Source organism: Oncorhynchus mykiss, chromosome 20 (assembly GCF_057628025.1).
Source record: "Oncorhynchus mykiss isolate SJ-2025 chromosome 20, ASM5762802v1, whole genome shotgun sequence".
In the NCBI taxonomy this organism is placed as follows: domain Eukaryota; kingdom Metazoa; phylum Chordata; class Actinopteri; order Salmoniformes; family Salmonidae; genus Oncorhynchus; species Oncorhynchus mykiss.
Window position 1 is genome coordinate 37,899,947 of NC_143041.1, and position 59,970 is coordinate 37,959,916.

At 44.8% G+C, this 59,970-nt stretch overlaps 2 protein-coding genes and 1 pseudogene across 4 annotated transcripts; all 3 read right to left on the bottom strand.

Annotated features, from left to right (window-relative positions):
- Positions 1 to 9,613: 9,613 nt before the first annotated feature.
- LOC110499358 (E3 ubiquitin-protein ligase TRIM35) lies at positions 9,614 to 13,003 on the bottom strand. Its single transcript, XM_090213018.1, has 6 exons — positions 12,303 to 13,003; positions 11,523 to 11,618; positions 11,172 to 11,402; positions 11,054 to 11,076; positions 10,852 to 10,970; positions 9,614 to 10,711 (listed from the first exon to the last, which is right to left on the bottom strand). The coding sequence occupies exons 1-6, from the start codon at positions 12,705 to 12,707 to the stop codon at positions 10,161 to 10,163; spliced, it is 1,425 nt and encodes a 474-aa protein (XP_090069144.1). The 5' UTR covers positions 12,708 to 13,003; the 3' UTR covers positions 9,614 to 10,160.
- Positions 13,004 to 17,498: 4,495 nt separating this feature from the next.
- Positions 17,499 to 23,105, bottom strand: LOC110499360 (nuclear factor 7, brain-like; annotated as a pseudogene). The gene is made up of 5 exons (XR_016489502.1): positions 22,781 to 23,105; positions 22,663 to 22,685; positions 22,484 to 22,577; positions 18,188 to 18,227; positions 17,499 to 18,047 (listed from the first exon to the last, which is right to left on the bottom strand). The product of XR_016489502.1 is annotated as a nuclear factor 7, brain-like (transcript).
- Positions 23,106 to 24,493: 1,388 nt separating this feature from the next.
- Positions 24,494 to 56,943, bottom strand: LOC110499361 (exportin-5). 2 transcript variants are annotated; one of them, XR_016489503.1, is made up of 34 exons: positions 56,686 to 56,943; positions 55,930 to 56,051; positions 55,536 to 55,608; positions 55,159 to 55,296; positions 54,778 to 54,960; positions 54,646 to 54,672; positions 54,302 to 54,487; positions 52,321 to 52,397; positions 52,183 to 52,227; positions 51,964 to 52,048; positions 51,761 to 51,844; positions 51,181 to 51,306; positions 50,858 to 50,948; positions 50,622 to 50,750; positions 49,499 to 49,614; positions 49,058 to 49,213; positions 48,932 to 48,973; positions 44,385 to 44,474; positions 43,998 to 44,197; positions 42,077 to 42,173; positions 41,705 to 41,886; positions 38,608 to 38,708; positions 38,241 to 38,337; positions 37,641 to 37,777; positions 37,251 to 37,348; positions 36,937 to 36,983; positions 34,473 to 34,579; positions 27,886 to 27,945; positions 27,678 to 27,778; positions 27,323 to 27,430; positions 26,802 to 26,939; positions 26,546 to 26,713; positions 25,335 to 26,266; positions 24,494 to 25,202 (listed from the first exon to the last, which is right to left on the bottom strand). XR_016489503.1 is itself a non-coding variant. In XM_036956220.2 (33 exons), the coding sequence occupies exons 1-33, from the start codon at positions 56,785 to 56,787 to the stop codon at positions 26,114 to 26,116; spliced, it is 3,666 nt and encodes a 1,221-aa protein (XP_036812115.1). In that variant the 5' UTR covers positions 56,788 to 56,943; the 3' UTR covers positions 24,494 to 26,113. The 2 variants fall into 2 exon arrangements, 1 of the variants encoding a protein (XP_036812115.1); XM_036956220.2 differs by having other exon boundaries at positions 24,494 to 26,266.
- Between the last annotated feature and the right edge of the window lie 3,027 nt (positions 56,944 to 59,970).

Consider the following 59,970-nt stretch of genomic DNA (forward strand, 5'->3'; position numbering starts at 1 on the left):
AAAAGTTATACTACACAGTGAAGGTTTTCTACAATCAGTGTGTAGCCTCTTGTAGAATGAGAAAGAAATCTAACTGTTCCAACATAAAATGGGGCTACAAATAAGTCCTCAGTTGGTGAGCAAAGAAGATTATTGGATTTAAATGTGCTGCAGTCTCATATTTCTTCTACTGTTGGTGTTTTCTGAAAGGCTTGATTTTCTTCTCTTTTTCTGTCCTTGCAAAGGGAACTATCCTCCTCTCTCTTCTCTTTGTGGAGTTGTTCTGTTCTGCACTTGTTGGCTCACGTCTCTCTCTGTCCTGCTCTACTCTGCTTGTCTGATGATGGGGGAATGGGGAAAGAACAGAATGAAAAAGAGTCTCTCTCTCTCCTACACACACAGCAGTCATCCATCACTAGGATCTACTAATAGCAGACCCCTGACTCCACGCCTCCCCTTCCTCTCCTCCCTCCCTCCTCACACAACACCTCCCTTCAGAACCCTTACATTTATGACATCACCAAACAAGGACTTGGACATTGGTGGACTGTTGAAGTCCTTAGTGGTGGCTAGGAGGTTAGTCTCCAACCTCTCTCCACACAATGAAATGAACACTTCTGGTTTAAATACACCACCGGCTTGGGTCAATTTAGCCTGACTCTGCACAGCTCACTGTGTCTAACCCTCCACTTCATCTCTTCCTGCTCTGTGGTGAAACCATCCCAACACCAACACTACAACAGAACCTGAATGTCCCTGGCACCCTAATCTATGTCTGACAGAGAGAGTCGGGAGAAAATGAGAGAGAGAGAGATGGAGGGAGTTGAGAGAGGGGTACTGTGCAAAAGAAGAGAGTGTGTGCTCTGTCCTTCCCAGTCCTAGTCAGTCAGACACCACACATCGTAGAGAGAGAGACTCCATCTGGACCAGCTAAAGTGTCAGTGGGGTCCTGATTACAAGGTGGTGTTGAGGGAGTAATGAGGGTGTCTCTCTCTGTCCTTCTCTCTTCTCCCTCCACTCCCTCACAGAGCTGTGAATGGAATGCACACGGGTCATTCATTGAGAATGGTGGCTTTTTGAACAGCTAACTTGTAAAAATCTAAACTTATAGTCGAATAGTAAACCGCTTAACATTATAAATCAACAGTAATTACAGTTTATATTTTTACTACATTATATAGAAAATATGATTTTGCTGCCTTTCTGTCACTGGTGTTACCTATATTATAGATGACAATTCAGGCTTTCTATAATGTAATTTCAGTGTTTAATTTGCATATATAATCAAAGACAGAAAAGGTTAATGATAATACTAATAAATTGTTTGGATTAGTAATGAGTAAAGTTCAATTCATACTGTTGTTTTTTTGTTGTAACATTAGAAATAATTGAGGTTGAGTCATCAAAATTGAATGATCATATCCTTAAAATGTTGACTAATGAATGTAGCAACAGTTAGGTAGATACAAAAAAACATATTCAATTAAATTGAGCAACTCTGATGCCTGAACACCAATGCTATAATGTGACACAATGTAACACCAGTGATGCAATGTAACACCAGTGACGCAATGTAACACCAGTGATGCAATGTAACACCAGTGATGCAATGTAACACCAGTGATGCAATGTAACACCAATGCTATAATGTAACACCAGTGATGCAATGTAACACCAATGCTATAATGTAACACCAGTGATGCAATGTAACACCAGTGATGCAATGTAACACCAGTGACACAATGTAACACCAATGCTATAATGTAACACCAGTGACGCAATGTAACACCAGTGATGCAATGTAACACCAGTGATGCAATGTAACACCAGTGACACAATGTAACACCAGTGACACAATGTAACACCAGTGACGCAATGTAACACCAGTGACGCAATGTAACACCAGTGACGCAATGTAACACCAGTGACGCAATGTAACACCAGTGACACAATGTAACACCAGTGACGCAATGTAACACCAGTGACGCAATGTAACACCAGTGACGCAATGTAACACCAGTGACGCAATGTAACACCAGTGACGCAATGTAACACCAGTGACGCAATGTAACACCAGTGACACAATGTAACATCAGTGACACAATGTAACACCAGTAACACCAGTGACACAATGTAACACCAGTGACACAATGTAACACCAGTGACACAATGTAAAACCAGTGACACAATGTAACACCAGTGACACAATGTAACACCAGGGACGCAATGTAACACCAGTGACACAATGTAACACCAGTGACACAATGTAACACCAATGACAAACATAAGATTATTTCAAACAAATTTGATCAATTTATTTGTAATGTTTTTTAATTACAAATAATTTGAGATTTCACAAAATGGGTTGATTTAATATTAACAATTAAATGAGTATTATTGGTCAAAGCTTAAGACTAAAATATGAAGCCCAGTCTTTCATAACAACTTTGTGATACAAACATATTAAACATGTCCACTAGTACATTAGAAACACTAACATTGAACATAAACTAAAACTGTTCTCCTAACCACACTGATACCAACATGTTGTTTGCAGTAAAACATGTTCATGGAATATTTCCTGTATTTTCTTCACTTTAACTTCAGATGTGTTTGTCTTTGCCATGTTATTGTGTCGCGTCCATCTCTTATCATCTCTGAGACAATCTCCATTGCTTTCTAGTTACTGACAGCTTCTTCACTCATAGCCAGTTCAGATGTATGTGTTTTTTGGGGTATATATTGTGAAACTGTTAGATATTACTTGTTAGATATTACTGCACAGTCGGAGCTAGAAACACAAGCATTTCACTACACCCGCAATAACATCTGCTAAACACGTGTATGTGACCAATACATTTGATTTGATTTGATTTGACATCTGCCACTTCACACAGTCAGGTGCTCCTTCAAATACTTCCAGGTACAGTGGCAAATTTGAACTGATCTTTTGTTCACTGGCAGCGGCTCTGATATCGGACAAACAATCTGGTCATCCCCTTACCAGTTGATATCATCTCTTGGGCTTGGCCAGTAGAACTTGTTGACATCATTCCTGTGCATGCACTTTACTTTGACACAATGTTCTTCCTCCTCCAGTATAATGTCAGGGTTGTTCGTCACAGTTCACGATACAACACTGTCCACTGTGGTGAGACTCGATGACATCTGGATGAAGTGGAGCTGAGATATCCAGGTCGATGACGTCTAGACGAAGTGGAGCTGAGATATCCAGGTCGATGTGGAGCTGAGATAATCAGGTCGATGACATCTGGATGAAGTGTAGCTGAGATATCCAGGTCGATGACATCTAGACGAAGTGGAGCTGAGATATCCAGGTCGATGACATCTGGTTGATGTGGAGCTGAGATAATCAGGTCGATGACATCTGGTTGATGTGGAGCTGAGATATCCAGGCCGATGACATCTGGTTGATGTGGAGGTGAGATATCCAGGTCGATGACATCTGGACGAAGTGGAGCTGAGATATCCAGGTCGATGACATCTGGACGAAGTGGAGCTGAGATATCCAGGTCGATGACATCTGGTTGATGTGGAGGTGAGATATCCAGGTTGATGACACCTGGTTGATGTGGAGGTGAGATATCCAGGTCGATGACATCTGGACAAAGTGGAGCTGAGATATCCAGGTCGATGACATCTGGACAAAGTGGAGCTGAGATATCCAGGTCGATGACATCTGGTTGATGTGGACGTGAGATATCCAGGTCGATGACATCTGGACAAAGTGGAGCTGAGATATCCAGGTTGATGACATCTGGACAAAGTGGAGCTGAGATATCCAGGTCGATGACATCTAGACGAAGTGGAGCTGAGATATCCAGGTCGATGACATCTGGACAAAGTGGAGCTGAGATATCCAGGTTGATGACATCTGGACAAAGTGGAGCTGAGATATCCAGGTTGATGACATCTGGACAAAGTGGAGCTGAGATATCCAGGTTGATGACATCTGGTTAATGTAGAGGTAAGACACGGCCATTAGCCGGCATTGTTGGGAGGGTTACTTCTTGGAGGCCATAACATGGGCAATCCCACATGCCTTCCGCTGCTTGGCAGAGACAACTTATGTCTCTAAATTTTAGGATGCCAGGTATGATACTTACAACCTTGTTCATTCACATGGTTCCTTTTATGGTAACCAGGGATACCTCAGACATCTTCTGTGCCTTTATTTCCACCTCTTCCTCTCTAACATAATGCAACTGTATTTGACTGCCAGAGTCCCTCAACTCCTGGTAGAAAGACATTGTTACAGACTATGCCATCTGCCATCTCCTCCAGATTGTTAGAATGTGAAAGAATAAGTTTGTGTATTTTCTCCACCATAAACTGTAAGTTCTCATGAGTCTTGCATTGGCAAGTTTCTCGGTCTCTGTCATTCGGTGTCACCACCCAAAATGGTCTGCAGAAGAAGGCATATGAAATGTTTTGCTCATGCTCAGCAACACATTTCCTGTGATTCCTGTTTTTCCGGGAATCACAAAGGAGCCTCCTCTGTTTCTTAATGATAGTGTTGTTCTTGCCAGGGGTTTGCCTGCTGACATCATCTCTTAGGTATTTCTGTCGTACAGCTCTCGTTAATTCTGTCCAAACTTGTTTCTCGAGCTCTGTTTTGTAGCTCCCAGGCTTTGTTTGAAAAACCAATGCTATGCGCACACAACCTTTTAAATCTGTATTTCTTGATCAGCTTTCCTGTCAGTATTTTTATAAATCCCTGTTTGGCTTTGTCTGCTTTGTACTTTGCTCTTAGATCCCCCAAGAGAGCATAGTGGAAGTTTAGAGTTGTTCTAATTGATGAAGAGGCCGGGCAGCCTTGTAGAGTGCTTCTCGTCTTCATTCTTGGACTGTCAAGGTCTTGATTTTTAGCTTGTAGACTGTCAACGTTTTCTGTATTTGTGGTGTAGACTTTTGTACTTTTCCAACTTGTCTTGTAACTCCTGATGTTTTCTTCTGCCTATCTGTGCTTCTCTCCTGCACACTCTCTGCCCTTCGATTCATTGTCTGTAAAGATGAAATATATAATTGTATTTGATTTCCAGTATAAGATGCATGAAATCCTACTCTGTCACGCCTATCCACAAAACTAGGTAGCTTGTTAAGACAGTTTAAATCAATTCTCGTGCCAAGTGACAAATATTGTGTAGTCCTACTTAAAGGGATAGTTCATCTGAATTATGAAATGACATATTGGTTTCCTTACCGTGTAAGCAGTCTATGGACAATGAATGACAGCAATCAATGCTTTGGTTTTGTGCCACAAATGCAAACAAATTATCATTTGAAACAGTGGCCAGGTAAACAAAAGCATGTCTTGCTGGGAGTCAACACTGTCATTCCTGCTCTCAATCTCTCTCTGTGTATTGCCTGTCTGAGCCTCCATTTCCATCTTTCCATCCATCTCCTGTCTTTTTCCCCTTTCTATTAGATCCTTCACTCTCTTTCTTTTTTGACTCTTTCAATCCTTCAAATAAGTCTGGTGTTTTTGTTTAAGGTAGGCTGCTCTGCGGTGTGGGTCAGCATCCTTGTGCTATTTGTAGAGTCTTTGCTTCTCAGCAGGACTTAATTTCGCCATATCTATCAAAAGGAAACCATATTATGTGATTACAATGTTGAAACAGTAATGAAATGATAATAAGTATTTATCAATATAATTGTTGAAGGTTTTATAATATTTTGCATTGTGGTGTAGTGGTTATGTCACTCTGGATGGATAAAGTGTCTGATAAATGACGGTATTAGTAACATATTCTATCATTATTATCGTAGTAGTAATGAGGAGAAAGACGCTGTCACCCACTGTGAATCATGCTGGTTTATAGCTGTGAATCATGCTGGGTTATAGCTGTGAATCATGCTGGCTTATAGCTGTGAATCATGCTGGTTTATAGCTGTGAATCATGCTGGTTTATAGCTGTGAATCATGCTGGGTTATAGCTGTGAATCATGCTGGGTTATAGCTGTGAATCATGCTGGGTTATAGCTGTGAATCATGCTGGTTTATAGCTGTGAATCATGCTGGGCTATAGCTGTGAATCATGCTGGGTTATAGCTGTGAATCATGCTGGGTTATAGCTGTGAATCATGCTGGTTTATAGCTGTGAATCATGCTGGTTTATAGCTGTGAATCATGCTGGGTTATAGCTGTGAATCATGCTGGGTTATAGCTGTGAATCATGCTGGGTTATAGCTGTGAATCATGCTGGGTTATAGCTGTGAATCATGCTGGTTTATAGCTGTGAATCATGCTGGTTTATAGCTGTGAATCATGCTGGGTTATAGCTGTGAATCATGCTGGGATATAGCTGTGAATCATGCTGGGTTATAGCTGTGAATCATGCTGGTTTATAGCTGTGAATCATGCTGGGTTATAGCTGTGAATCATGCTGGGTTATAGCTGTGAATCATGCTGGTTTATAGCTATGAATCATGCTGGGTTATAGCTGTGAATCATGCTGGGTTATAGCTGTGAATCATGCTGGGTTAGAGCTGTGAATCATGCTGGGTTATAGCTGTGAATCATGCTGGTTTATAGCTGTGAATCATGCTGGGTTATAGCTGTGAATCATGCTGGGTTATAGCTGTGAATCATGCTGGTTTATAGCTATGAATCAGGCTGGGTTATAGCTGTGAATCATGCTGGGTTATAGCTGTGAATCATGCTGGGTTATAGCTGTGAATCATGCTGGGTTATAGCTGTGAATCATGCTGGGTTATAGCTGTGAATCATGCTGGCTTATAGCTGTGAATCATGCTGGTTTATAGCTGTGAATCATGTTGGCTTATAGCTGTGAATCATGTTGGTTTAGAGCTGTGAATCATGCTGGTTTATAGCTGTGAATCATGTTGGTTTAGAGCTGTGAATCATGTTGGTTTAGAGCTGTGAATCATGCTGGTTTATAGCTGTGAATCATGCTGGGTTATAGCTGTGCATCATGTTGGTTTATAGCTGTGAATCATGCTGGGTTATAGCTGTGAATCATGCTGGTTTATTGCTGTGAATCATGCTGGTTTATAGCTGTGAATCATGCTGGGTTATAGCTGTGCATCATGTTGGTTTATAGCTGTGAATCATGCTGGTTTATAGCTGTGAATCATGTTATCACTCCCTGACCTTAAAGAGACGTTTTATGTCTCTATTTGGTAATGTCAGGATGTGATGTGGGGTGGGAATTCTATGTTTTGTTTTCTATGTTTCTTTATTTCTATGTTTTGGCCGGGTATTGTTCTCAATCAGGGACAGCTGTCTATCTTTGTCTCTGATTGGGAATCATACTTAGGTACACAGGGTTATCTAAGGACAGGTGTAGTGGTTTATAGTACTGACCCCTCTACACGCAGGGTTATCTATGGAGAGGTGTACAGTACTGACCCCTCTACACACAGGGTTATCTATGGAGAGGTGTAGTGGTTTATAGGAGTGACCCCTCTACACACAGGGATATCTATGGAGAGGTGTAGTGGTTTGTAGGAGTGACCCCTCTACACACAGGGTTATCTATGGAGAGGTGTATAATACTGACCCCTCTACACACAGGGTTATCTATGGAGAGGTGTACAGTACTGACCCCTCTACACACAGGGTTATCTATGGAGAGGTGTAGTGGTTTATAGGAGTGACCCCTCTACACACAGGGATATCTATTTAGAGGTGTATAGTACTGACCCCTCTACACACAGGGTTATCTATGGAGAGGTGTAGTGGTTTATAGGAGTGACCCCTCTACACACAGGGTTATCTATTGAGAGGTGTATAGTACTGACCCCTCTACACACAGGGTTATCTATGGAGAGGTGTATAGTACTGACCAATCTACACACAGGGTTATCTATGGAGAGGTGTATAGTACTGACCAATCTACACACAGGGTTATCTATGGAGAGGTGTATGGTACTGACCCCTCTACACACAGGGTTATCTATGGAGAGGTGTACGGTACTGACCCCTCTACACACAGGGTTATCTATGGAGAGGTGTAGTGGTGTATAATACTGACCCCTCTACACACAGGGTTATCTATGGAGAGGTGTACAGTACTGACCCCTCTACACACAGGGTTATCTATGGAGAGGTGTAGTGGTTTATAGGAGTGACCCCTCTACACACAGGGATATCTATTTAGAGGTGTATAGTACTGACCCATTTACACACAGGGTTATCTATTGAGAGGTGTATAATACTGACCCCTCTACTCACAGGGTTATCTATGGAGAGGTGAATAGTACTGACCCCTCTACACACAGGGTTATCTATGGAGAGGTGAATAGTACTGACCCCTCTACACACAGGGTTATCTATGGAGAGGTGTATAGTACTGACCCCTCTAAACACGGGGTTATCTATGGAGAGGTGAATAGTACTGACCCCTCTACACACAGGGTTATCTATGGAGAGGTGTAGTGGTTTATAGGAGTGACCCCTCTACACACAGGGATATCTATTTAGAGGTGTATAGTACTGACCCTTTTACACACAGGGTTATCTATGGAGAGGTGTATAGTACTGACCCCTCTACACACAGGGTTATCTATGGAGAGGTGTAGAGTACTGACCCCTCTACACACAGGGTTATCTATGGAGAGGTGCATAGTACTGAACCCTTTACACAGGGATATCTATGGAGAGGTGTACAGTACTGACCCCTCTACACACAGGGTTATCTATGGAGAGGTATATAGTACTGACCCCTCTACACACAGGGTTATCTATGGAGAGGTGTATAGTACTGACCCCTCTACACACAGGGTTATCTATTTAGAGGTGTATAGTACTGACCCCTCTACACACAGGGTTATCTATGGAGAGGTGTATGGTACTGACCCCTCTACACACAGGGTTATCTATGGAGTGGTGTATAATACTGACCCCTTTACACACAGGGTTATCTATGGAGAGGTGTATAGTACTGACCCCTTTGCACACAGGGTTATCTATCTAGAAGTGTAGTGGTGTATAGTACTGACCCCTCTACACACAGGGTTATCTATGGAGAGGTGTATAATACTGACCCCTCTACACAAAGGGTTATCTATTTAGAGGTGTAGTGGTGTATAGTACTGACCACTAAAGCTGATGTTGTCTTTCTCCTCTCTGTCCAATGTGTTTCTAGGTCCTGGAGTCACCAGTCTCCTGCTTCAATTTCAGTTGATCTACACATGTTAATTATGACTCATGCCACGTTACTAATGATAATCTGAGTGAGAGTGACTAACATAATCAATGGGGCCCCCCAGAGGTCAGGGCAGGGAGGAGGAGGGAGGTCAGATGTTGTAGGTTATTTTACATTACTATACATTTACTGCATTTGTTTAGTAAGTTGAGTGTTTCATTAGAAAACATGTCAGAGGTCTGGATCGACTGGAGGTGTCCTCATATGTAGTTACTGCCCTGCCCATATTACTTCATCACTGACTAGATGGTGAGCCCAGGAGGGGGACAGAACATTTGTGGGAAAAGGCTGCAAGTTGCTGATAAGGTACACACACACACACACACACACACACACACACACACACACACACACACACACACACACACACACACACACACACACACACACACACACACAATGCAGTGGACATTCTAATCAATAATGAGGAGAGACAAGGTCAATCATCAATAAGGATATGACTTTATTATAAACTTGTAATAAGGAAAGCACAGAGCAATAACGATGGCTGGTCGACCCAACATGGTGACTGTTGGGTTGAGAGCCCTGAGACAAAGGATACAAATACCTTTTATAGCAAAGATACACCCCCTTAGTCTACATGATAAACAACAGATGTGTGGAATGGGCCACAAGGTTAGGATTCATATTAAATTAATTAATAATTCACAGCAGACAGTATCTGCTGTAAAGACTGTTCTCATTGTGAGTAAACCAGGGTCTGGTCCCCAAAACAGGGTTCCTCTCATAAGTATCTATACCCGAGCCATCTCTCCCTGGTACCTTCCAGTCAAACCGGAGCAATCTCCCTCACATGAATGGATGGTAAATCTACTGTCAGCATTAAGTCCCAGAGGTCCAACTCAGAAGACCACAGATGAGTGTTCTAAAAACACCATTCTACTCCAGAAAACAACCATTTGATACAATAACAGTATTATAACATAATCTAGTAATTTCACCAACAACAACACACACACACACATAACCTCATTGGGATGATATCACTGTCAGAGACACCTCTGATTGGCAGATCTGAACACCAGTGTTTTTGGCATCAACAGCTGATCCAATAGAGAAGTACGGGTGGAGAGTCTCAGTGAATGTGTATTTATGAGTGTAGATGAGTGTCATGTCTTTGGAGTCGTAGAAGGACACCTCCCCCTGGTCGTAGTCCAGCTGAACTCTGATCCTCTGGGGTTTCTTCTTCAGGAGGAGGGTCTCTCCCTTTCCATTAGTATACTTACCACTCCTCTGCAGTATGGCCCAGATTCCATACTCTGGTGATGCATGCCGCTCCCCCTTCCTGTCAGCTGATTCTTTAGCCACGCCCAGGTTCCAGTGAGGATGATCCCCAACCTCCACCTCCCAGCTGTGTTTACCTGAGCTGAACCCCTTAGAGCCCAGAACATTTTGATACTTCATGAATCTCTCTGGGTTGTCAGGGAGCTGCTGCTTTGGGCCAGTTCGACTCACACTGGTCAGATCATCAGACAGAGAGAGACAGGAGAATGCAGTGTTGGGGTCCAGAATCACAGGAGCTTCAGAACAAAGAGATATTCCATACATTATACCATGTAGTCTCTTTTCATATACACTAACAATACTACTTAAAATAGAGTACTTAATTAAATCTATCTTACATTATTCTAGATCATGTCCTCTCCTATCCAGTACTCACTGTGTTTGATGATCTCCTTCATCTTCTCCCAGACTCTGAACTTCAGGTTTCCCAGGTGTTTGGCCACGTCTATCAGCCCCACTGACACCAGCTGTGGATCTGGCATTGTGCACTGGGCTCTGGAATAACATTCAGGAGTCAGAACGTCTGTGGGGTTGGGTTCACAACCACAGAGAAGAGAGACGAGTAGCAGATCACTTACCTTACCTTCATGGTCTTGAAGTTCTGTAAAGTAGAGTATATAGTCATCAATATCATTGATTCATCAATACATCTTTGAGTTCATTTATAATGTATGTCTGAGAGAGAGCCGTCCTTACCTGCAGGAATGAGATGTCTTCATCTTTCAGCTCCCCCTCTATGGCTCTGATTGTGTCTGAAAGTGATGATATCTCTCTGTTCATCTGCTCAATCTTCTCCTTCATCTTCTGACTCTTCTGCTTCTCTTCCTCTTTCAGAGCAGCTATCCTGGCCTCCTCTTCCTCTCGTAGAAACTGGTGAAGTTTCTCAAACTCCTCCTTAATCTGCTTCTCTGTGTGCTGGGCCTGGCTCTGGAGACAGTGAGAAGAATACATCATTCTACAATTATTATCAGAATTAAATCCTACATGTAGACTACAATTGAAACAATACCTGCTGAACTATTGTAACTTTACATAATTTATACAAACCTTAATGTGCACTGCTGTTTGATCACAGGTTTGTTTAACTTTATTAAAGACCTTCAGCTTCTCCTGTAAGGGCATCAGGTCAGTCTGGAGTTCCTCCTGGAATGAGACAGAACCTCACTGAGGAGACAACCCCTGGACTCTCTTTATAGGAGAGAACGTGTCTTCACAGCAACTTAACGTTTTTATGTCATGAATCGTGTTCTGGAGGCAGCTCTACGGAGTGGTCACTAGCTGGCACAGCCACAACGTCATAAAATCTGATTTTAAACCTAACCCTAACCTTAACCACACTGAATACTCTAATGTCTAACCTTAACCACACTGCTGACTATAATGCCTAACCTTAACCTCAAACTAAGACCAAAAATCAAATGTTTATTTTAATTAATTTTTAAAACATAGCCAATTTTGCCATTGCAGCTGGCTCATCTAGTGGAAATCACTCAGTTCTGCCTCCAGGGAAAGATTCATCTTTCATTCATGACAATGAAAGTAAACCTGTAACTGTACAGTATATCTCTATCACTGCAGAGACATTTGTTTTAAGTTTCATGGTCAGAGATACACTATACGTTTCACTCAGGATCTCACACTTCAATTTCATACCAAACAGTGATTTATTATGTATCAGAATCTGAAATTCACAATTATTCAGTCAACACAATGTGTAGAACATCTATCTATTATCTAAATGACTCATTAATAAAACATTCATAACTTCATGTTCCATAGTTTGAGTATTGCTGTATCACATATTTTCTATCAGAATCTTCCTCCTACCTTGTGATCCTGTACAGCCTCATCTACAGGGATGCAGTCATGATTTTTATGTTTCCTTGAGACCTGACACACCAAACAGATGGGCTCTTTATCCTCCAGACAGAACAGACTGAGTTTCTCACTGTGTTGACTGCAGAGCACCTTGGACCCTGTGGTTGGATCTGTCTGTCTCCTTTCCCGTAAGGCCTCACACAGGTTCTTTAGAGAAAGGTTTATAGGGGGATGATCCTTAGACGATCGTCTCCTGCAAAGTGGACATGACAGAGATTCCTTGTCTTTCCAGCATTCCTTTAGACAGGCTTGGCAGAAGCTGTGGCTGCATGACAAGATGACAGGATCCTTAAAGATGTCAAGGCACACCGTACAGGAGAAATCCTCCTCTGGGAGAGACGAACTAGAAGCCATTTTCTCACACGGTGTCACTCCCTGTCCTGGTATGATATCTGAAAGTTACTTTCACTTTCACTTTTAAAATGTCCTCTCTTGAAGGGAAACAATATTCAAAGCAAGTGAAGATGCATGTAAAGTTCAGTCTTGATGATATTACCTTGTATTGGTTGGTTTATTACCCTGATATTTCAGAACAATCTAAATAAAATCCCAGTGTTGTTGTGTGTCAGACAGACATGAGTCCTGGAGAGTTATTAAAGTTACAGCACTGAGATGAACTTCAGTCATCATGTGACTCGGGGGTGGAGTTTACTGTGAACCTGGGAATACCTGTTTAACCTGCACCCAAGAACAAACAGGGCCAATGACAGAGGACTTCACTTTTATTTATTTATTTTATTATTATGCAAGAAGGAATACAACGTGGCTGATATGAATGTGAACTGTGTTTACGTCTGACCAGGAACAAAACGGGAATAAACATACCTGAATTTATCCAATAGAAACTCTCATTTGCAACTGTTGGACTAATGATTACACACTCGATAAGCTAGATGAAGGGAAGAGCATGCAAGGCGGTATTACATGTGTCACTGTCTGTCACCTCTTTTTCCCTCTGCCTGTGTGCACCTACTTTGTAAATGTTCAATCTTTACCAGGCAACTTCCCCATGCCTGCCCCAGAACAAGCTCCTCTCCCGGGCATGATCTCCACCACTGCGGCCTCCCGCTTCTAAAAACCTGGCTCCAAAAAGCCTTCTTTTCTCTTTCTTTCTCCCTCTTTCTCATTCTCTCTTCAAAATCCGAAAGTCCTACTACACAGTGAAGGTTTTCTACAATCAGTGTGTAGCCTCTTGAAGAATGAGAAAGAAATCTAACTGTTCCAACATAAAAAGGGGCTACAAATAAGTCCTCAGTTGGTGAGCAAAGAAGGTTAGAGGATTTAAATGTGCTGCAGTCTCATATTTCTTCTCCTGTTGGTGTTTTCTGAAAGGCTTGATTATCTTCTCTTGTTCTGTCCTTGCAAAGGGAACTATCCTCCTCTCTCTTCTCTTTGTGGAGTTGTTCTGTTCTGCACTTGTTGGCTCACGTCTCTCTCTGTCCTGCTCTACTCTGCTTGTCTGATGATGGGGGGAATGGGGAAAGAGCAGAATGAAAAAGAGTCTCTCTCTCTCCTACACACACAGCAGTCATCCATCACTAGGATCTACTAATAGCAGACCCCTGACTCCACGCCTCCCCTTCCTCTCCTCCCTCCCTCCTCACACAACACCTCCCTTCAGAACCCTTACATTTATGACATCACCAAACAAGGACTTGGACATTGGTGGACTGTTGAAGTCCTTAGTGGTGGCTAGGAGGTTAGTCTCCAACCTCTCTCCACACAATTAAATTAACACTTCTGGTTTAAATACACCACCGGCTTGGGTCAATTTACCCTGACTCTGCACAGCTCACTGTGTCTAACCCTCCACTTCATCTCTTCCTGCTCTGTGGTGAAACCATCCCAACACCAACACTACAACAGAACCTGAATGTCCCTGACACCCTAATCTCTGTCTGACAGAGAGAGGGGGAGAAAATGAGAGAGATAGATGGAGGGAGTTGAGAGAGGGGTACTGTGCAAAAGAAGAGAGTGTGTGCTCTGTCCTTCCCAGTCCTAGCCAGTCAGACACCACACATCGTAGAGAGAGAGACTCCATCTGGCCCAGCTAAAGTGTCAGTGGGGTCCTGATTACAAGGTAGAGAGGGTGGTGTTGAGGGAGAAATGAGGGTGTCTCTCTCTGTCCTTCTCTCTTCTCCCTCCACTCCCTCACAGAGCTGTGAATGGAATGCACACGGGTCATTCATTGAGAATGGTGGCTTTTTGAACAGCTAACTTGTAAAAATCAAAACTAATAGTTGAATAGTAAACCGCTTAACATTATAAATCAACATTAATTACAGTTTATATTTTTACTACATTACAAAGAAAATATGATTTTGCTGCCTTTCTGTCACTGGTGTTACCTACATTATAGATGACAATTCAGGCTTTCTATAATGTAATTTCAGTGTTTAATTTGCACATATAATCAAAGACAGAAAAGGTTAATGATAATACTAATAAATTGTTTGGATTAGTAATGAGTAAAGTTCAATTCATACTGTTGTTTTTTTGTTGTAACATTAGAAATAATTGAGGTTGAGTCATCAAAATTGAATGATCATATCCTTAAAATGTTGACTAATGAATGTAGCAACAGTTAGGTAGATACAAAAAAACATATTCAATTAAATTGAGCAACTCTGATGCCTGAACACCAATGCTATAATGTAACACCAGTGACGCAATGTAACACCAGTGACGTAATGTAACACCAGTGACAAAATGTAACACCAGTGACACAATGTAACACCAGTGACACAATGTAACACCAGTGACGCAATGTAACACCAGTGACGCAATGTAACACCAGTGACGCAATGTAACACCAGTGACGCAATGTAACACCAGTGACGCAATGTAACACCAGTGACGCAATGTAACACCAGTGACGCAATGTAACACCAGTGACGCAATGTAACACCAGTGACGCAATGTAACACCAGTGACGCAATGTAACACCAGTGACGCAATGTAACACCAGTGACGCAATGTAACACCAGTGACGCAATGTAACACCAGTGACACAATGTAACACCAGTGACGCAATGTAACACCAGTGACGCAATGTAACACCAGTGACGCAATGTAACACCAGTGACGCAATGTAACACCAGTGACGCAATGTAACACCAGTGATGTAATGTAACACCAGTGACACAATGTAACACCAGTGACACAATGTAACACCAGTGACACAATGTAACACCAGTGACGCAATGTAACACCAGTGACACAATGTAACACCAGTGACGCAATGTAACACCAGTGACGCAATGTAACACCAGTGACGCAATGTAACACCAGTGACACAATGTAACACCAGTGACACAATGTAACACCAGTGACACAATGTAACACCAGTGACGCAATGTAACACCAGTGACGCAATGTAACACCAGTGACGCAATGTAACACCAGTGACGCAATGTAACACCAGTGACACAATGTAACACCAGTGACGCAATGTGAAACCAATGACAAACATAAGATTATTTCAAACAAATTTGATCAATTTATTAGTAATATTTTTTAATTACAAATCATTTCAGATTTCATAAAATGGGTTGATTTAATATGAACAATTAAATGAGGGTTATTGGTCAAAGCTTAAGACTAAAATATGAAGCCCAGTCTTTCATAACACAACTTTGTCATATATATTAAACATGTCCACTAGAACATTAGAAACAGTAACATTGAACATAAACTAAAACTGTTCTCCTAACCACACTGATACCAACATGTTGTTTGCAGTAAAACATGTTCATGGAATATTTCCTTTATTGTTCTTCACTTTATCTTCAGATGTGTTTGTCTTTGCCATGTTATTGTGTCGTGTCCATCTCTTATCATCTCTGAGACAATCTCCATTGCTTTCTAGTTACTGACAGCTTCTTCACTCATAGCCAGTTCAGATTTATGTGTTTTTTGGGGTATATATTGTGAAACTGTTAGATATTACTTGTTGGATATTACTGCACAGTCGGAGCTAGAAGCACAAGCATTTCACTACACCCGCAATAACATCTGCTAAACACGTGTATGTGACCAATACATTTGATTTGATTTGACATCTGCCACTTCACACAGTCAGGTGCTCCTTCAAATACTTCCAGGTACAGTGACAAATTTGAACTGATCTTTTGTTCACTGGCAGCGGCTCTGATATCAGACAAACAATCTGGTCATCCCGTTACCAGTTGATATCATCTCTTGGGCTTGGCCAGTAGAACTTGTTGACACCATTCCTGTGCATGCACTTTACTTTGACATGATGTTCTTCCTCCTCCAGTATAATGTCAGGGTTGTTCGTCACAGTTCACGATACAACACTGTCCACTGTGGTGAGACTCGATGACATCTGGACGAAGTGGAGCTGAGATAATCAGGTCGATGACATCTGGTTGATGTGGAGCTGAGATAATCAGGTCGATGACATCTGGTTGATGTGGAGCTGAGATAATCAGGTCGATGACATCTAGACGAAGTGGAGCTGAGATATCCAGGTCGATGACATCTAGACGAAGTGGAGCTGAGGTATCCAGGTCGATGACACCCCCCCCCCCCTGGAATTTCCTGCAATTCTACACATTTTGCAATGACTGATGCTATGTTAATATGATATCTGAGTGAAAGTGACTACAAAATCAATGGGGCCCCCTGGAGGTCAGGGCCCCCTAGAGGTCAGGGCCCCTGGGGACATAACTTGCGTTCCCAGTCAGTAATTCAGCCATGTTTTCAACAAGTTTAGATAACTGGCTAGATTAACTAGACTAATTCACCAATCAAAACATTTTTAACTGACATGGGCGGATTGAGTGAACGTCAGTGAGTGACATATAACAAGAGGAGAACTGCAGGAAGTAATTAAATGTCACCTTGCTACTATTCTAACTCTGAACAGTAAGTTGAGACCCTCACTGAGTGTTTCATTAGAAAACATGTCAGAGGTCTGGACCTACTGTAGGTGTCCTCGTCTGTAGTTACGACCCTGCCCATATTAGTTTATCACTGACTAGATGGTGAGCCTGGGGAGGGAATTTGTGGAAAAATGCTGCAAGTTGCTGATGAGGCACATTTAGAAGAAAAATATGAGTATAGTTGACTCATGTTTCTTTCTCTCATACGCACGCACACACAAACGCGCGCACACACACCTCATTGGGATGACATCACTGTCAGAGACACCTCTGATTGGCAGATCTGTACACCAGTGCTTTTGGCATCACCAGCTGATCCAAAAGTGAAGTACGGGTAGAGAGTCTCAGTGAGTGTGTCTTTGAGTGTAGATGAGTGTCATGTCTTTGGAGTTGTAGAAGGACACCTCCCCCTGGTCGTAGTCCAGCTGAACTCTGATCCTCTGGGGTTTCTTCTTCAGGAGGAGGGTCTCTCCCTTTACATTAGTATACTTACCACTCCTCTGCAGTATAGACCAGATTCCATACTCTGGTAAAATACACACCTCCCCCTTCCTGTCAGTTGACTCTTTAGCCACTCCCAGGTTCCAGATAGGATGATCCCCCAGCTCCACCTCCCAGCTGTGTTTACCTGAGCTGAACCCCTTAGAGCCCAGAATAGTTGCATACTTCATGAATCTCTCTGGGTTGTCAGGGAGCTGCTGCTCTGGGTCATTACAACTCACACTGGTCAGATCATCAGACAGACAGAGACAGGAGGATGCAGTGTTGGGGTCCAGAATCACACGAGCTTCAGAACAAAGAGATATTCCACACATTATACCATGTAGTCTCTTTTCATATACACTAAGAATACTACTTAAAACAGACTACTTAATTAAATCTATCTTACATTAATCTAGATCATGTCCTCTCCTATCCAGTACTCACTGTGTTTGATGATCTCCTGCATCTTCTCCCAGACTCTGAACTTTTTTATTTTTTTTATTTTTTATTTCACCTTTATTTAACCAGGTAGGCTAGTTGAGAACAAGTTCTCATTTGCAACTGCGACCTGGCCAAGATAAAGCATAGCAGTGTGAACAGACAACACAGAGTTACACATGGAGTAAACAATTAACAAGTCAATAACACAGTAGAAAAAAAAGGGGAGTCTATATACAGTGCCTTGCGAAAGTATTCGGCCCCCTTGAACTTTGCGACCTTTTGCCACATTTCAGGCTTCAAACATAAAGATATAAAACTGTATTTTTTTGTGAAGAATCAACAACAAGTGGGACACAATCATGAAGTGGAACGACATTTACTGGATATTTCAAACCTTTTTAACAAATCAAAAACTGAAAAATTGGGCGTGCAAAATTATTCAGCCCCCTTTAGTTAATACTTTGTAGCGCCACCTTTTGCTGCGATTACAGCTGTAAGTCGCTTGGGGTATGTCTCTATCAGTTTTGCACATCGAGAGACTGACATTTTTTCCCATTCCTCCTTGCAAAACAGCTCGAGCTCAGTGAGGTTGGATGGAGAGCATTTGTGAACAGCAGTTTTCAGTTCTTTCCACAGATTCTCGATTGGATTCAGGTCTGGACTTTGACTTGGCCATTCTAACACCTGGATATGTTTATTTTTGAACCATTCCATTGTAGATTTTGCTTTATGTTTTGGATCATTGTCTTGTTGGAAGACAAATCTCCGTCCCAGTCTCAGGTCTTTTGCAGACTCCATCAGGTTTTCTTCCAGAATGGTCCTGTATTTGGCTCCATCCATCTTTCCATCAATTTTAACCATCTTCCCTGTCCCTGCTGAAGAAAAGCAGGCCCAAACCATGATGCTGCCACCACCATGTTTGACAGTGGGGATGGTGTGTTCAGCTGTGTTGCTTTTACGCCAAACATAACGTTTTGCATTGTTGCCAAAAAGTTCAATTTTGGTTTCATCTGACCAGAGCACCTTCTTCCACATTTTTGGTGTGTCTCCCAGGTGGCTTGTGGCAAACTTTAAACAACACTTTTTATGGATATCTTTAAGAAATGGCTTTCTTCTTGCCACTCTTCCATAAAGGCCAGATTTGTGCAATATACGACTGATTGTTGTCCTATGGACAGAGTCTCCCACCTCAGCTGTATATCTCTGCAGTTCATCCAGAGTGATCATGGGCCTCTTGGCTGCATCTCTGATCAGTCTTCTCCTTGTATGAGCTGAAAGTTTAGAGGGACGGCCAGGTCTTGGTAGATTTGCAGTGGTCTGATACTCCTTCCATTTCAATATTATCGCTTGCACAGTGCTCCTTGGGATGTTTAAATCTTGGGAAATCTTTTTGTATCCAAATCCGGCTTTAAACTTCTTCACAACAGTATCTCGGACCTGCCTGGTGTGTTCCTTGTTCTTCACAAAAAAATACAGTTTTACATCTTTATGTTTGAAGCCTGAAATGTGGCAAAAGGTCGCAAAGTTCAAGGGGGCCGAATACTTTCGCAAGGCACTGTACATTGTGTGCAAAAGGCATGAGGAGGTAGGAGAATAATTACAATTTTGCAGATTAACACTGGAGTGATAAATGATCAGATGGTCATGTACAGGTAGAGATATCGGTGTGCAAAAGGGCAGAAAAGTAAATAAATAAAAACAGTATGGGGATGAGGTAGGTAAAAATGGGTGGGCTATTTACCGATAGACTATGTACAGCTGCAGCGATCGTTTAGCTGCTCAGATAGCAGATGTTTGAAATTGGTGAGGGAGATAAAAGTCTCCAACTTCAGGCGATTTTTGCAATTCGTTCCAGTCACAGGCAGCAGAGAACTGGAATGAAAGGCGGCCAAATGAGGTGTTGGCTTTAGGCTTTAGGGATGATCAGTGAGATACACCTGCTGGAGCGCATGCTACGGATGGGTGTTGCCATCGTGACCAGTGAACTGAGATAAGGCGGAGCTTTACCTAGCATGGACTTGTAGATGACCTGGAGCCAGTGAGTCTGGCGACGAATATGTAGCGAGGGCCAGCCGACTAGAGCATACAAGTCGCAGTGGTGGGTGGTATAAGGTGCTTTAGTGACAAAACGGATGGCACTGTGATAAACTGCATCCAGTTTGCTGAGTAGAGTGTTGGAAGCAATTTTGTAGATGACATCGCCGAGGTCGAGGATCGGTAGGATAGTCAGTTTTACTAGGGTAAGTTTGGCAGCGTGAGTGAAGGAGGCTTTGTTGCGGAATAGAAAGCCGACTCTTGATTTAATTTTCGATTGGAGATGTTTGATATGAGTCTGGAAGGAGAGTTTACAGTCTAGCCAGACACCTAGGTACTTATAGATGTCAACATATTCAAGGTCGGAACCATCCAGGGTGGTGATGCTGGTCAGGCAGCGAACGATTGAAAAGCATGCATTTGGTTTTACTAGCGTTTAAGAGCAGTTGGAGGCCACGGAAGGAGTGTTGTATGGCATTGAAGCTCGTTTGGAGGTTAGATAGCACAGTGTCCAAGGACGGGCCGGAAGTATATAGAATGGTGTCGTCTGCGTAGAGGTGGATCAGAGCAGAGTAGCAAGAGCAACATCATTGATATATACAGAGAAAAGAGTCGGCCCGAGGATTGAACCCTGTGGCACCCCCATAGAGACTGCCAGAGGACCGGACAGCATGCCCTCCGATTTGACACACTGAACTCTGTCTGCAAAGTAATTGGTGAACCAGGCAAGGCAGTCATCCGAAAAACCGAGGCTACTGAGTCTGCCGATAAGAATATGGTGATTGACAGAGTCGAAAGCCTTGGCAAGGTCGATGAAGACGGCTGCACAGTACTGTCTTTTATTGATGGCGGTTATGATATCGTTTAGTACCTTGAGCGTGGCTGAGGTGCACCCGTGACCGGCTCGGAAACCAGATTGCACAGCGGAGAAGGTACGGTGGGATTCGAGATGGTCAGTGACCTGTTTGTTGACTTGGCTTTCGAAGACCTTAGATAGGCAGGGCAGGATGGATATAGGTCTGTAACAGTTTGGGTCCAGGGTGTCTCCCCCTTTGAAGAGGAGGATGACTGCGGCAGCTGTCCAATCCTTGGGGATCTCAGACGATATGAAAGAGAGGTTGAACAGGCTGGTAATAGGGGTTGCGACAATGGCGGCGGATAGTTTCAGAAATGGAGGGTCCAGATTGTCAAGCCCAGCTGATTTGTACGGGTCCAGGTTTTGCAGCTCTTTCAGAACATCTGCTATCTGGATTTGGGTAAAGGAGAACTTGGAGAGGCTTGGGCGAGTAGCTGCAGGGGGGGCGGAGCTGTTGGCCGAGGTTGGAGTACCCAGGCGGAAGGCATGGCCAGCTGTTGAGAAATGCTTGTTGAAGTTTTCGATAATCATGGATTTATCGGTGGTGACCGTGTTACCTAGCCTCAGTGCAGTGGGCAGCTGGGAGGAGGTGCTCTTGTTCTCCATGGACTTCACAGTGTCCCAGAACTTTTTGGAGTTGGAGCTACAGGATGCAAACTTCTGCCTGAAGAAGCTGGCCTTAGCTTGACTGCGTGTATTGGTTCCTGACTTCCCTGAACAGTTGCATATCGCGGGGACTATTCAATGCTATTGCAGTCCGCCACAGGATATTTTTGTGCTGGTCGAGGGCAGTCAGGTCTGGAGTGAACCAAGGGCTATATCTGTTCTTAGTTCTGCATTTTTTGAACGGAGCATGCTTATCTAAAATGGTGAGGAAGTTACTTTTAAAGAATGACCAGGCATCCTCAACTGACGGGATGAGGTCAATGTCCTTCCAGGATACCCGGGCCAGGTCGATTAGAAAGGCCTGCTCACAGAAGTGTTTTAGGGAACGTTTGACAGTGATGAGGGGTGGTCGTTTGACTGCGGCTCCGTAGCGGATACAGGCAATGAGGCAGTGATCGCTGAGATCCTGGTTGAAGACAGCGGAGGTGTATTTGGAGGGCCAGTTGGTCAGGATGACGTCTATGAGGGTGCCCTTGTTTGCAGATTTAGGGTTGTACCTGGTGGGTTCCTTGATGATTTGTGTGAGATTGAGGGCATCTAGATTAGATTGTAGGACTGCTGGGGTGTTAAGCATATCCCAGTTTAGGTCACCTAACAGAACAAACTCTGAAGCTAGATGGGGGGAGATCAATTCACAAATGGTGTCCAGGGCACAGCTGGGAGCTGAGGGGGGTCGGTAGCAGGTGGCAACAGTGAGAGACTTATTTCTGGAGAGAGTAATTTTCAAAATTAGTAGTTCGAACTGTTTGGGTATGGAACTTCAGGTTTCCCAGGTGTTTGGCCACGTCTATCAGCCCCCCTGACACCAGCTGTGGATCTGGCATTGTGCACTGGGCTCTGGAATAACATTCAGGAGTGAGAATGTCTGTAGGGTTGGGTTCACAACCACAGAGAAGAGAGAGACGAGAAGCAGATCACTTACCTTTCCTTCATGGTCTTGAAGTTCTGGAAAGTAGAGTATATAGTCATCAATATTATTGATTTATCTATACATCTTTGAGTTAATTTATAATGTATGTCTGAGAGAGAGCCGTCCTTACCTGCAGGAATGAGATGTCTTCATCTTTCAGCTCCCCCTCTATGGCTCTGATTGTGTCTGAAAGTGATGATATCTCTCTGTTCATCTGCTCAATCTTCTCCTTCATCTTCTGACTCTTCTGCTTCTCTTCCTCTTTCAGAACAGCTATCTTGGCTCCTCTTCCTCTTGTAGAAACTGGTGAAGTTTCTCAAACTCCTTAATCTGCTTCTCTGTGTGCTGGGCCTGGCTCTGGAGACAGTGAGAAGAATACATCATTCTACAATTATTATCAGAATTAAATCCTACATGTAGGCTACAATTGAAACAATACATGCTGAACTATTGTAACTTTACATAATTTATACGAACCTTAATGTGCACTGCTGTTTGATCACAGGTTTGTTTATTAACTTTATTAAAGACCTTCAGCTTCTCCTGTAAGGGCTTCAGGTCAGTCTGGAGTTCCTCCTGGAATGAGACAGAACCTCACTGAGGAGCCAACCTCTGGACTCTCTTTATGGAGAACATGTCTGTACAACACATCTACATCACTGCAGAGACTGTTTATCCTTGTTTTAAGTGCCAATGTCAGAGATACCGATGTTGTCACTCAGGTTCTCTAAGACTACGTTTCATATCAAACAGTGATTTTGAATGTATCAGAAACTGAAATTCACAATTATTCAGTCAACACAATGTGTAGAACATTGATTCCTCGTCTTTCCAGCATAACTTTAGACAGGCTTGGCAGAAGCTGTGGCTGCATGACAACATGACAGGTTCCTTAAAGATGTCAAGGCACACCATACAGGAGAAATCCTCCTCTGGGAGAGACGAACTAGAAGCCATTTTCTCACACGATGTCACTCCCTGTCCTGGTATATCTGAAAATTAATTTAACTTTTAAAAACTTCCTCTATTAAAGGGGCACATTTTTTAAATGTAATTACCTTCTTAAGGCTTGGAGTCCCGCTAGCGGGACAACTTCCAGTGAAACTGGAAAAAAAAGTCAGTTTAGTTGGCACCATCGATTTGAGTAATCCACTCGTTCAACTTGCAGAGAAAGGAATCCAACAATCTACCCCTAAACTTTGTTTCAACAAGTCAAAATACATTTCTATTTACTCCTCAGATACCCTTAAAATGTAATCAAACTATAATCGAAGGAGGTTAGATAGCACAGTGTGTTCAATTGGAAACCGAGACAGCAATGTTTTTGAAGTCACAAGTCTGAAACCTTGAACATAGACTACCGACACCCTGTGGAAGCCAAACTAATTGCATCCAGGGAGCTAATTTTCAACATGACCTCTCTTGAATATCTAAGAGGATGGTCAGTTGGTTTTACTTTGGGTTTTCTCCTACCATATCTATGGTGTTATACTCCCCAACATTACTTTAACATTTCTACACACTTCAAAGTGTTTTCTTTCCAATTGTAATTATATGCATATCCTGGTTTCAGGGCCTGAGTAACGGGCCACTCGGGGTGGAGTTTCAATAGTCTCTGGTCCTGTTTGAATACTTAACACGCACCCCACCCTTCTGAATACATGCACCCATGTATTCAAACAAGACCAATGACAGTGGATTTACACAGAGCACCTTTGTCCTGTATGTTTTATTCTCTCTCTAAACTATTATTATTGACCTGCACAGCACAGCTTTACCGGCTACAAAACAAGATTTATATTTGTAGACGATGGCATAACACAGAAATTGATAATATTTAAAATGACTTTGAAGATTATTTTATTTAAAAACAGAAAAATCTAAACAGCACTAAAATGTTTTATATTTTGTCCCCTGTACAAGTACAGATCATTTTTTCCTTGGTGTTGAGGAGGAAAAAAGGGCCACATGTGAACAAAACAATAATTGACAGGATGAAGAGATTTATAAGGGTAGTTCACAAAAATATCAATGTTTGTCAGACCTGAACACTGGTGTAACAGAGGAGTCTATATTACAGAGCAGTCTATATTACAGAGCAGTCTATATTAGAGGATTCCATGGCGTCTTTAGTGTAAATAATTCTGTAGGCCTCAATAGCAAATGAATGTGAAACTGACAGGCACCATATACACTTGGTGCCTAGTTTCTATTCTCATCCATCTGGGATTGAGGTCTGATTCAGAGAGGTTGGCTTAAATGTGGAAGACACATTTCGGTTGAATGCTTTCAGTTGTACAACTGACTAGGAATCCCCTTTCCATTCCTGTAGATGAATAAAATATGAGCTCTTCACTAGTCAGTCAGTTTTTACAAACAATAACGCCTGACAAAACTTGATGCAGCAAACGATCCCTTTAACCTAAGAGGAATGTCGTGCTGGTTTCTCATCTGTTCATAGCTGGGAGAAACACCAGCTCAAAACATAGTCACTGATGACGGTTCTACTTGACAACCTCACCCATCAACAGAGGAATGATCCTGTACAAAACCTGGGCTTGATGACGGTTCTACTTGACAACCTCACCCATCAACAGAGGAATGATCCTGTACAAAACCTGGGCTTGATGACGGTTCTACTTGACAACCTCACCCATCAACAGAGGAATGATCCTGTACAAAACCTGGGCTTGATGACAGCTCCTCCTTATACAGCAGACTACTCTGAATTATCCCACCTCAGACATGCTCACTGAATCCCATTCAGGTTCTTCTAGCAAGAAAATGGCTGTTGTCATTTAGCACCATAGATATAGATAGAGGACTCATCATGGGTATAACCCATTTTAACTTGGGCATTGCCATCATCCACCATTTTAAAATAGGAATCCCCACCCAGTTGACTACTAGACTATGGGTTGAGCCTCAAATGGTGCTGCCCAAGCTGTCAGACACTATAATGATACATATATAAAGACGAGTCCTCTATCTATCTCTATGTTTAGCACCTGGGTGGATGGTCCATGTGAGCGGAGATACCAAAACACAATGTAAGTTAAATGTGTTGTGCTAGTGAGGATATGAGCTGTACAAATGCATTGTGTTGTTACCATTTACAACTTGCAGGGTTTATGGCAACAGCCATGTCCTCTTGAAGGACAACAACCATCATCTTCATCATCTTCAGACACATTGTCCCATTTTCTCGATCAAGGCAGACAGACACATTATTTGGATACATATGTATGACCAGTTAGCAGGGTTCATTCAGTCCATGACAGAATATTCTGATTCTCTTTGTCCACTGTTTGTAGAGTCCATTCATCCTACTGTTGACCAATAGGATAGAGACGTTGTACCCTTGATGAGCCAATCCTTCAGGAGTAAAATTCCACTGGGGAGGGTAGAAAGTGTGTGTGTGTGTTAGTCCAGTCTGAGAGCCTCTCTGTGCTGTTATGTTCTCCTAGATGTCCTCCTGTGTTGGGGAGAAGAGAGCTGCTAGAGATCCAGTCTCACTGGGCTCCACAATGTCCCTTTTCTCCAGCTTGGGCTTCTTAAAGAGAGATGGGAGATTTCTGATATGTACCTCCTTTTTAAACTGCTGGCCCAGATCTTTCTGTGGAGAGGAGAGATCAAATACAGTTACAATCTGTCTGGATTGAATTGTTGTTTTATTATATCTGAGTGTACGTGACTTATTTAATTACATTTACATGAAACATATTGACAGTTCTCTCCAATAAAGTAGAACTTATATCCTATTAGTAATATCCACTTCAACAGTCAATGGACACATTTCAGACAATATTTTGTTATTAAATAATTCTAGGTCTTCTCTGCAGAAAAACATAAAAATGGAAGAACGCCCCCATCTAGTGGTGGGAGGTGGTATTACCCCCACAGTGCCGGCAATGAGCTTCTTGAACTGGTCCTTCCTCTTCTTCTCTCCCACCTTCTGGGCAGAGCTGGGCTCCAGCAGCCGCTGGTCATACTGGTCCAGAGCCTCCAGATTGATGCTGGGGATCTGAGTCATCACACTCCTTAGCTCCATGTATCGTGGCCGCTGACCCAGGGAGGGAGGAAAGGTAGAGTTAGGAAGAAGAAGAAAGATGAAGGGAGGGAGTGTGTGAGCGAGTGAGTGTGTTACTCACCAGGTTGTCATATATAATCAGGGCCAGTTGTGTGAGGGCTGAGTTACAGACCTCGTGCTGCCCGTGCATCTGCAGTCCTTTCAGAACACTGGCATAGAACCATGTGACCGCCTCTGGTAGAAGGTTCCCCCCTACGACCTGAACAGAAGAAAAGAGTCAGAGAGAGAGAAGATTTCGCAGCAGGGTAGCAGCCTACCTGTCGCAGTAGGGTAGCAGCCTACCTGTCGCAGCAGGGTAGCAGCCTACCTGTCGCTGCAGGGTAGCAGCCTACCTGTCGCTGCAGGGTAACAGCCTACCTGTCGCAGCAGGGTAGCAGCCTACCTGTCGCAGCAGGGTAACAGCCTACCTGTCGCAGCAGGGTAGCAGCCTACCTGTCGCTGCAGGGTAACAGCCTACCTGTCGCTGCAGGGTAACAGCCTACCTGTCGCAGCAGGGTAGCAGCCTACCTCTCGCAGCAGGGTAGCAGCCTACCTCTCGCAGCAGGGTAGCAGCCTACCTGTCGCAGCAGGGTAGCAGCCTACCTGTCGCAGCAGGGTCCAGCACACCATGGAGGCAGTGCGGTGACAGTTGCTGGTGTCCTTCCAGGACAGAGAGGTGAACGAGATAGTCAACAAGGTCATATAGATGTCCTGCAGAGGAAGAGAGAGTTCTGTCACACTGCCAGGGGTCGATGCTGTAGATCAGGGGTGTCAAACGCATTCAACCAGGTGAAGGGAGTTCCTTACTAATTAGTGACCTTTACTCATTCATCAAGTACAAGGGAGGAGCAAAAACCAGCAGAAACTAGGTCCTACATGGAATGAGTTGAACACCCCTGCTGTAGAAGCGTGTGTATGTGTGTGTGTGTGTGTGTGTGTGTGTGTGTGTGGTGCCAACCTCATGTTTGAGTAGACACTTCCCCAGCTCAGTCATTTCGCCTGTTGGCTGGGCTGGAGAGGCTGTGACTGCCTGGGACTCAGTGGACATCATCTCATCCTCTACACACAATAGAACATACAAGATACAATGAGGAGGGGGTGGACCCTGAGTGATGCTTTTCTTCCGTTGAAAACGTGGAAATAAGTAGGGATCAGGGAACACTTACCATCCACATCCTCCTTATTCCCTGCTGGCTCAGGAACTTTTTTCAGTATGCAGGCGTGAGCTGAGGGGAAAGGATCAATGTTAGGAAATATGGCCACACTGAAATCCACCCCACATACCCCAAACCTAATCCACCCCACATACCCCAAACCTAATCCTCCCCACATACCCCAAACCTGATCCTCCCCACATACCCCAAACCTGATCCACCCCACATACCCCAAACCTGATCCACCCCACATACCCCAAACCTGATCCTCCCCACATACCCCAAACCTGATCCTCCCCACATACCCCAAACCTAATCCTCCCCACATACCCCAAACCTAATCCTCCCCACATACCCCAAACCTGATCCTCCCCACATACCCCAAACCTGATCCTCCCCACATACCCCAAACCTGATCCTCCCCACATACCCCAAACCTGATCCTCCCCACATACCCCAAACCTGATCCACCCCACATACCCCAAACCTGATCCACCCCACATACCCCAAACCTGATCCACCCCACATACCCCAAACCTGATCCTCCCCACATACCCCAAACCTGATCCACCCCACATACCCCAAACCTAATCCACCCCACATACCCCAAACCTGATCCTCCCCACATACCCCAAACCTGATCCACCCCACATACCCCAAACCTGATCCTCCCCACATACCCCAAACCTGATCCACCCCACATACCCAAAACCTGATCCACCCCACATACCCAAAACCTGATCCACCCCACATACCCCAAACCTGATCCACCCCACATACCCCAAACCTGATCCACCCCACATACCCCAAACCTGATCCACCCCACATACCCCAAACCTGATCCACCCCACATACCCCAAACCTGATCCACCCCACATACCCCAAACCTGATCCTCCCCACATACCCCAAACCTGATCCTCCCCACATACCCCAAACCTGATCCACCCCACATACCCCAAACCTGATCCTCCCCACATACCCCAAACCTGATCCTCCCCACATACCCCAAACCTGATCCACCCCACATACCCCAAACCTGATCCACCCCACATACCCCAAACCTGATCCACCCCACATACCCCAAACCTGATCCACCCCACATACCCCAAACCTGATCCACCCCACATACCCCAAACCTGATCCACCCCACATACCTCAAACCTGATCCACCCCACATAACCCAAACCTGATCCTCCCCACATACCCCAAACCTGATCCTCCCCACATACCCCAAACCTGATCCTCCCCACATACCCCAAACCTGATCCTCCCCACATACCCCAAACCTGATCCTCCCCACATACCCCAAACCTGATCCTCCCCACATACCCCAAACCTGATCCTCCCCACATACCCCAAACCTGATCCTCCCCACATACCCCAAACCTGATCCTCCCCACATACCCCAAACCTGATCCTCCCCACATACCCCAAACCTGATCCACCCCACATACCCCAAACCTGATCCACCCCACATACCCCAAACCTGATCCACCCCACATACCCCAAACCTGATCCTCCCCACATACCCCAAACCTGATCCTCCCCACATACCCCAAACCTGATCCACCCCACATACCCCAAACCTGATCCTCCCCACATACCCCAAACCTGATCCTCCCCACATACCCCAAACCTGATCCTCCCCACATACCCCAAACCTGATCCTCCCCACATACCCCAAACCTGATCCTCCCCACATACCCCAAACCTGATCCTCCCCACATACCCCAAACCTGATCCTCCCCACATACCCCAAACCTGATCCTCCCCACATACCCCAAACCTGATCCTCCCCACATACCCCAAACCTGATCCTCCCCACATACCCCAAACCTGATCCTCCCCACATACCCCAAACCTGATCCTCCCCACATACCCCAAACCTGATCCTCCCCACATACCCCAAACCTGATCCTCCCCACATACCCCAAACCTGATCCTCCCCACATACCCCAAACCTGATCCACCCCACATACCCCAAACCTGATCCTCCCCACATACCCCATACCTGATCCTCCCCACATACCCCATACCTGATCCTCCCCACATACCCCAAACCTGATCCTCCCCACATACCCCAAACCTGATCCTCCCCACATACCCCAAACCTGATCCACCCCACATACCCCAAACCTGATCCTCCCCACATACCCCAAACCTGATCCACCCCACATACCCCAAACCTGATCCACCCCACATACCCCAAACCTGATCCACCCCACATACCCCAAACCTGATCCTCCCCACATACCCCAAACCTGATCCTCCCCACATACCCCAAACCTGATCCTCCCCACATACCCCAAACCTGATCCTCCCCACATACCCCAAACCTGATCCTCCCCACATACCCCAAACCTGATCCTCCCCACATACCCCAAACCTGATCCACCCCACATACCCCAAACCTGATCCACCCCACATACCCCAAACCTGATCCTCCCCACATACCCCAAACCTGATCCTCCCCACATACCCCAAACCTGATCCACCCCACATACCCCAAACCTGATCCTCCCCACATACCCCAAACCTGATCCTCCCCACATACCCCAAACCTGATCCTCCCCACATACCCCAAACCTGATCCTCCCCACATACCCCAAACCTGATCCTCCCCACATACCCCAAACCTGATCCTCCCCACATACCCCAAACCTGATCCTCCCCACATACCCCAAACCTGATCCTCCCCACATACCCCAAACCTGATCCACCCCACATACCCCAAACCTGATCCACCCCACATACCCCAAACCTGATCCTCCCCACATACCCCAAACCTGATCCTCCCCACATACCCCAAACCTGATCCACCCCACATACCCCAAACCTGATCCTCCCCACATACCCCAAACCTGATCCTCCCCACATACCCCAAACCTGATCCTCCCCACATACCCCAAACCTGATCCTCCCCACATACCCCAAACCTGATCCTCCCCACATACCCCAAACCTGATCCTCCCCACATACCCCAAACCTGATCCTCCCCACATACCCCAAACCTGATCCTCCCCACATACCCCAAACCTGATCCTCCCCACATACCCCAAACCTGATCCTCCCCACATACCCCAAACCTGATCCTCCCCACATACCCCAAACCTGATCCACCCCACATACCCCAAACCTGATCCACACCACATACCCCAAACCTGATCATCCCCACATACCCCAAACCTGATCCACCCCACATACCCCAAACCTGATCCACCCCACATACCCCAAACCTGATCCACCCCACATACCCCAAACCTGATCCACCCCACATACCCCAAACCTGATCCACCCCACATACCCCAAACCTGATCCTCCCCACATACCCCAAACCTGATCCACCCCACATACCCCAAACCTGATCCACCCCACATACCCCAAACCTGATCCACCCCACATACCCCAAACCTGATCCACCCCACATACCCCAAACCTGATCCACCCCACATACCCCAAACCTAATCCACCCCACATACCCCAAACCTGATCCTCCCCACATACCCCAAACCTGATCCACCCCACATACCCAAAACCTGATCCACCCCACATACCCCAAACCTGATCCACCCCACATACCCCAAACCTGATCCACCCCACATACCCCAAACCTGATCCACCCCACATACCCCAAACCTGATCCACCCCACATACCCCAAACCTGATCCACCCCACATACCCCAAACCTGATCCACCCCACATACCCCAAACCTGATCCTCCCCACATACCCCAAACCTGATCCTCCCCACATACCCCAAACCTGATCCTCCCCACATACCCCAAACCTGATCCTCCCCACATACCCCAAACCTGATCCTCCCCACATACCCCAAACCTGATCCTCCCCACATACCCCAAACCTGATCCTCCCCACATACCCCAAACCTGATCCTCCCCACATACCCCATACCTGATCCTCCCCACATACCCCATACCTGATCCTCCCCACATACCCCATACCTGATCCTCCCCACATACCCCATACCTGATCCTCCCCACATACCCCAAACCTGATCCTCCCCACATACCCCAAACCTGATCCTCCCCACATACCCCAAACCTGATCCTCCCCACATACCCCAAACCTGATCCTCCCCACATACCCCAAACCTGATCCTCCCCACATACCCCAAACCTGATCCTCCCCACATACCCCAAACCTGATCCTCCCCACATACCCCAAACCTGATCCACCCCACATACCCCAAACCTGATCCACCCCACATACCCCAAACCTGATCCTCCCCACATACCCCAAACCTGATCCTCCCCACATACCCCAAACCTGATCCTCCCCACATACCCCAAACCTGATCCACCCCACATACCCCAAACCTGATCCTCCCCACATACCCCAAACCTGATCCTCCCCACATACCCCAAACCTGATCCTCCCCACATACCCCAAACCTGATCCTCCCCACATACCCCAAACCTGATCCTCCCCACATACCCCAAACCTGATCCTCCCCACATACCCCAAACCTGATCCTCCCCACATACCCCAAACCTGATCCACCCCACATACCCCAAACCTGATCCTCCCCACATACCCCAAACCTGATCCACCCCCACATACCCCAAACCTGATCCACCCCACATACCCCAAACCTGATCCTCCCCACATACCCCAAACCTGATCCTCCCCACATACCCCAAACCTGATCCTCCCCACATACCCCAAACCTGATCCTCCCCACATACCCCAAACCTGATCCTCCCCACATACCCCAAACCTGATCCTCCCCACATACCCCAAACCTGATCCTCCCCACATACCCCAAACCTGATCCTCCCCACATACCCCAAACCTGATCCACCCCACATACCCCAAACCTGATCCACCCCACATACCCCAAACCTGATCCACCCCAAATACCCCAAACCTGATCCTCCCCACATACCCCAAACCTGATCCTCCCCACATACCCCAAACCTGATCCACCCCACATACCCCAAACCTGATCCTCCCCACATACCCCAAACCTGATCCTCCCCACATACCCCAAACCTGATCCTCCCCACATACCCCAAACCTGATCCTCCCCACATACCCCAAACCTGATCCTCCCCACATACCCCAAACCTGATCCTCCCCACATACCCCAAACCTGATCCTCCCCACATACCCCAAACCTGATCCTCCCCACATACCCCAAACCTGATCCTCCCCACATACCCCAAACCTGATCCACCCCACATACCCCAAACCTGATCCACCCCACATACCCCAAACCTGATCCTCCCCACATACCCCAAACCTGATCCTCCCCACATACCCCAAACCTGATCCACCCCACATACCCCAAACCTGATCCTCCCCACATACCCCAAACCTGATCCTCCCCACATACCCCAAACCTGATCCTCCCCACATACCCCAAACCTGATCCTCCCCACATACCCCAAACCTGATCCTCCCCACATACCCCAAACCTGATCCTCCCCACATACCCCAAACCTGATCCTCCCCACATACCCCAAACCTGATCCTCCCCACATACCCCAAACCTGATCCTCCCCACATACCCCAAACCTGATCCTCCCCACATACCCCAAACCTGATCCTCCCCACATACCCCAAACCTGATCCTCCCCACATACCCCAAACCTGATCCTCCCCACATACCCCAAACCTGATCCTCCCCACATACCCCAAACCTGATCCTCCCCACATACCCCAAACCTGATCCTCCCCACATACCCCAAACCTGATCCTCCCCACATACCCCAAACCTGATCCTCCCCACATACCCCAAACCTGATCCTCCCCACATACCCCAAACCTGATCCTCCCCACATACCCCAAACCTGATCCTCCCCACATACCCCAAACCTGATCCTCCCCACATACCCCAAACCTGATCCTCCCCACATACCCCAAACCTGATCCTCCCCACATACCCCAAACCTAATCCACCCCACATACCCCAAACCTAATCCACCCCACATACCCCAGACCTAATCCACCCCACATACCCCAAACCTGATCCTCCCCACATACCCCAAACCTGATCCTCCCCACATACCCCAAACCTGATCCTCCCCACATACCCCAAACCTGATCCTCCCCACATACCCCAAACCTGATCCTCCCCACATACCCCAAACCTGATCCACCCCACATACCCCAAACCTAATCCACCCCACATACCCCAAACCTGATCCTCCCCACATACCCCAAACCTGATCCTCCCCACATACCCCAAACCTGATCCTCCCCACATACCCCAAACCTAATCCACCCCACATACCCCAAACCTGATCCTCCCCACATACCCCAAACCTGATCCACCCCACATACCCCAAACCTAATCCACCCCACATACCCCAAACCTGATCCTCCCCACATACCCCAAACCTGATCCTCCCCACATACCCCAAACCTAATCCACCCCACATACCCCAAACCTAATCCACCCCACATACCCCAAACCTATTAAATCTGGATGTGCAGCAGAACTAAATTCCTATGAACAGTTTCAAGGGACAAGATGGTTTCTTCTGGACAAAAAAAACATGCTCAACTCCATATAAAGAGCTACTTAGTCGCTCCTACATCCCATTCCTGTCCTTTGTCCCAGAGTCTGGACTTACTGAGCAGGTCCAGAACCTCTCTGGTGACCAGACGAACCAGCTGTTCCTCCAGCATCTCCTGGGTGACTTGGTTCTCCTCACACGCCTCGTCCTCGTCCTCCTCCATACTACACAGACAGAGGGAGGGAGATCGTCAACACGCCACCAGCACAGAAATAGAAAGAAACCCCATGCATTCAAAGTGACCACATCAAACTGAACTTTATTAGTCACATGCTTTGTAAACAACAGGTGTTGTTTACGAAGTGAAATGCTTACTTACAGGCTATTCTCAGCAATGCAGAGAAAAAAAATAGAAAAATAATAACAAGGAATAAATACACAATGAGTAAAGATAACTTTACTCAGTACAAGTACTGAGTTGGTGTGCAGGGGTACGAGGTCATTGAGGTAGAGATGTCACGTTGTCCCTACCTATATGTACTAGGCAACAGGATAGATAAAACAGTAACAGCAGTGTATGTGATGAGGCAGATCGTTAAATAGTTAACCAATAGCTACCCAGACTAACTATTTAGTTGTCTTAAGGCTTGGTAGTAGAAGCTGTTCAGGTCCTGTTGGACCTGCATCGGTAACGCTTGCTGTACTGTAGCAGAGAGAACAGTTTACGACTTGGGTGGCTGGAGTCTTTGAAAGGGCCTTCCTCTTACACCACCTGGTATTGAGGTGCTGGATGGCAGGGAGCTCAGCCACAGTGATGTACTGGGCCATACGCACTACCCTCTGAAGCACCTTACGGTCAGATGACAAGCAGTTGCCATACCGAGCGGTGATGCATCCAGGCAAGATGCTCTCAACGGTGCAGATGTTGACGTTTTTGAGGGGGAAGAGGCATTGTCGTGCCCTCTTCAGGACTGTGTTGATGTGTGTGGACCATGAATATAGGATGTAAGATGGCGCCGGAGAGGAAGGCAGACGTTTCCCGTGTCCCCATCTTATTGTGTTTTTTTGTACATAATGTTGCCGCTACCGTCTCTTATGACCAAAAATAACTTCTAGACATCAGCACTGCGGTTACTCACCACGGACTGGCAGAATCCTTTGTTCCTTTAACGAGTCTGACGCGAAAGATATACTACTTTCTGGGGAACAGGCCCAGATCCCCATGATTTGCGTGAAGAGGAGGTGGAGAAAAAGGGGCCAGAGGGCAGGCTGCCTTCTGAGAATTCGTAGGCCATTGAATAAACCCCCACTTCACTCCATTCTGCCAGCAAACGTGCAATTTTTGGAGAATAAAATGGACGAGCTACGCGGAAGATTAAACTACTAACGGGACATTAAAAACAGTAACATCTTATGCCAAGAGAGTTATCTGTATTTTCCGTAGCTGTTTACATACCACCACAGTCAGAAGCTGGCGCTAAGACAGCATTGAATGAGCCATATTCCACCATTTGCAAACAAGAAAACGCTCACCCATTGGCGGCGCTCCTAATAGCCGAGGACTTTAACGCAGGGAAACAAATCCGTTTTACCAAATTTCTATCAGCATGTTAAATGTGGAACCAGGGGAGGGGGGGGGGGGGGGACTCTGAACCACCTTTACTCCACACACAGATGCATACAAAGCTCTCCCTCGCACTCCATTTGGCAAATCTGACCTTCATTTCTATTCTCCCAATTCCTGCTTAAAAGCAGGAAGCACCAGTGACTAGATCAATAAAAAGTGGTCAGATGAAGCAGATGCTAAGCTACAGGACTGTTTCACTAGCACAGACTGGAACATGTTCCGGGATTCCTCCGATGGCATTGAGGAGTACACCACATCAGTCATTGGCGTCATCAATAAGTGCATCGATGACGTCGTCCCCACAGCAACCGTAAGTATAGTTGAAGTCGGAAGTTTACATACACTTAGGTTGGAGTCATTAAAACTCATTTTTCAACCACTCCACAAATGTCTTGTTAACAAGTTGGTTAGGACATCTACTTTGTGCATGACACAAGTAATATTTCCATATTGCAAATGGCTCAGCTTCAAAATGTTAGTGATCAATTTAGTGATACCCAGCCCTACCCATACCCTAGTTACTGATGAGAAAACAGGCCCAACTCCTCCTAACCTGATAGATGACCAGAAGGGTTAAACAATCACACAATGGTTATAGAGGGTGCAACAAGTCAGCACCTCAGGAGTTAATGTCAGTTGGCTTTTCAGAGCTGAGGTCTAGACAGCAGGTGCGATAGAGAGAGCGGCAGAGAGAATCGAAACAGCAGGTCTGGGACAAGGTAGCATGTCTGGTGAACAGGTCAGGCTTCTATAGCCGCAGGAGCAGCAGCACGATCATGTGGACTGGGGACTGTGACAGCCAGGAGTCATCAGACCAGGTAGCCCAGAGGTATAGTTCTAGGACTCCGGTCATATCTTACTGAGATCACAACATGGGGTTAGAAGTGCTTCAACCTCGTCAAATAGAAGACCAGAACATTGTCCGAGTTGGATTAAAAGTCTAACTCATCTTACCCGACAGTACTCCGCTGGTTGATGATCTGCCACCTGAGGTTGAGTCTCTGGACAAATAAACAGAGAGAGACAATGTCATGTGATACATCCTGTTATTACTTATTATTGCCATCTCCATGGTAACCGATTTCTAGTGACTATGACAGCGGCGATCAAAAAGCCTGATAATGCAAAATAAGCATGCTCTGAGTTCTTGATCGGCCTCAGAGATCGGTTTATTTATTTGGAAGTTGTACCACAGCTAACCTTTTATGTTACGTGAGTGTTTAGGTGTATTGCTTCACAGGAGCAAGGAGAGAAGTGTGAGCTCTGACCTGAAGCATGTAGACGAACAGAGGGCCCAGTAGGGGGCAGAGCAGACTGTCGTAGTACTCCTGAGGACACGACAGCACCAGCTGCTTCAGGAACACCCGTACACACACACATTAAGGAGCAGATTGATTGAATAGATAGTGGACATGTAATATCAGTGGCCATGACTATGCCGCAGTGTGTGCTTGATTTCATTTGTTTTACTCCATTCTATGTTCAATAGGGGGAAAATGTGGTTTAATTTGATCACCCAAAAAACCTACAAGAGGGATACTTGGTTCATGACCAATGACAGATCATTTTTTTGGCTGAAGAAAATGTAGATTAATTGAATTAGTCAAGAGCTTCTATGTGATTGGTAGCCCTGATGGGCCAATAGGACAGAAGGATATGGAGCATGGGGCGGAGTCTGTGGTCAGGCACGTTGTCGAGGGAGATTAAGGCGGAACCAACAATCTGTTCAGCCAATCCCTCGATGGTGTAGAAGTCTTGATGCAATGATAGGCCTGCATTCCCCAGGATATGGTAACTAGAGAGAGGAGGGTTATCGAAGATGGTGGATAAATGAAGATGGTTCACTTAGGTTGGTTTACCATTGAAAAAATAATCAGTTCCGGTCTGCTCTCCCATAGACACCAATACGATTGCAGCGTATTAGTTCATTGACTTCCATTGAACCAGAAAAGAATGGAGTGGGATGCATCACTTCCTCTTCCGTCTCTGGGGTCATGTCTAGAGAGCATATAGCTTTTGACGTTAAAAGTTGATTTTTGGGGGGACATTTTAGCTAATCCTAACCCTTTTCCTAACCTGATAAGTTAATTCTCCTAACATGATACGAAAAGTCAATTTCGACATAAACTGTATACCATCTAGTCAAAACTGAGAAAGAGAGAGGGTTGGTAAGCAAGAGAGAGCGAGATTGTGTAGGAGTAGTGTGCATGTGTGGAGAAGGAGAGGAAGCAGAAGACTATCCACAGTGAGGAACTCACCAGTTGTCATAGAGGGTACAGAAGAAACCCTGCATGCGCTCCAGATGAGTCTTGTACACTGGAGAGTCATAGATGTCCAGGACTGGCTGTGTAAGGCCTACAGGTCAAGACACAATAATCATGGAGGTTTATCAGCCTTCATAGGTGTATACTAAAAACAGAATCAATGAGTTAGCAATGCCCATCTCAAGCTATATATATATATATTTTTTTTTTTTATTCGAACATTCAGCTGGCAACTCATTGATCCTGCTATGTAGTATATTCCTCAGGGGTGAAATTATAACAGGTTAACACCACAGGTTACCAACTTATGGTATAGAGTTTCTAAACCAGTACTGTGCAGAACCAGTGTGGTTCCTCTTACCTAGAACCACCTTCCTCTCCACCTCAATCACCTCGTAGGCTCTGGAGAACGTCTCACTCAGACGACACATGTTCTCCGGCAGGAACAGATTGTTGTGGGTTCTACAGAGAGACATGATCATCCTTAATCATCATCACACACACACTATCATCATGTCTCTGGACCTACCTATTGCCACAGTCCTGGATCTTGTTGTCACGTGGAATAAATATTGTGGATCTAAATGTTATTAGGTTTGAAATCGCAACAAATAATCTGTTTAGACCCCAACCAAGGATCATCAAAAGTTGTGCTATAAATTCTCAGATAACCCAAAGATTCCTAGATGCCTTTCCAGACTCCCTCCACCTACCCAAGGACGTCGCAGTACAAAAATCAGTTAACCACCTGACGAGGACCTAAATTTAACCTTGCGTAAAACCCTAGCTGCAGTTGCACCTCTAAAAACAAAAAAACATTTTTCACAAATGAGCTCCCTGGTATTAGACGTCAACCGTTTATGATTTTTCAACGCCGATACCGATTACTGGAGGACCAAAAAAAGCCGACAGCGATTAAATCAGATGATTTTTATAACAATACTGAATGAACACTTATTTGAACTTAATATGAATAATAAATAAATCTATTTAGTCTCAAATAAATAATGAAACATGTTCAATTTGGTTTAAATAAGGCAAAAACAGAGTGTTGAAGAAAGTAAAAGTGCAATATGCGCCATGTAAAAAAGCTAACGTTTAAGTTCCTTGCTCAGAACATGAGAACATATGAAAGCTGATGGTTTAATATTCCCAGTTCTTCAATAGTCCCAGTAAAGAAGTTATAGGTTGTAGTTATTATAGGAATTATGACGTGTCGACTATTTCTCTCTTGTCCATTTGTATTTCATATACCTTTGACTATTGGATGTTCTAATAGGTACTTTAGTATTGACAGGCTAATCTCGGGAGTTGATAGGCTTGAAGTCATAAACAGAGCTGTGCTTCAAGCATTGCTAAGAGCTGCTGGCAAACGCAGTAAAGTTTGAATGAATGCTTATGAGCCTGCTGCTGCCTACCACCGCTCAGTCAGACTGCTCTATCAAATTATAGACTTAATTATAATATAATAACACACAGAAATACGAGCCTTTGGTCATTAATATGGTCAAATCCGTAAACTATCATTTCAAAACAAAACAAGTTCAAGTAACAGACATGTCAACATCAACTGTTCAGAAGAGGCTGCGTGAATCAGGCCTTCATGGTTGAATTGCTGCAAAGAAACCACGACTAAAAGGACACTAAATAAGAAGAGACTTGCTTGGGACAAGAAACACGAGCAATGGACATTAGACAGGTGAAATCAGTCTTAAGGTCTGGTCCAAATGGGATATTTTTGGTTCCAACCACCGTGTCTTTGTGAGACGCGTGCAAGTTTACAGGTGAACTCTGCGTATGTGTGTTTCCCACCGTAAAGCATGGAGGAGGTGTTGTTATGGTGTGGGGGTGCTTGCCGGTGACACGGTCTGTGATTTATTTAGAAGTCAAGGCACACTTAACCAGCATGGCTACCACAGCATTCTGCAGTGATACGCCATCCCATCTGGTTTGGGCTTAGTGGGACTTAGTGTTTTTTCACAGGACAATGACCCAACACACCTCAAGGCAGTATAAAGGCTATTTGACCAAGAAGGACAGTGTGGAGTGCTGCATCAGATGACCTGGCCTCCACAATCCCCCGACCTCAACCAAATTGTGATGGTTTTGGATGAGTTGGACTGCATTGTGAAGGAAAAGCAGCCAACAAGTGCTCAGCATATTTGGGAACTCCTTCAAGACTGTTGGAAAAGCATTCCAGGTGAAACTGGTTGAGAGAATGCCAAGAGTGTGCAAAGCTGTCAAGGCAAAGGGTGGCTATTTGAAGACTCAAATATAAAATATATTTTGATTTGTTTAAACTCTTTTGGTTACTACATGATTCCATGTTTTATTTCATAGTTTTGATATGTAAATTATTCTTCTACAATGTAGGAAATAGTCAAAATAAAGAAAAACCCTTGATTGAGAAGGTTGTCTAAAACTTTTGACCAGTAGTGTATATAGTCTTCCGCTTGGTGATGTCATTCAGAAACAAAACTTTCACTGCTATATGGATGACACACGTACATTTCGATTTAACATGGTGAAGTCCTAAAATGTACTACACTGGAAGTCTGTGTTTCAGAAATAAAGAAGTGGATGGAATCAAATATTTTACTTTTAAACTCTTAAATGTATTTGGCTAAGGTGTATGTAAACTTCTGACGTCAACTGTATGCTGCAACAGTCTACGTGCCGGCGGGCTAGGATCAGTCTGTCTTATCTGGTGAAATTCTCCTGTCTTATCTGGTGTCCTGTGTGACTTAAGTATCCACCCTCTAATTCTCCCATCTCTCTCTCACTCTTCCCTCCCAGAGTCCGTGAGCCTAAGGACCATGCCTCAGGACTACCTGGTCTGATGACTCCTGGCTGTCCCCGTCCCACCCGGTAGTGCTGAGGCTCCAGTTTCCTGCGGCTATGGAACCCTGACCTGTTCACCGGACATGCTACCTTGTCCCAGACTGTTTTCCACCCTCTCGCTCTCCCTCCCTCCCACTTGCTGCCTCAACCTCAATGCTCTGCTATAAAAAAGCTAACTGACATTTACTCTTGAGGTGCTGACCTGCTGCACCCTCTACAACCACTGATTATTGTTTGACCCTGCTGGTCATCTATGAACGTTTGAACATCTTGAAGAACAATCTGGCCTTAAATCGCCCCCCGACACAGCCAGAAAAGGACTGGCCACCCCTCAGAGCCTGATTCCTCTATAGGTTTCTTCTTAAGTTCCTGCGTTTCTAGGGAGTTTTTCCTAGCCACTGTGCTTCTACACCTACATTGCTTGCTGTTTGGGGTTTGAGGCTGGGTTTCTGTATAAACACTTTGTGACATCTGCCGATGGAAAAAGGGCTTTACAAATACAGTTGATTGATTACCATCACAAACACTATCATCATCAAACATTATCATCATTCCAAACACATGCACACGCTGTCTTTCTCTCCAACACCCCCACCCCCCTCTACACATCCCCTTACCTGATGAGGGCGAGCAGGTTGGGCAGCAGGGCCAGGACCTGGGGGGTGCAGGGGTTTCTGTAGATTGGGGCTCCAGAAGGGGTGTAGCCCGTCACGAAGCCCCCCGCCTTAGCCTCCTCCAGGTCAGCCGGCCAGCGCGCTCTCTTCACCACCCCCAGGATGGTGTATACACAGAAACTCAACTGGAGGGAAGGAGGGCAGGGTGGGGGAGGGAAGGAGGGCAGGGTGGGGGAGAGAAACAGGAAATAGGACACTTTCAATATACAGTAGTTGATGTTTTGGCAGGACTGGCAGGACTGACATCACATAGAAAGTTTGGCACTTAGCCATGAACACATGCACGCGAACACACACACACACACACCTACCTACCCGTGACCTGTTGATGCCTGTTGTGTGGTCTGTGCCTTCAGCCATCAGCTGATCAGCACCAACGAAAGCCAGGAACAGAGCAGGTTCCAACAGTACCCTGATACACACAGAGGACAACCATTTATATTATACATTGTGTGTGTGTGTGTGTGTGTGTAGCGTGTGTGTACGCATGTTGTTTACGCGTGTTACGAAAATCAAGTTGCTTGCTTAGTGAAAACCACTTCCTAACAAACGTGACCACACTCCTTGACAACGTTCCTAAGGTTACCAATTGGATGGCTCCATCCTTGACATTTCAAGCCAGCTATGGAGTGAGCTTACATTCTTAACTCTAGTACACACGCATGTGGGAGGTAGGTAGCCTAGTGGTTAGAGAGTCGGGCCAGTAACCGAAAGGTTGTTAGATGGAATCCCAGAGCTGTCAAGGTAAACATCTGTCGTTCTGCCCCTGTTCCTAGGCCGTTGTAAATAAGAATGTCTTCTTAACTTCTTGGTGACTGGGGGGCAGTATTGAGTAGCTTGGATGAATAAGGTGCCCAGAGTAAACAGCCTACTACTCAGGCCAAGATGCTAATATATGCAAATTATTAGTAGTATTGGATAGAAAACACTGACGTTTCTAAAACTGTTTGAATGATGTCTGTGAGTATAACAGAACTCATATGGCAGGCGAAAACCAGAGACAAATCCAACCAGAAAGTGGGAAGTCTGAGGTTTGTAGTTTCATTTAAGTGATTGCCTGTCCAATACGCTGTGTCTATGGGGCCAGATTGCACTTCTCAAGGCTTCCAGCAGATGTCAACAGTCTTTAGAAAGTTGTTTGAGGCTTCTATTGTGGAAGGGTGTGGAATAAGAGCTGTTTCAACAAGTGGACTAGGCTGAGGCCAATCAGTTGTTTACTGCTCTGTCACGCGGGCGTGCCGTTCCTTCTTTTTCCTCTGTAATGAATACGCTATTGTCAGGTTGGAATATTATTGAAGATGTATTTATAAAAAGACCCTAAGAATTTATTGTAAACATAGTTTGACATGTTTCTACAAACTGTAATGGAACTCTTGACTTTTCGTCTGGATTTGGCGCTCGGCATTGTGCCTTAAACGCGCAAACACAACGGAGGTCAGCAAAGGTAAGTGAAGATTTATAATGCTATTTATGACTTTTGTTGACTCCACAATTTGGCAGGTAACTGTATGCCTTGCTTTTGTGGCTGAATGCTGTTCTCAGATTATTGTGCTTTTGCCGTAATATTGTGCTTTTGCCATAAAGCTTTTTTGAAATCTGACACAGTGGTTGCATTAAGAACAAGTTTATATTTAATTCTATGTAAAACATGTATCTTTCATCAAAGTTTATGATGAGTATTTATGTTATTTGATGTGTCTCTGCAATTTCTCTGGATGTTTTGGAGGCATTTCTGAACATGGCACCAATGTAAACTGAGGTTTTTGGATATAAATATGAACTTGATCGAACAAAACACACAATACATGTATAACATTGAGTCCTGGGAGTGTCATCTGATGAAGATCATCAAAGGTTAGTGATTCAATTTATCTATATTTCTGCTTTTTGTGACACCTCTCTTTGGTTGTAAAATGGCTGAATGCTTTCTGTGACTAGCTGCTGACCTAACATATGTTCTGCTTTCGCCGAAAAGCCTTTTTGAAATCGGACACGGTGGTTGGATTAACGAGAAGTGTATCTTTAAAATGGCGTAAAATACTTGTATGGTTGAGGAATTTTTGTTCTGTTGTTTTGAATTTGGCGCCTTGCAATTTCACTGGCTGTTGGCGAGGTGGGACGCTAGTATCCCAAACGATCCCAGAGAGGTTAACTGACTTCCCTAGTTAAACAACGGTTAAATAAAAATAAAAGTGTGTCTGCAGTGAGTGTGTGTATACACAGCACAGGTACATACTGCCTCATCTCGTCGGAGGTCCAGCGAGCAGCCACGGTGGCCATGAGCTCCTCCAGGAAGGCCTTCTGCTTGGTGTAGTCTTTGAACTGGTTACTGATGAGGACCAGAGCCTCTATCAGAGCACACTTCTCCATCTGGGTCAACAGGGCCTCGTTGGAGAACAGCTTCTTCACCTGATTATACAGTATGTCAAAACATGGCTGCAGAGAGAGAGAGATGTACATGATGAAAACACACAGACACACACCCCCATACACACCTGTAAGATGCAATAAGTAGATAGTGATGAAACACAGTTGACTATTTAAAGCATTGGTTCCTTTCTGCTGCACTGTGCTGGATGAGCAGCCCTCTAGAACTGGGAGAAACGTGACCGCGGAAACATACCAGAATGAACCATGGGTAATCTCGAGACATCTTGATGATGGAGGAGCAGGCGTGTCTTCTGACGTTCTTCACCGCACGCGTCCGTGGCGCCTGAAAATGACATCACAGATCAGATTGATGATTGTGTTAACTTGAAATGACACAACGACAAGGTTCCAGTTTAACTAAGTTTACTATTCTGTATGAACACACTACCAGGTAGCCATTCCACTCCAGGTCCATCAACAACAAGACTTCCAGCGCAGGCTTGAATAAGATCCTTGATGCTGCTAATCTCAAGACCAAGTCTTTTCTCTGTGACAGACTTGGTTGACTTCACAGCATCAACTAATGAGTAGTTGTCAGTGGCACAAACTACAGGTAGAATGTGCCGTTTTGTCTCACCAGTGGTAAGCTCTGAGAACAGAGTTGCAAGAATGATCGCATTGTCAATTCCACCCGCAAGAGCAAGTGTTTCTCCAGCCAGTGTGCTTCAGACAACCCTTCTGATCCTTTTTGACTGCCAACAGATAGGTGAGAATCTTCCTCCTTCACCCATTAACACGATTAGATGTCCACCTTGTGTGCCTCCATCTGTAAGGTTCCCTAGCGAAGCATCACTGAAGACAACTAGTTTCAAAGAGTCATCTTTTCCAACATGCTGAAACTTTAAAGTCACTCGCCTCATGAATGGTGTGTACAGTGGCGTGTTTTGTGTTAGATGCCAAGTTGCAACCATCAAACATTACATCAGGTCTACTCTGTCTATCAACCCATAACATTTGTCCTATCTTTGACCTCAATTGATCAGCTTCAATTCCACTGAGGGGAATTCCTTTGTACAGCTTTTGAAGAATCCATGTGGATGGCTTGACGAGTCTTGATATAGCTCTCCTGTTGCATCAGTATTGTTCCATCAACTGTAATAAACTCTATGCCAACATAACAATGATCATGCTCCTCACGGCCAACCTGGAAAACAGCTTTGAGGTGTGGAATCACAGTTGTAGCAAAGGTCTGTGAGCCCCCCCCCCAGATGAAGTCATCAACATGACAGGCAAGTACTCCAGTCACATTGCAGTCTTGATCAAGCCAATAGAAGACAGCAGGATCCACTTGTGATATTTTACCACCGGTATTCAGCATTGTTGCCTTGACTTTGTTGTACCAGTAAAGTGATGCATCTGCCAGTCCATACACACACCTTTTTAGTTTCCACAGTGTTCCTTCGCTCTCAGCTTCAGGCGGAGGTCGGATGTGAATGTCCCTTGACACCTCTGTTCCCTGCAAAAATGCAGATTTGATGTCTATGGAATGAAGTTTCAATTTTTTCTGGCAGATCACTGTCATCAGCAATCTGAGTGACTCTGAGGCCCATGTCAGTGAGTCTTTTGGGAGTTGTTTAGCAGCCAGCTCCTCTAAACCTCTAGCCACTAGACATGCTTTAGGCACTATTCTAGTTCAGGATTCTTTAAGGGTACACACCCACCTTGTTGAGAGACGTTTTTGGCCAGTGTCTTTGACTTCCTCAAACACTCCATTTTTCCTCCAATTACTGAGCTCATCTGGCTTAGCTGAGTCAAATGACACATCCTCTGTTTCAAGTACATTATCAATTTGAATGTCGTTCTGTTTTTCTCGATTTTCCATCTGAGATGATCTACAAGTGACAGGTCAGCTGACCCTGTTGTACCAGAAAGTGTAGCTGGTTCAGAGTACTGCAAGTTGTACCAGTTCTGGTGTGTTCCTTTGGCTTTTCCTGCTCGTCCAATGACGGTTGCTGTATGTGGAATACCACTTTCTCTGTCCATGTATTTAACAGTTTGTCCAGTTTTCAGATTGGAACAACCACGTTGTCTTAACACACGTGTCTGTTGTTGAATGTTTTCCTCATTTGAACGCTCAACATAGTTGAAGGTCTCTGCTCCACTTCCTGTGTCAGTTTCAGTGTCCTGGATGCGACATCTGGTAGGTTTGTGTCTGTTACTGTGTCCTTTTTGTCATTTTCATTAGGAGACTGATTCTCAGAAACAGCCCCTCTATCTTGTTGATCATTTACTTTCCGCAATCTTGAGTGATGCACCCTGACAACGGTGCCTCCGTGTCTCACAAATACCACCACGCCATCTTGGCCAATGACAACTCCCGGTCCTTCCACTCTTGACAGTCAACTCGTTTGTAGTACACTCTGTTTCCAGTTTTGTACTTCTCATCGGTGGGTCGTAGCTGTTTACGCAGAGCCCTGCGACTTCTCTCTGAACACTCTGCTTCAGTGAAGGCTTTTCTCGCTGCATGTGGTGCTGAAAGGTGCTTTGTGTTCATCAGAATCTCATTTTTACATGGACTGTGTGATGTCTTTGTCTAAAATGTTTCCAAAATAGTGGCCTGAGGTAGTAAGTTCAAGGTTGGTTGTTTAAACATCACTGCCTTGTCATTTTTTTATGTCTAGCACAGCCCCTGCCTTCTTGAGGGAAGCTTTGCTCAATAGTAAGGGGATATCTTCAGGGACCATACTTTCATATTTAGTTCACTGACACAGCTATCACGCCATTTAACACCACACACTGTCCGTTTACATGCAGCATCAATCAAAGCAGATCCTAAGGATTCAACTATAAAAATCTCAGTATCAGAAGCAGATTAGTTTGAAAACAGTGTAATGTTACACTGCTCTGTGTTTACATTTTCCTCTGTTAGTTTAACTTGTTCATTGTTATGAGGACAGTCTTTAACCCAATGGTAAGTGCTCTGACCAATAGCACATTTTTGAACTCCTTCCATATTTGTCCAGTGGATTTGTGCCGGGAAATGGCGCCATCTTCTGGTTGTCTTGAGAATGTGAGTTGTTGGCACCTTTTTCTCTGCTGCTCAGTGTGATATGCTGTGTCACTCACTTGCATTCTTTCTGCTATTGGCGCGACACGTCTTTTCACGCCGAATTCATTGATGCAAAAGTCAAGTACAAGCAGTCAAAGCCAACTGTTTCTCCCTACCATCCAGACAGACAGTATCTAGCAACTTGAAAGATAACACTGCATCCAGGAGGACCATGTCTCTACCATCCAGACAGGCAGTAGTATCTAGCAACTTGAAAGATAACACTGCATCCAGGAGGACCATGTCTCTACCATCCAGACAGGCAGTATCTAGCAACTTGAAAGATAACACTGCATCCAGGAGAACCATGTCTCTACCATCCAGACAGGCAGTATCTAGCAACTGGAAAGATAACACTGCATCCAGGAGAACCATGTCTCTACCATCCAGACAGGCAGTAGTATCTAGCAACTTGAAAGATAACACTGCATCCAGGAGGACCATGTCTCTACCATCCAGACAGGCAGGCAGTATCTAACAACTGGAAAGATAACACTGCATCCAGGAGGACCATGTCTCTACCATCCAGACAGGCAGTATCTAACAACTTGAAAGATAACACTGCATCCAGGAGAACCATGTCTCTACCATCCAGACAGGCAGTATCTAGCAACTGGAAAGATAACACTGCATCCAGGAGGACCATGTCTCTACCATCCAGACAGGCAGTATCTAACAACTTGAAAGATAACACTGCATCCAGGAGAACCATGTCTCTACCATCCAGACAGGCAGTATCTAACAACTTGAAAGATAACACTGCATCCAGGAGGACCATGTCTCTACCATCCAGACAGGCAGTATCTAACAACTGGAAAGATAACACTGCATCCAGGAGGACCATGTCTCTACCATCCAGACAGGCAGTATCTAACAACTTGAAAGATAACACTGCATCCAGGAGGACCATGTCTCTACCATCCAGACAGGCAGTATCTAACAACTTGAAAGATAACACTGCATCCAGGAGGACCATGTCTCTACCATCCAGACAGGCAGTATCTAACAACTTGAAAGATAACACTGCATCCAGGAGGACCATGTCTCTACCATCCAGACAGGCAGTATCTAACAACTTGAAAGATAACACTGCATCCAGGAGAACCATGTCGTCCTTGCACATCCTATTGTACCTCTATTCCAAATCAATGATGTAGTCCGTCATTGCAGCCAAAATATCTCTCGTAACACTGTCAAAGTTTGAATACGCCTCGTAGGCACGGTCTTCCTCTTCTTTAAGAAATACAGAATCCAGTGCTCTGATCAAAGTTCCCATACCGTCATCCTCGTTCAAACAGATTAGTAACCCGTGTCTAGATTCATTTTCCCAACTTTCGTACGACCTCTTCTCGTCGAAGTGAGGTGGCACATTGTAGTTATTAGCCATCCTCTGCTACCAATGTTAACTCGAAATGACACAATGACAAGGTTCCAGTCTAACTAAGTTTACTATAATGTATGAACCCACTACCAGGTAGCCATTTCACTCCAGGTCCATCAACGACAAGACTTCCCACGCAGGCGCACTCTTGACTGAGTGATAGCCCCGTAATAACAGAAATATAGGGAGATTTAAAACATGAACTTAACAGATTGGACTGAAAACTTGGCCCCGGGATACCTATTATTTTTATACAATCCCAAAGAACACACATCTGACATCCCTCCTGAGAATATTTAAGACGGCTCACCTTGCTCTCCTCTACCACCTCAAATGTGATGGAGGCAAACAGCTGGGAAAGAAAAAACAACAGATCAACACCACCACATGAAGACGGAGAGATTATAGATTGGTGTGTACACGTTTGGGTGTTCACCTTGTAGAGGACCTGAGGCAGGAAGTGAGGTCGGTGTGTGACAAAGGGGAAGAGGGAGGAGAGGTTGGTGAGGACACAGGACAGGATGAGAGGGTCTTGGGTGTTGTAGTTCAACACTGCCTGTAGCAGCTCAATGCCCTGATCTACTGGCAACTTCTACAGAAAGGGCAGAGAAACACCGGAGTTAGGAGTTCGTCATCATTTCCTTTCATTACAATCATAACACTTGTTTATGTTATTGAGCCATGGGGAAGAAAGCATAAATCAATGGTTTTGTCTTTCAACAATACCTACAAGTAGTAGCTGTTGCATTGTTGCCATCTAGGGAACCCGACTGGTGGCGTTCACACTTTGACCATCTCTGGATAGCGTATCACCCTCTCTACCCCTCTAACTCTCAGCTGTGTGTATCCAAAAGCATTATGTTTTGCTTCCTCATACCTCAACCTCCACGTTCTTGAAGATCTGTCCCACAACACTCTCTGTGAAGAAGGTCATAGCATCCCACTGGACCGCTGACGGAGACAGGATAGAGCACAGCCCCTCTGCCATCTTAGCTGGAAAGGAGGAAGAAGAGAGAAGACAGAGGGAGGGAGGAGGAAGAGAGAGAAGACAGAGGGAGGGAGGAGGAAGGGAGAGAAGACGGAGGGAGGGAGGGAGGAGGAGGGGAGGGAGGAGGAAGAGAGAGAAGACAGAGGGAGAGAGGAGGAAGAGAAAGACAGGAGGGAGGGAAAAAGGTGAGAAGACAAGAGACAAAGTCTATAGTTAGTTAATAATGCTAATTATCTAATTAGTTAACAGGCACCACCAGTATCAATCTCTTTCATAGAGTTGTTACGAGAATTCATCTATATGCCTGTGTTCCGGGTGACCTAGAGTGAGAATTAATCTATATGCATGTGTTCCGGGTGACCTAGAGTGAGAATTCATCTATATGCATGTGTTCCGGGTGACCTAGAGTGAGAATTCATCTATATGCATGTATTACGGGTGACCTAGAGTGAGAATTCATCTATATGCATGTGTTCCGGGTGACCTAGAGTGAGAATTAATCTATATGCATGTGTTACGGGTGACCTAGAGTGAGAATTCATCTATATGCCTGTGTTACGGGTGACCTAGAGTGAGAATTCATCTATATGCATGTGTTCCGGGTGACCTAGAGTGAGAATTCATCTATATGCATGTGTTACGGGTGACCTAGAGTGAGAATTAATCTATATGCCTGTGTTCCGGGTGACCTAGAGTGAGAATTCATATCATCCATATAAAGAAGCATTTCCTTTATAAGAACCTCAACTTCATCTTGATACAGGTTAACTCTTGATTTGAGCAGTCAGCTCAGATGACCTAGATACGTACTAATGGCCCGAGTCCACAACCTCTCCAGTTATGAACCCTACACCTACTCTTGTGGTAGTCTGACTGCTGTGGCTGGCAGCATGTTAATCCCACATTCCCCCAAGACACTGTTTCATACTGACACATTTGTCATCACACACACACACACGACCCCCCCCCTTCCCAGATCTTCAGTGAGCCACAGTCAAGAAGCAGGACCTACACCCAGTGGTCCCGATGTCAATGGGTGTACTGATCTGATACTGCAGCCACTCTGCTGCAATCTGGAAGCCCTCCAAGGGAACGACGCGACACGCGTTCCGGACCGCCTCCCCCTGCTGCGCTCGGAACGCTGGAACACGGTAATATATCATATTATAATATATCATATTATTTATGTATTTGCTAAGATTGCATAAATCAAAGTTATTCAATTAAAATAGGAGTCACATTGCTTACAGTTGAAGAAGGAGTTGAAGTCTTCATCACTGTCGAAGTCATGACGGGAGTACTCACAGCTGGGACTGTCGTTCCTGGAAGGGAAACCAGTCTAGCAGGAGGAGCACGAGAACACAAAGTCAGACAATTAAAGAACCTTCCCAAAGCATGTAAAGAAATAATAGAAATAGTGGAGAAGCTCAACCTTTTGTTGTCATTATTTATCATAGTTTGTGTGTAACTCAATGAGTCCGTTACTTGCTCATTTTTCTAATGAACATTTTGATACTTTAATGTTCACCTGCACAAACTCTTGGATGCACGTACGTTGTAGCCTGTCTCACCTTGACTAGGTTGGTCATGGTGGCTCTGAAGTACTTGATCATCATCTGGATGATGACAGGATCCTTGGAGAGAATCTCATGTCTGAACAGGGTTCCCCATGTGATCTGGGTGGAAGATCTTAGGAACTGGTGGGGAAATACATACAGTTCAGAGAAGAATAGATTATCAGAACAGATGAAGAAATGAAAGAAGAACCCTGTCACTGTTCAGAGCTCCAGGCCCAGAAACGACAAAGGGAGATATGGAGAAACAGTAGTATTAACTAGCTGTATGGATTTGAATCAAGAGCCTGTGGCTGCTACTTTACTGTGACAGCAGGTAAGTCACCTGGCTGCTACTTTACTGTGACAGCAGGTAAGTCACCTGGCTGCTACTTTACTGTGACAGCAGGTAAGTCACCTGGCTGCTACTTTACTGTGACAGCAGGTAAGTCACCTGGCTGCTACTTTACTGTGACAGCAGGTAAGTCACCTGGCTGCTACTTTACTGTGACAGCAGGTAAGTCACCTGGCTGCTACTTTACTGTGACAGCAGGTAAGTCACCTGGCTGCTACTTTACTGTGACAGCAGGTAACTCACCTGGCTTGGGTGAGTGGTGAAGGCCAGGAATGCTTCTGTGTACTTGCTGAGGTTTGCAGGTACATCTACCTCCACACCTGAACCCTGCATTAGAAACACATAAGACAAAAGGACAGAATCATCAAGTACTATAAAGAAAATACATACATAAAACAATATAGTAAATAGATGAACGTAATCAAAGACAGTGCAGACAGACTCACCACTAAGAAGCAGAGTTGGCTGCCAAGGGAACACAGGACCTGACAAAGCCTCTTCAGGAAGATGTAGTGTCTCTCCACCACTGGCCTGGGGGGGGGCAAAATAACAGGCCGTATGAGCTCCAATGCTAATGCTTAATATCAACCGTGTTCTAGAGCAAAAAAACATAAGACTGCTGGGCAGGAGCTGACGTGGAACACCAACATGTGTAGGCTACTCACTGTGTCGGAGAGGATGTGTTGTATGTTGCTGCTCCATCTGCAGACCTGGAGCCACAAACCAATGAGAATGAGAAGCCGGAACGAGCTAGAAATGCTTCTGTGTAAAGCCATAAGGCTGATGAGGGGAATGGTACTCACTGTGCTGCAGACAGGATGTAGTGCATGGCGACATCATCAAACAGCACCATGAGCGGTTTCCTGTCATCCAGCTTCCCCTGTGGACACACCAGGCACATTTACTTGTATTTTTATTTCACCTTTATTTACATGGGATAAACAAGCATACAGTCAATAAAACAATAGAAAAAAAAGAGTCTATATACAGTGTGTGCAAATGGCGTGAGGAGGTATGGCAATAAATAGGCCACAGTAGAGAAGTAATAACAATTTAGCAGATTAACACTGGAGTGATAGATGAGCAGATGATGATGTGCAAGTATAAATACTGGTGCGCAAAAGAGAAGTGAATAAATAAAAACAGTATGGGGATGAGGTAGGTAGATTGGATGGGTTATTTACTGATGGACTATGTACAGCTGCAGCGATTGGTTAGCTGCTCTGATAGCTGATGTTTAAAGTTAGTGAGGGAAATATAAGTCTCCAGCTTAAGTGATTTCTGCAATTCGTTCCAGTCATTGGCAGCAGAGAACTGGAAGAAACGGCGGCCAAAGGAGGTGTTGGCTTTGGGGATGATCAGTGAGATATACCTGCTGGAGCGCGTGCTACGGGTGGGTGTTGTTATCATGACCAGTGAGCTGAGATAAAGCAGAGCTTTACCTAGCATGGACTTGTAGATGACCTGGAGCCAGTGGGTCTGGTGATGAATATGAAGCGAGGGCCAGCCAACGAGAGCATACAGGTCGCAGTGGTGGGTAGTGTATGGGGCTTTGGTGACAAAACGGATGGCACTGTGATAGACTACATCCAATTTGCCGAGTAGAGAGTTGGAGGCTATTTTGTAAATGACATCGCCGAAGTCGAGGATCGGTAGGATAGTCAGTTTTACGAGGGTATGTTTGGCGGCGTGAGTGAAGGAGGCTTTGTTGCGAAATAGGAAATAGGATCAAAGAATCACCTGCAGCAAGAGTGACATAATTGATATATACAGAGAAAAGAGTCAGCCCGAGAATTGAACCCTGTGGTAACCCCATAGAGACTGCCAGATGTCCGGACAATAGGCCCTCCGATTTGACACACTGAACTGTATCAGATTAGTAGTTGGTGAAACAAGCGAGGCAGTCATTTGAGAAACCAAGGCTGTTGAGTCTGCCGATAAGAATGCGGTGATTGACAGAGTGGGAAGCCTTGGCCAGGTCGATGAAGACTGCTGCACAGTACTGTCTTTAAGACGTTATTAAGATGACACAGCAGTTTTCACAGCCCTGTGACGTACCTGACTAGTACTGGCCATTCAGTAGCTGTAGACCTCCATTTCACATTCCAACAAATAAATATAAATATATATATATATTTTTTTATTTTATTTTTTTATTTAACTAGGCAAGTCATTTAAGAACAAATTCTTATTTACCTTGACGGCCTACCACGGTTAAACCCGGACAACGCTGGGCCAATTGTGCCCCGCCCTATGGGACTCCCAATCACGGCCGGATGTGATACAGCCTGGAATCGAACCAGGGACTGTAGTGATGCCTCTAGCACTAAGATGCAGTGTCTTAGACCGCAGCGCCACTCGGGAGCCGTGAACAAATATCTGATCCTGTCCTAGAAAGGGGTGTGCCTGCAGTAAGGGGAGTGTCTGGACATAAAGGGCCCTGTCAGGTCCTACAAACCCTGTCTGCAGTAAGGGGAGTGTCTGGACATAAAGGGCCCTGTCAGGTCCTACAAACCATGTCTGCAGTAAGGGGAGTGTCTGGACATAAAGGGCCCTGTCAGGTCCTACAAACCCTGTCTGCAGTAAGGGGAGTGTCTGGAAATAAAGGGCCCTGTCAGGTCCTACAAACCCTGTCTGCAGTAAGGGGAGTGTCTGGACATAAAGGGCCCTGTCAGGTCCTACAAACCCTGTCTGCAGTAAGGGGAGTGTCTGGACATAAAGGGCCCTGTCAGGTCCTACAAACCCTGTCTGCTGTAAGGGGAGTGTCTAGTAATGTGTAGTAACCTTGCGGCTGATGGCGATGAGCAGGCACTCGGCAGCCTCCAGCTGCAGCTCTGTCTCACTGAGCAGCAGACATAGCATCTCCAGCAGGCGACAGTTGTCATTGGTGAGGTGGGCCAGGGCCACCCAGTCTATGTAGCCTGCCAGGGTGTTCAGAGCAGCCACGCCTACACGACAGTGGGCCTTGGCCTAACCGGGGGCAGGAAACAGAGAGAGGGAAGAGGAGTAGGGAGGGGAGAGATGGGAGAGAGGGGGTAGAACAGAGAAGTCTCTTTAGCTGGGTGTCTAACTGTAAATATAATACATTAGAATATATATTGTAGTGCATCTAAAACACTCCTTCCTACCTGCAATTCTTGGCCTGGTATTTTTTTCTGGAAGAGATACAAAAAGGTAGAACATATCAATAAAACGTGAAAAATACTGCCGCAAAATAATCTACGCCATGAGACAGACGGGTGTAACCATTGTCTGTTTACCAGTTTGCGGTACTCGTCGACGTGGAGCTGCAGGATGGTGAGCAGGAAGCTAAAGATGCTCTCCATGTTCTGGGTGAGGGTCTGCTGGATGTCCCTGCGGCGCTGGGCGGGCAGCGTCTGGAAGGTGATCACGTCCTCCGCCAGCCGCAGCAGGATCATCATCACCAGCTCTGTCTGGGCCTCCTGGGGGCGGAGAAGGAATGAGGGAGGGATAGGGAGTTGACATTAATCTGATCGCAACAACTTAATTTGTATACTGTAATGTACTCTCCAATTGAATCCATTGATGTTTTGAGCCCTGAAAGTTGGCTCGGGGGGCCCTTGGCACCCCGCCAACATAACAACCTAGGGGAAACACTGAAATGGAAAGTGCTGGCTCACCCCTATGCTGGTCAGTGCCTCCATCTCCTTGAGCATGTCAGGCCAGTGCTGAGGCCATTCTCTCTTGATCATCTCCACTATGATCCGTGCGAGAACGTCCTTGATGTGACTCTCCTCCTCCAGGATAGGATATGTGCCCTGCAGAGCGAGGCAGTGTGCCAGTCAGGGAACGGACTAGGGTCAGCATATTAATTAATGTACACCTAACAGATCACGCAACAATGTAGAATTTGTTGGTTTATTTCTACTTTTAAAAAAATTAAAAACTATATTTGCTGTTCTGTGGACAGACCACCATTAATTCCCTTCCTCATCTTGTCTGCCACCTTTTCTAGAAAAATAGAGAAATTAGGTGTTTATCACCCAGACAGACTTACAGATGACAACAGCCCCATGGCACAGTTCTTCAGCTGGACTTTCTCCTGCTGTGGCATGTTGTTCCATCTGAACCTGTTCTCAACATGAAGAAAAACAAGGTTTTGGAGGAACACATTGGCAGCACGTGTCCAGGCCACATGTGTAGGGGAATATCTTGATGACAATGATGGAGTGGCTGGTAGTCTAGTGGTTAAGGGCATTGGGCCAGTAACCGAAAGGGCGCTGGTTCAAATCCCTGAGCTGACTAGAAAAAAAATATGTTGACGTGCCCTTGAGCAAGGCACTTATCCAGAGCGACTTACAGGAGCAATGAGGGTTAAGAGTGTCTGCTAAATGACTAAAATGTAAATGTGCAGAACTGAATCATAATGACAAATATACTCATGAACTCACTTGATGACGTGCTCCAGTATCTGTAGACCAAAGTGCCTCACCACTGCTGTTTGGGCTTTATCTGCTAACTGTAGCCCACATGGAACACAGAATGGACACTTCTCTTTGAATTCTTCACAAAACTGAAGAGAAAGAGAGACACGATGGACAAGTTAATGCACTCACTCAATTAGCTACCTTGCGGTAGTCAGCTAGAACAAACTCATTCACATTAATGATTTCAGTCATAGTTATCAGTATAATGTATGGAGCTTTACAAAGAAGTGCCTTAGGAGGAGTCAAAGATTGCTACTGTAGCTAGAAAGTAGCTGCTGGCAATCAAAACACTGAATAACTCAAGTATTTCAACGCAATCAATATATCTAAGCTAAATTCTGGGCATAAGTGATCTTGCATTCAGTTTGAGTGCATCAGGCATCAGTAATGGTTCTGCACAGATATCTAGGTTGCTACCGGAGTGCAATGAATGAAATCTGCAACTTGCAACGTGATGGGAATGGCATGTTAGCCATCTGACGTTAGCTAGCTAGTTAGCTAAATGACTAGCAAGCTACGCCCATTGATTAATCCATGCAATAAACATGGTAAAATGCCACGATCGACGTCTATAATGCTAAGTTATAACTAGCTAGCTATGTATTTATGTAACACAGCCCATCCTCATTCAAGTAACCACATCACAACTGGGAAAGCTAGCTAGCTAGCTGGCGCCTAACTGGCTAACGTTAGCTAACTAGCATCTAGCCATCGAGATACCTTTAGGGCCTCCAGACGATATATTTGACTAGATTCCGCGTCCATCATCACGTTAACAGCTTTGATGAGGTGATCACACATTTCAGACACTGGTTCACCCATGACTTTGAGTAGCGTCTTCAGAAAGTGAGATAAATGCTAACGGTACTTCACTTTGCAAAACACCTGCAGAATGGGTAAACTGCACGCGCTTCGATAATTCACAGCATGTCCACATGCACAAAGTACTGCGCATGAACGTTCCACAAAATAGGTGTGGAATTTTGGGACTTGTAGTTTTCTCGGCTCAAGGTGGGATTCCAGAGCACAGAGTGATAATTGTCACTACGTGTGATGAAACATACACATGCAAATACTTAATTTCATTGAAATAATTGTGTCAGCACCAAGACAATGCCTTAATTTGGTCTTTTGAATTGTGACTTTTAGGTCAGCCTCCATTCCTGCCAGCCTTCCTTCATCTGGCCGAGGCACGGGTATCAAATCACATTTTATTTGTCACGTGCTGAATTTAACAGGTGAAATGCTTACTTACAAGCTCTTAACCAACAATGCAGTTCAAGAACTAGAACTAAGAAAATATTTACTAAATAAACTACAGTTTTAAAAAAAAGTTTAAAAAAGTAATTGACTGTTTGTTTCATTTGATCTTCCACACCACGTTGGGCTATATAGGCCTACGCCATTCAGTTGTTTTAAACTGCCATGTACAACTGCTCTTAGTATGTGTATTATATTTCAACCAGGAGTTCCCAAACTTTTTTGATACATGACCCCAAAATGTTTCATGACCCCACCATGTTAAAAAACAGCCAATGTTTAGTTTTTATTTGGGTTCCTGGCAAGTCAGTCTGACAGTACTTTCAAAGTATTTCAATCTGATGGAAGTGTAGTTTGAAGTGGCCAAAATGCATCCGAAAGGTCCTCAGGCAATAATTGCGTATGTGTAGAAAAACTAATCTGTGTAGAAAATATCAGCATTGCTTTCAATTATGACATTATTGCATTCAAAAGTTAGGGTCACATGTCACAACCGCATATCGTAACCGTGGTAAAAACTGTTTTTTTTTGTCTCTCAAGAGTTTCTCCTGTGAGTTTCTCTTCAAGTTAGACCCCTAGTTTGGGAAACACTGAAATAGAATAGTAAACAAGTATTTTTGCATCATACAGTACAGTACAAAAAAAAAAAAAAAAAGAAAGTATACAGTACCAGTCAAAAGTCGACACACCTACTCATTCAAGGGTTATTCTTTATTTTTACTATTTTCTACATTGTAGAATAATAGTGAAGATATTAAAACAAAGAAATAACACATATGGAATCATGTAGTAACCAAAAAAGTGTAAAACAAATGAAAATATATTTTATATTTTCAATTCTTCAAAGTAGCCACCCTTTGACTTAATGACAGCTTGCTTAATGACACTCTTCGCATTCTCAACCAGCTTCATGAGGTAGTCACCTGGAATGCAGGTAAATTAGCAGGTGTGCATTGTTAAAAGTTAATTTGTGGAATTTCTTTCCTTCTTAATGTGTTTGAGACAATCAGTTGTGTTGTGACAAGATAGGTTTGGTATACAGAAGATGGTCTTTTACCAAATAGGGCTAAGTCCATATGATGGCAAGAACAGATCAAACAAGCAAAGAGAAATGACGGTCCATCGACACTTTTAGACATGAAGGTCAGTCAATCCGGAAAATTTCAAGAACCTATAAAAGTGTTGATGAAACTGGCTCTATGATGAAACGGGCTCACAGGAAAGGAAGACCCAGAGTTACCTCTGCTGCAGAGGATACGTTTATTAGAGATAACTGCACCTCAGATTGCAGCCCAAATAGATGCTTCACAGAGTTCAAATACCAGACACATCTCAACGTCAACTGTTCAGAGGAGAGTGCATGGATCAGGCATTCATGGTCAAATTGCTCCAAATAAACACTACTAAAGGACACCAATAATAAGTAGAGACTTGCTTGGGCCAAAGCGGCAGGGTAGCCTAGTGGTTAGAGCGTTGGACTAGTAACCGGAAGGTTGTGAGTTCAAACCCCCGAGCTGACAAGGTACAAATCTGTCGTTCTACCCCTGAACAGGCAGTTAACCCACTGTTCCCAGGCCGTCATTGAAAATAAGAATTTGTTCTTAACTGACTTGCCTGGTTAAATAAAGGTAAAATAAAAAAAGAACACAAGCAATGGACATTCGACTGGAGGATATCTGTCATTTGGTCTGATAAGTCCAACCGCTGTGAGACACAGAGTAGGTGAATGGATGATGTCCGCATATGTGATTCCCACTGTGAAGCATGGAGGAGGAGGTGTGATGGTTTGGGGGTGCTTTTGTAGCCGGTGCTATACTGCACCGCTGTAACTCTGCGTAGTGTGTGGTTGATTGAGACTATAAACGTGGTGTTTGCAATAAAATACAAATTAATTGCTTAAAAATCATACAATGGATTTTAGTTTTAGATTCCGTCTCTCACAGTTGAAGTGTACCTATGATAAAAATCACAGACCTCTACATGCTTTGTAAGTAGGAAAACCTGCAAAATCGGCAGTGTATCAAATACTTGTTCTCCCCACTGTATGTACTTTCCCTTGCTCTTAGATCAATCATCCAGAACATCCAAAATATCTTTCTAATCACACCTCCCATTCCTATCAAATAAACCTCCCTTAAATCTCCCTTAAAGCTGTGCCTCCTCTCCTCCTGTGTTATTTCCGATACACCATCACAATAGCCAACACCCAAACCACCAGCAAATTCACCACCAGATTATTTGAACTGCAGTCATTTCAAGTCAACCACAACCCTGATTATTTTTTACACCAGTGTTATTTCAGACATGCAGCTAACTTTTCGCTTTCTTTCATTCAGTTTCTTTCGCACTGTTTTGGATTGCTTTATGTGATGCAATAGATTGAAGATGAACTGCTTTTCTGAACTTATACAGCAGGCTTACTTCAATGACAGTATCTGGCCATTGGAGGGCATCGTATGCAAAGAAATTGTATGGGTGAAACAAAGCGCTGTAAGGCTTACAATCATTGGATTCAGTACCATAACAAAATACAAAAAAATAACCCAATATAGAGACAATCTAAACGCAATGCAATTTCCTGGTGCAGCAGCTCGGTAATTCTGAGGTGGGTGTATGTTTCATTTCCTATCTACCAGTAGCGATGAATTTTACACTGAGTGACAGGTTGAATATTGAATATTCATCATGTCGTTTTCCATTAACATGTTGGATGCTTCATTTACAGCAAATGTAATAACATGGCAT

Excerpts from the sequence above, each read along its gene's own strand:
- LOC110499361 (XM_036956220.2), bottom strand. The coding sequence starts at position 56,787 with ATGGGTGAACCAGTGTCTGAAATGTGTGATCACCTCATCAAAGCTGTT. Across the intron at positions 51,845-51,963 it reads GCCAACTCTGCTTCTTAGTG|GGTTCAGGTGTGGAGGTAGA; the intron begins GTGAGTCTGTCT and ends TTTCTAATGCAG. Across the intron at positions 37,349-37,640 it reads CAGACTCCGCCCCATGCTCC|GGGTGTTCCTGAAGCAGCTG; the intron begins ATATCCTTCTGT and ends GTGTGTGTGTAC.
- LOC110499358 (XM_090213018.1), bottom strand. The coding sequence starts at position 12,707 with ATGGCTTCTAGTTCGTCTCTCCCAGAGGAGGATTTCTCCTGTACGGTG. Across the intron at positions 11,619-12,302 it reads AGGCTGTACAGGATCACAAG|GAGGAACTCCAGACTGACCT; the intron begins GTAGGAGGAAGA and ends GTCTCATTCCAG. Across the intron at positions 11,403-11,522 it reads AAACAGCAGTGCACATTAAG|AGCCAGGCCCAGCACACAGA; the intron begins GTTTGTATAAAT and ends CACTGTCTCCAG.